Consider the following 72,089-nt stretch of genomic DNA (forward strand, 5'->3'; position numbering starts at 1 on the left):
AGTTTTTTATCCATCTAGCTAGCACACCCTGGACCCCATGTGACTTCACGTTCTCCATCAGCCTGCCATGGGGAACCTTATCAAACGCCTTACTGAAGTCCATGTATATGACATCTACAGCCTTTCCCTCAGCAATCAACTTTGTCACGTCCTCAAAGAATACTATTAAGTTGGTAAGACATGATGTTCCCTGCACAAAACCATGTTGCCTGTCACTGATATGCCCATTTTCTTCCAAATGGGAATAGATCCTATCCCTCAGTATCTTCTCCAGCAGCTTCCCTTCCACTGATGTCAGGCTCACCAGTCAATAATTTCCTGGATTATCCTTGCTGCCCTTCTTAAACAAGTGGACAACATTACCACGTCTCCAGCCCTCGGGACCTCACCTGTGTCTAAAGATGCTGCAAAGATATTTGTTAAGGCCCGGGCTATTTCCTCTCTCGCTTTCCTCAGCAACCTGGGATAGATACCATCCAGACCAGGGGACTTCTCCAGCTTAATGAATTTTAGGATACCCAACACTTCCTCCTTCCTGATGTCAACTTGACCTAGAGTAAGCAAACATCTATCCCTAACCTCAACATCTGTCATGTCCCTCTCCTTGGTGAATACCGAGGCAAAATACTCGTTAAGAATGTCACCCATTTTCTCTGAATCAGCACATAACTTTCCTTCTTTGTCCTTAAGCTGGCTAATCCTCTCTCTAGTTACCCTCTTGCTCTTTTCATATGAATAAAAGGCTTTGGGATTTTCCTTAACCATGTTTGCCAGCAATATCTCATGACCTTTCTTAGCCCTCTTAATCCTTCGTTTCAGATTCGCTCTGCATTCCCGATATTCTTGCAAAGCGTCGCCAGTCTTCAGTTGCCTAGACCTCATGTATGCTTCCTTTTTTACTCTTGGCTAGTAAAACAATTTCAATTGTCATCCATGGTTCCTTCATCTTGCCATTTCTATTCCTCATTTTCACAGGAACATGTCCCTCCTGCATGCTAATCAATCTCTCCTTAAAAGCCTCCCACACACCAAATGTGGATTTACCTTCAAACAGTTTCTCCCAATCTGCATTCCTCAGATCCTCCGGAAACTTGGTATAGTCAGCCTTCTCCCAGTTTAGTACTCTTCATTTAGGACCACTACCATCCTTGTCCATGCGTATTGTAAAACTTACGGAATTGTGGTCGCTATTTCCAAAGTAGTCCCCTACTGTAATATCAACCACCTGGCCGGGTTCATTCCCCAGCACCAGGTCCAGTATGGCACCTTCCCGAGTTGGACTACATACATACTGCTCTAGAAAACCCCCCTGGACACTCCTTACAAATTCTGCTCCATCTTGACCCCTAACACTGAGTGAATCCCAGTCAATGTTGGGAAAATTAAAATCTCCCATCACCACCAGCCTGTTTCTCCTCCAACTTTCCATTATCTGTTTACATATTTGTACCTCTATCTCACGCTCACTGTTGGGAGGCCTGTAGTACAGCCCCAACATTGTTACTGCATCCTTCCTATTTCTGAGTTCTACCCATATTGCTTCATTGCTTGAGTCCTCCATGGGGCCCTCCTTCAGTACGGCTGTGTTATCGTCTTTGACATGACAAGTACTGCAACTCGTCCACCCCTTTTACCTCCCTCTCTAACCCCACTGAAGCATCGATATCCTGGGACAACTAGTTGCCAATCATACTCTTCCCTCAACCAAGCCTCAGTAATAGCAATAACATCATACTCCCAGGTACTGATCCAAGCCCAAAGCTCATCTGCCTTATCAACTACACCTTTCGCATTAAAACAAATGCACCTCAGACCACCTGTCACTTTGTGTTCATCATCTGCTCCCCAACTACTGTTCCCTTTAGTCACACTGACTCCATTAACTAGTTCCTTACAGGCTTTCGTTCCTACCTCTTTTCTGTCCAATATTTGGTTCCCATCCCCCTGCCACATTAGTTTAAACCCTCCCCCACAGCATTAGCAAAAGTATCCCCAAAGACATTGGTTCCAGTCTGGCTCAGCTGTAGACCATCCAATTTGTAATAGTTCAACGTTTTCCAGAACCGGTTCCAAAGTCCCAAAAATCTGAACCCCTCCCTCCTACACCATCTCTCAAGCCACGCATCTATCCTAGCTGTTCTTTCGTTTCTGCACTGACTAGCACGTGGCACGGGTAGCAATCCTGAGATTACTACCTTTGAGGTCCTACTTTTTAACTTGGCTCCTAACTCCCTAAATTCTGCTTGGATGACCTCATCCCATTTTCTGCCTATATCGTTGGTGCCTATATGCAACACGACAACTGGCTGTTCACCCTCCCCCTTCAGAATGTTCTGCAGCCGACCGGAGACATCCCTGACCCGTGCACCTGGGAGGCAACATACCATTCGGGAGTCCCGTTTTCCACCGGAGAACCGCCTATCTATTTCCATTACAATTGAATCCCCAATGACTATCGCCCTTCCACTCTTTTTCCTGCCCAAGGACATGAAGACGGCCCCCGCTCGAGGTAAGCTTTTTAAAGTGGGAATAAAAAACGTTACATTCCCGACAGCCTCCTGGCGCTCTCTCTGTCTGGCCCTCGCTCTCCTCCCGCCTAACAGAAACAACTTAGTCTCCACTAGTCTCCTGCCTAACAGAAACAACTTCCTAGCGTGCACCCCTTCTAAGCCATCCATTATTTTGTAAGTTTCTATTGGGTCTCCCCTCAACCTTCTAAACTCTGATGAGTACAATCCCAGGATCCTTAGCTGTTCATCATACGTTAAACGTACCATTCCAGGGATCATCCGTGTGAATCTCCGCTGGAGATGCTCCAGAGCTAGTAGGTCATTCCTGAGTTGTGGGGCCCAAAGTCCTGCCCTGCTTTACTCTACCAAACGCAAAACCTCTCATTTATCTAAATTAAACTCCATCAGCCACACCTTGGCCCATTGGCCCATCTGATCAATGTTCCATTGCACACTGAGATAAACTTCACCACTGTCCACGGCACCACTTTTTAATGTCACCTGTAAACTTACTAACCATGTCTCTGATATTCACATCCAAATCCTTTATATTAATGATGGAAAGCAGTGAACTCAGCACTGATACTTGCGGTACACCGCAGGTCGATGGTCTCCAGTCTGTAAAACAATCCTCCACCTTCAAGCCAATTTTGAATTCAATTGACTAGCTCCCCCTGGATCCCATGTGATTACCCATTGCTAATCTGTCTACCGTTTGGAACGTTATGGAACACCTTCCTGATGCCGATTTGGAAAATGTCTGCCACACTGCCTTCATCAACCTTCTTTATCACCTCTTCAAAATAATCAAGTTAGGGAGATGTGATTTACACTGCACAAAGCAATGTTTACTATCCCTATTCACTTCTACCCTTTCCAAATGCATGTAATTCCTATCCCTCAGAATCGCCTCCAACAACTTACCCAGCTCTCATGTCAAGCTCAATGGTCTCTGGCGTACTGGCTTGTCGGGACAGTGTTTCCTTTTCCAGTCCCACCTCTCCCCTGATCACTACAAATTTTAAACGTAGCCAGGTTGGAGATGTGGCTGATAATATAGGTCTCAGACTGGGTCAGGGTCAGTGTAAGGAAAGAGTCAGACAGTTTTCTTTAATCTGCTAAAATGACATATTTATGACCAAACCAATTTTACTCAAACTATGATGCAAAGAAGAAAGACACACATACACACACACACACACACACACACACACATGCACACACACACACACACGCACACACGCACACACACACACACACACACACGTATATTTGATGACAAACTGAAATATTAATTTAAAAGAACTTTGTCCACGTAACAGTTGAACTCATGATAAAAGGAAAAATGTGAGAGATTGTCCCAAATTATTCTGCTTCCAAATTTATTCTGCTCGCACAAGTTGTTGGCAATGGGATTATTTCCTCGAACTGTTAGATTTGGCTGAATTCCCTTTGCTACAGGCAGTGGGAGATTTCACTTAATCCTCATCATGAATCCTCCATGAGTGGTAATGATGATTGGTGCATTTTCAGCTCTCATACATTGATGCGATGAGGAACAAGGAAATAGAGAGGAAGCGATAGGCTGTTGCTTTTCAGGTAGGTTGCGTTTCTTTTCTCCTCTCTGAGTTGAATCGCGCAATAATGCTATGCAACCCCCAACATGAACATGTGAGGTCCTCTTGAACATTGTCGGAGCTATTAGTTTCCATCACATTCCCTGCTCCATGTTGGTGCATCATTGCTGCTGTCATACACAGCGTCATTTCCTGAGCAACAAAAGGGCCGACTTGATTTAAAGACATGTTTATATGTGCCCGTATAATTTAAAAATAACAAGTCTAGATGTCTTCACAACATCTATATTAAAATGAATGTGTCTTATTCCGAACGAAATACAGAAATTAGTGGAAAAGGTCAGCAGCCTGGCAGCATCTATGAAGAGAAATTAGAATTAATGCTTCAGGTCAAGTGAACCTTCTTTAGAATCTGTTTTATTTTTTAAATTATTTCCCCAGCTGTATTCTCCCAATCAAGACAAATTATCCGTCAGGTATTCACCATTTACACTCTCCTCAAGTTCCTATATAGTCAAGAATATTTCTGGTTCTCAGAATTAAACTGTTAATCCTCCATAATATAATGCCTTCATCACAGGACAGTGTATAGAGAACCATCTTTGAAAAGTTTCAAAGGCCATTGTGATTTTTTTTTAGTTTCAGGCATCATGACTGCAGACAGAGCATGAGATGGATTCTCAGCAATGCTCTGTACAGAAGCAGAGAAACATGCCTAACATCATACCCAGCACCCTTTTCAAGAAACAGCACTATTCCATTTACTTTGCAAATCGCTTGCGACATCTTCAAACTAACTTTATATGATTTCTGTCCCAGGACACACAAATCACTCAGTAGCACCAATCTCTGTTGTTACTTCTCCAGTCGTATAATTTACTGCTGTTTTATCCTTTCCCAAAACACAAATGTCCCACAACCCACACTCTACTGTTTTATTTGCATTGCTGGAAGTTTGCTCCCAAACACCCCCTGTCTACACACCAGTGTAGATCACCTCCCTCCACTTGTCATCTTATTGGGTGACTATAATGCTGTACTAGCACATTGAGCTCCAATCCTATCAGCCCTTCATCAACATCATTAATCTGGATTGTAAACTGTTGATGAACTCACAACATTTCTTGAGGAATTCCATTAATCGCTGCTTTCCAACCTGAAACTAAATAATTATCTATATTCTGCATTTCTTGTTAGTGAACCAGGACTCGCTGTGTAGCAGCTGGGAAAGGTTGCAGGGCCTCTCCTGTGGTGTGTAGCTGGTTGTCGAGAAGTATCTGAGCTCAGCATTACACCATTAGGGCCATTTGTTGTCAGATCATCAGGCCGAGGTTGTACTGTCAATGATTTTGATCCTTGAGTGTTAAACAAACAAGCACAGGATATAGACTGACATTTGAGTAGAATGCTGTAAGGTCAGAAATGCTGTCTTTTAGATGCAGCAATAAATCTAGTCTGCCCTCTCAATCAGGTGTTCAATTTTCTCCAGAAATATATCGAGGAGAAGGGGAGGTTTCCTATCAGTCTGGTTAACATCTGTCCCTTTAAGAACATCACAAATATAGTTCAGCTTCTGGTTAATTTCATTTTTGGCTGTGGGTGCTGTGTGGAAACGTTGCCACAATTGGTACACAATAAAATAAAAAGTCTTTGATGAGTGACCTTACAGACGTTTGCAAAGTCATAAGGGACACAGGAGTGTAAACAGCCAAGGTCATTTCCCTGGGGTGGGGGAGTCCAAAACGAGAGGGCACCGCTTTAAGGGGAGAGGGGAAAGGTTTAAAAGGGACTTAAGGGGCAACATTTTCATGCAGAGGGTGGTGTGTTTATGGAATGAGCTGCCAGAGGAAGTGGTGGAGGCTGGTACAATTACAACATTTAAATGGCATCAGGATGGGTATATGTTTCTGAATGGTTTAGAGAGGAATGGACCAAATGCTGGCAAATGGGCCCAGATTTATTTAGGATATCTGGATGGCGTGGATGAGTTGGAGCGAAAGCTCTGTTTTCATGCTGTATATCTCTGTGTCTCTATGATAACAACCATGACTGTTTGAATGGGGACATCCTTTTCCTCTGCAACAGCTTTGAAGGGAGGAGTGAGACAACAACAAAAAGGATATGAGCTGCAGTTGGCCAATTGGACCCTCGAGCCTGCTGCTTAATTTAGAAAGATCATGGCTGATCTGTTTGTGGCTGAACACACTTTTCCTGTTTATTCCCAAAAATGGACTCTCTTGTCCGTTAAAGGTCAGTTGAGCTCCGCCTTGAATATCTTCACTAACCCAGTGTTCACTATTCCCTGGGGATGAGAACAGCACAGACATCAAAATGTTAAAGAGAAAGATATATTCGTACCTCAGTCTTAATTGGGAGGCTCCTTAAAGTGTGTCAGCCACACAGCAAATTACCTCCTCTAAATATTCCCAATACCTTCAGACCAGACAGTTTAAGAAATTGGAGCAGAATTTGCCATCTGGCCCATTGAGTCTGCTCTGCTGTTCAATTATGCTTGACATATTTCTCAAAACAATTCCCTTGCCTTCTCACCATAACCCTTGAACTGCTTATTCATCAGAATGTATCGATCTCCATGGCTGTGTGCATGTGCATGCGCGTGTGAGTGTGTGTGTGTGTGTGTGTGTGTGTGTGTGTGTGTGTGTGTGTGTGTGTGTGTGTGTGTGTGTGTGTGTGTGTGTTCCTGCTTTATGGAAGGAGACAGGGTGGTCATGGAGGATTGTCCTTCAGACGGGAAGCCTGTGGTTTGTGGTGATCCACAGGGGTCAGTGCTAGATTTACTTTTGGTTGTCATTTAAATGAATGATTCAGATGAAAATTATAGAAGGCAAGGTTAGCAAGTTTACGGATGACACTGAGATTATATGAACCATGGACAGACAAGGTTATCCAAGATTACAAAGCGATCCCGAGCAAATGAATGAATCATAAAGATGTACAGTATGGGAACAAATCCCTTGGTCCACATATCCATGCTGCCCAGGTAGCCGAAATTAATCTCATCCCATTTGCCAGCGTTTGGCCGACATTCCTCTGGACCCTTCCAATACATATACCCATCCTTTGAAATGGTGTTTTCACAAGCCTCCAGCACTTTATCTGGAAGTTCATTCGTATGGTTTTTTAAATCTTTCCCGTTGTTCCATAAACCTGTGCCTTCTAATGTTTGACTCCCCATACTCTAGAAAAAGGCCCTGACTATTCACCCTATCCATGCCCTTCATGTTTTTATAAACATATATCAGATGCACATTTTACTCCAATCAACACGAATGGCTGTGCTTTCTGTTATCCCGGGCCTGAATTCTGAAATTCAACACTGGTCCTTCTCAATCAAGCCACAATTCTGGAAAAAATTTCACCAACTTGTTTAGACATTTTATGAAACACTGCTGGGGGATTTGAATTGAGGCCTCTGGTCCAAAGGTGAAGGCCACCACACTGCAATGGCCCCTGAATCTACAATATGACTGTCCCGTATATTTGCTCATCAACCTGTTCTGAGAGGCTGTGACACACCTCTGTGGCTGGCAGGAGTTGTATCCAGAACTTCTGGTCCAGAGCCAGTGACATTATCGTAGATTCAGAGATTGGAATTGAATCAGACCTCTGGCACAGGCATTGGTGCTACCCATTACACAAGACCAAAGTCATGCCCAGATTTTGAGTCACATTTTACGTGCCAAATTTCAGCTGAATTTGAATTTATCAAATTCTGGTTAAATTTACTGAATTACACAGGGAAGATTTTTCAGTGTTGAACAAATGCAAGGTACTTGCCTCAACGAGAGGATGTTGAGGGAATGTGCTGCGTCATTTAGATAAACTATTAGCATCTTTAATTGCTTGGCTATGATTTCCAGCTTAAATGGTTATTATCTGAAATCCTCCCTCTACTGACCCCTTCTCCCACCGCCAGCACACCCCCTCCTTCTGGACACCATTCCCAGGCCTCCTACCCTCCCTCGAATTCTTCATCTCCAACTGCCATTGAGACATCAATTGCCTCAACCTCTCCACCCCTCTCACCCATTCCAACCTCAGCCCTGCAGAACATACAGCCTTCCGCTCCCTTGTCTCCAACCCTCACCTCACTATAAAACCCACGGACAAGGGAAGCACATTTGTAGAATGGCACACAGACCTCGACATTGCTGAGACCAGATGCCAGCTCTCTGACACCTCCATCTACTGACTCCTTGATCATGACCCCACCCCTGACCACCAATACATCATCTCCCAGACCATTCTCAACCTCATCACCTCAGGTGACCTCCCACTCACAGCCTCCAACCTCATTGTTCCCTAATCCTGCACCGCCCGCTTCTATCTCCTTCCCAAAATCCACAAACCTGTCGGCCCTGGTCAACCCATTGTCTCTGCCTGCTCCTGCCCCACCGAAATTATCTCCAACTATCAGGACTCCATTTTCCCCGCCTTGGTCCAGCTAATCCCCACCAATGTCCATGATACCACCCACGCCCTCCAACTCCTCCAGAACTTCCAATTTCCTGGTCCCCAACACCTCATCGTCACCATGGACCTCCAATCCCTGTATACTTGTAATCCCCAAACAGATGACCTAACGGACCTCTGCTTCTTCCTGTCCCCCAGGCCCGACCAGTCCCCCTTCACTGACACCCTTGTCCGCTTAGCTGAACTCGTCTTCACCATTAATAACTTCTCCTTCAAGTCCTTCCACTTCCTACAGACAAAAGGGTTGGCCGTAGGACCGGCATGGGCCCAAGTTATGCCTGCCTCTTTGTATGTTACATAGAACAATCCCTTTTCCAAAGCTACGCTGGCCTTAAACCCCACCTCTTCCTCCGTTATATTGATAACTGTATCGGTCCCACCTCATGCTCCCACCAGGAGCTCAAACAGTTCATCCACTTCACCAACATCTTCCATCCCAACTTTGAGTTTCCCTGGACCATGTGTGATACATCTCTCTCCTTCCTGGGCCTCTGTGTTTCCATCTCTGGAAACCACCTGGAAACCAATATCCATTTCAAGCCTACCAACTCCCACAGCTACCTTGAATACACGTCTTCCCACCCACCTTCCTGCAAAAATATTATTCTCTATTCCCAATTCCTTCGCCTCCTCTGCATCTGTTCCTCAGATGAGGATTTCCACTTGCAGTCATCCCAGATGTCTTCATTTTTCAAGGGTTGCAACTCCCCCTCCACAGTGGTTGAAAATATCCTCGAACGCATCTCTCATGTTTTCTGCAACTCATCCCTCACACCCCCTCCCCTCGATAAAACCAAAAGAGAATCCTCTCATCCTGAGGCACCCCATGCGCCCCGACCACCCCCACCAACCTCCGGATCCAACACATCATCTTACAGCACCTGTGCCGTCTGCAATCTGATCCCACCACCAAAGACATTTCCCCCTCGCCACTCTTCCCTGCTTTCTGGAGGGACCACTTTCTCCATGAATCTCTTGTCCGCTCTACACTCCCCTCCAGCTCCACGTCACCCGGATCTTTTCCCTGCAACTGCGAGAAGTGCAGAACCTGCCCCTACCCCACCACCCCATACCCTCCAACCCAGGGCGCAGGAAAACCTTCCACATCAAACAGATGTTCACCTGCACATCTGCTGATGTATATTGTATCCCCTGTTCCTGATGTGGCCTCCTCTTCATTGGGGAAAACAAGCAGAGCCTTTGAGACCGCTTTGTGGAACATCTACGCTCCACACCCTGGATATCATGTCCATCCTGGGCCTCATCCAATGTCATAATGATACCACCCAAAGGCTGCAGGAACAGGACCTCATATTTTGCTTTTGAACCCTGCAGCCTCATGGTATCAATGTGGACTTCACAAGCTTCAAAATCTCCCGACCCCCAAATGCATCCCAAAACCAGCCCAGCTCATCCCTGACTCAGTGACCTGTCCATCCTTTCTCCCACTGATCCACTCCTCCCACCTCAACCCCCGCCCCTACCAACCAGTCTCATCCCTGTCTCCTTGACCTGTCCGGCTTCCCTTGACTGACCAACCTCCACCCTAACTCCCCGCCTACGCTCACCTTTACTGGCTCCATCCCAGCTTCCTTGACCTGTCTGTCTCCTCTCCACCTATCTGTTCGTTTATCCATCTTCCATCCGCCTCTCCCTCTCCCTCTCTATTTATTCCAGAATCCCCTTCTCCTCCCCCATTTCTGAAGAAGTGTCCAGACCCGAAATGTCAGCTTTCCTGCTCCTCTGATGCTGCTTGGCCTGCTGTGTTCCTCCAGCTCGATACTTTGTTATCTCAGATTCTCCAGCAGCAGCAGTTCCTACTATATCTGGAGACTGCAATGTTCGGGAAAGAAATTCTGCAGACATGTTCTGCACTATGAAGAATCTCGATTAGACATTACTGAACACCAGACATGACAAAAGAGTGTAATTTCCAACCCCAAAAGATCATATTGCAGATCACTATTTCCCACCTCTAAGGTGTGAATGCTCTCATCTTAAAAGCATTAAACATTACACAGCAACAAATTATATTCTAGGATCAAAAACAAAGTTGCTGGAAAAGCTCAGCAGATCTGGCGGCATCTTTGAAGGAAAAAAAGACAGTCAATGTTTGGGGTTCAGTGACCCTTCCTCAGAATTGTTGGTGGCTGAGAAAATGTCAGTTTATATGCTGAAAATAGGGAGGTGGGTGGGGTAGAGAGTAACCGAGATGCTAGGGCCCAAAGAGAGAGAAAGAAGTTGGACAGACAAAGGAGTTAATAACGATCAGGCTGGGAGGGTGAGTAGTTGCTCACAGGGACTGTTAGTGACTAACAACAGGGAGTGTGTAATGGCAGGCTGTGTGGTAACAAGGCCTGGTGTGTGCAGTGGGGTGTGGGACATGGGAGAGTTTAGCCCCTAAAATTATTGAACTCAATACTGAGTGCTGCAGGGTCCCCAAGTGGAAAATGAGGTGTAGTTCCTCCAGCTTGCTTTGGGCACCACTGTAACACTGCAGCGAGACAGAGATGTTGGCCAGGGAGCAGGGTGGTGCATTAAAGTGGCAGGCAACAGGCAGTTCAGAGACTTTTTTTTACAAGTCGCGCATAGATGTTCTACCTCGCATTCACCAAGTCTTCACTTCATTTCCCAATGTAGAGGAGACCACATTGTGAGCAGCGAATGCAGTCGACTAGATTCTGGGAAGTGCGGGTGAAGTGTTGCTTCACCTGGAAGGTATGTTTGGGCCCTTGGATACTGGGGAGGGAGGGGGTAAATGGGCAGGTGTAGCACCTTCACCGGTTACAGGGGAAGGGCCGTAGGGCTGTGGGGAATTGTTGGGGGTGAAGGAAGTGTGTAACAGGGTGTCCCGGAGAGAACAGTCCCTGCGGAAGGCAGGCCTGTAATGCTGCTTGGCCTGCTGTGTTCATCCAGCTTCACACTTTGTTATCAAGGGAGAGGTGGTCTGGTGGTGGCATCTCACTGAAAGTGGCAGAAGTGGCGTCTGATGATCTTCTGGATGTGGATGCTGTTGGGATGGTTGGTGAGGCTAAGGGGAACCCTATCACTGTTGCGGGAGGAAGGAGAAGGAGTGAGGGGAGAAGTGTGCGAGATGGATCAGACCTGGTTGAGGGCCCTGTCAACAAAGGAGCTGGGGAATGAGAGATAATGGGAACTGCAGATGCTGGAGATTCCAAGATAATAAAATGTGAGGCTGGATGAACACAGCAGGCCAAGCAGCATCTCAGGAGCACAAAAGCTGACGTTTCGGGCCTAGACCCTTCATCAGAGAGGGGGATGGGGGGAGGGAACTGGAATAAATAGGGAGAGAGGGGGAGGCGGACCGAAGATGGAGAGTAAAGAAGATAGGTGGAGAGGGTGTAGGTGGGGAGGTAGGGAGGGGATAGGTCAGTCCAGGGAAGACGGACAGGTCAAGGAGGTGGGATGAGGTTCTGGGAACCCTGCAGCCATATGGTATCAATGTGGACTTCACCAGTTTCAAAATCTCCCCTTCCCCCACTGCATCCCTCAACCAGCCCAGTTCATCCCCTCCCCCCACTGCACCACACAACCAGCCCAGCTCTTCCCCCCCACCCACTGCATCCCAAAACCAGTCCAACCTGTCTCTGCCTCCCGAACCGGTTCTTCCTCTCACCCATCCCTTCCTCCCACCCCAAGCCGCACCCCCAGCTACCTACTAACCTCATCCCACCTCCTTGACCTGTCCGTCTTCCCTGGACTGACCTATCCCCTCCCTACCTCCCCACCTACACCCTCTCCACCTATCTTCTTTACTCTCCATCTTCGGTCCGCCTCCCCCTCTCTCCCTATTTATTCCAGTTCCCTCCCCCCATCCCCCTCTCTGATGAAGGGTCTAGGCCCGAAACGTCAGCTTTTGTGCTCCTGAGATGCTGCTTGGCCTGCTGTGTTCATCCAGCCTCACATTTTATTATCAAGGAGCTGGGGAATCCTCAGTTGAGGAGGAAGGTGGACTTGTCGGAGGCTCTCTTGTTGAAGTTAGCCTCATCTGAACATATGTGCTGGAAACGGAGGAACTGAGAGAATGAGATGGAGGGAGTCTTTGCGAAAATAAAGACCGGAGTTTGTAGGCCTTCTGGAGCTGGGAGGGTCTTTCAAAACATGTCAGAGTTGTGTGGGGGTGCAGTGGGAATATCACTCACTGGGCTGTGGTGTGGCAGATTGTGTTTAATTTGCATAAATGCAAGACATTTACAGGATTTTACAGGAAGGAGGGTGTGAGGACAGAAAGCCCAGGTAGCTGTGGGAGACAGTGGATTTGTAATGAATATCAGTGGCCAGTCTATCCCAGAAATGGAAACAGAAATATTGAAGAAGGGAAGGTCAGAGATAGACCAGGTGAAAGTTTGGGCAGGGTGGAAGTTGGAAGCAAAATATGTGAAGCTTTCCAATTCCAGACGAGAGAGAGAAGCAGTACTGATGATATCTCAGATTCTCCAGTATCTGCAGTTCCTACTATCTCCGGTGATATCATTGATACAGTGGAGAAAGAGCTGTGGGTGGGGGAGGGTAGCAGAATAGGACTGGGAAAAGGAATGTTCCACGTACCCAATGAAGAGACAGGCATAACTAGGGCCCATCTGGGTGCCCATTGGCAAACTCTCTACCCTGAAGAAAATGAATCTCCCCATCACAGGCTGGTCTGCAATCCACACTCCCACCACCACCACCCCACGCCTCCTGCTGCCCGCACAAGGCAAACCAAGCTCAGGGTCTTTGCGAAAATAAAGGCAGGAGTTTGAAGGCCTTCTGGAGATGGGAGGGTCTTTCAAAACATGTCAGGGTTGTGTGGGGGGTGGGAATATCTCTCACTGGGCTGTGGTGTGGCAGATTGTGTTTAATTTGCATAAATGCAAGACATTGCTTTTGGTAAAACAAACAAGGGCAGGACTTATACAATTTAAATTAGGGCCTTTGGTAGTGTTGCAGAACAGAGACTCGGCCATCAGGTATAACTCTTCGAAGTCTGTGTCACATATAGACAGGCTGGTTAAGAAGGCATTTAGTTCGTTACCTTCTTTGCTCAGACCTTTGAGTTTGGGAGTTGGGATGTCATTTTCACATTGTACAGGATGTAGGTGAGGCATCTTCTGATGTACTGTGTCCAGTTCTGGTCGCACTGTTATAGGAAGGATAATATTAATCTGGAGAGGGAACAGCAGAGATTTACCAGGATGTCGGTGGGAATGGATGGTTTGAGATATAAGGATTAGATTAGATTCCCTACGGTGTGGAAACAGGCCCTTTGGCACAACCAGTCCACACCACCCCTTGAAGCATCACACCCAGACCCATCCCCCTATAACCCACACACTCCTGAACACTACGGGCAATTTAGCATGTCCAATCCAACTAGCCTGCACATCTTTGGACTGTGGGAGGAAACCGAAGCACCCGGAGGAAACTCACGCAGACACGGGGAGAACGTGCAAACTCCGCACAGACAGTTGCCCGAGGCTGGAATTGAACCCAGGTCCCTGGTGCTGTGAGGCTGCAGTGCTAACCACTGAGCCACTGTGCTGCCTGTGCCAGGACAAGGGGTGCCATGGGTGTCACTGCCAGAGAGAGATGGTCTGGAATCGGTTTAAATATGAACAAATGGGATGGTTTGGATATATAGATAGAGAGGGGCAGATAGAGACACAGTGCCATGGAAGGATGTGTTTGCAAGTTTCAGAATGCTGTCATGTAACATACTCCCTTACACCGAAACACTGCATGGGTCCAACACTGTCGCCTGATTCAATCCGGATACATCACCACATCAGAGTGTTTTCAGAGGCTGGATAGGCTGGGACTTTACTGGCTTATGCACAGGGAGGATGAGGGGTGCCCTGATTGAGGCTTATAAATCATGAGGTGCACAAATAAGTTGAATGTCGGTTACCTTTTCTTGGGGATGGAGGATTTCAAGGCTGTGGGGATGTTTCAAATTTTGAGGATCAAACATTTTAAAAGAGACATGAGGGGCAATTATTTTACAGAGAGTCATTCACATACGGGATAAAATTCCACAGGAAATGGTGGAAGTGAGTGCAGTTACAGCGTTTAAAAGACATTTAGATAAGTACATGAGGAAGAAATCAGTTTGGATGGTGTCGTGCGCTGCTGCCCTCCCAGTCCCTCTCTGAACAAATCCCTGATGGTGCCCATCCCCTGCTGCTGCCTGTGCAGTGGCGTGTGGAGGCCAGCAGAGGGAGGCATTGCATCACATCAAACAGCACAGAGACTGTCAGAGATAATAAAATGTGAGGCTGGATGAACACAGCAGGACAAGCAGCATCTCAGGAGCACAAAAGCTGGCGTTTCGGGCCTAGACCCTTCATCAGAGAGGGGGATGGGGTGAGGGTTCTGAAATAAATAGGGAGAGAGGGGGATGCGGGCCGAAGATGGAGAGAAAAGAAGATAGGTGGAGAGGAGAGTTTTGGTGGGGAGGCATGGAGGGATTAGGTCAGCCCAGGGAAGATGGACAGGTCAAGGGGGTGGGATGAGGTTAGTAGGTAGGAGATGGAGGTGCGGCTTGGGGTGGGAGGAAGGGATGGGTGAGAGGAAGAACAGGTTAGGGAGGCAGAGACAAGCTGGGCTGGTTGTGTGATACACTGGGGGAAGGGGAAGAGCTCGGCTGGTTGTGTGGTGCAGTGGCGGGAGGGGACGAACTGGGCTGGTTTTGGGATGCGGTGGGGGAAGGGGAGATTTTGAAGCTGGTGAAGTCCACATTGATACCATTGAGCTGCAGGGTTCCCAAGCGGAATATGAGTTGCTGTTCCTGCAACCTTCGGGTGGCATCATTGTGGCACTGCAGGAGGCCCATGATGGATAGGTCATCTAAAGATTGGGAGGCAGAGTGGAAACGGTTCATGACTGGGAGGTGCAGTTGTTTATTGTGAACTGAGCGGAGGTGTTCTGCAAAGCGGTCCCCATGCCCCCGCTTCGTTTCCCCAATGTAGAGGAAGCCGCACCGGGTACAGTGGATGCAGTATACCCCATTGGCAGATGCGCAGGTGAAGCTCTGCTTAATATGGAAAGTCATCTTGGGGACTGGGATATGGGTGAGGGAGGAGTTGTGGGGGCAAGTGTAGCATTTCCTGCAGTTGCAGGGGAAGGTGCTGGGTGTGTTGGGGTTGGAGGGGAGTGCGGAGCGAACAAGGGAGTCACAGAGAGAGTGGTCTCTCCAGAAAGCAGACAAGGGTCGGGATGGAAAAATGTCTTGGGTGGTGGGGTCGGATTGCAGATGGCGGAAGTGTCGGAGGATGATGCGTTGTATCCGGAGGTTGGCGGGGTGGTGTGTGAGAACGAGGGGGATCCTTGTTGGGCGGTTGTGGCGGGGGCGGGGTGTGAGGGATGTGTCCCGGGAAATGCAGGAGATGCGGTCAAGGGCGTTCTCAACCACTGTGGAGGGAAAGTTGCAGTCCTCGAAGAACTTGGACATCTGGGATGTGCGGGAGTGGAAAGCCTCATCGTGGGAGCAGATGCGGCGGTGGCGAAGGAATTGGGAATAGGGGATGGAATTTTTGCAGGAGGGTGAGTCGGAAGAGATGTATTCTAGGTAGCTGTGGGAGTCGGTGGGCTTGAAATGGACATCAGTTACAAGCTGAGATGGAGACTGAGAGGCCCAGGAAGGTGAGGGATGTGATGGAGATGGCCCAGGTGAACTAAAGGTTGGGGTGGAAGGTGTAGGTGAAATGGATGAATTGTTCGAGCTCCTCTGGGGAGCAAGAGGTGGCGCCGATACAGTCATCAATGTAACGCCGGAGGAAGAGGTGGGGTTTGGGGCCTGTGTAGGTGCGGAAGAGGGGCTGTTCCACGTAACCTACAAAGAGGCAGGCATAGCTGGGGCCCATGCGGGTGCCCATGGCCACCCACTTTGTCTGTCGGAAGTGGGAGGAATGGAAAGAGAAGTTGTTGAGGGTGAGGACGAGTTCAGCGAGGCCGATGAGGGTGTCGGTGGAGGGGGACTGGTCGGGCCTGCAGGATAGGAAGAAGCGGAGGGCCTTGAGTCCATCTGCATGCAGAATACAGGTGTATACGGAGTGGACATCCATGGAGAAAACGAAGTGTTTGGTGCCAGGGAATTGGAAGTTCTGAAGGAGGTAGAGGGCATGGGTAGTGTCACGGACGCAGGTAGGGAGTTCCTGGACCAAAGGGGAGAAAATGGATTCCAGATAGGTGGCGATGAGTTTGGTGGGGCAGGAACAGGCTGAGACAATGTGTCGACCAGGGCAGGCAAGTTTGTGGATTGTTTGGACATAGAGCAGTTTTTCCACCGCCTTCGCCTCCACGCTTACTTCTTCAACCGGGAACCTAACCCTCCCTCCACTGATCCCTTCACCCGCTTCCAACACAAGTCCTCCTCCTGAACACCACCCCTAGGCCTCCTACACTCCCTTGACCTCTTCGTCTCCAACTGCCATCGAGACATTAACCGCCTCAACCTCTCCACCCCTCTCACACACTCCAACCTCTCCCCTACAGAACGGGCAGCCCTCCGCTCCCTCTGCTCCAACCCCAACCTCGCCTTCAAACCCGCAGACAAGGGTGGCGCAGTGGTAGTATGGCGCACTGACCTCTACGTCGCCAAGGCCGAACGCCAACTCTCCAACACCTCCTCCCACCGCCCCCTTCATCATGACCCCACCAACGAGCAACAAACCATCATCTCCAACACCATTCATGACCTCATCACCTCAGGGGACCTCCCACCCACAGCCTCCAACCTTATTATTCCCCAACCCCGCATGGGCCATTTCTATCTCCTTCCCAAAGTCCACAAACCTGCTTGTAACTGATGTCCATTTCAAGCCCATCGACTCCCACAGCTACCTAGAATACACCTCCTCCCACCCACCCTCCTGCAAAAATTCCATCCCCTTTTCCCAATTCCTCCACCTCCGCTGCATCTGCTCCCACGATGAGGCATTCCACTCCCGCACATCCCAAATGTCCCAGTTCTTCAAGGACCACAACTTTCCCCCCACAGTGTTCGAGAACGCCCTTGACCGCGTCTCCTGCACTTCCCACAACACATCCCTCACAACCTGTCCCCGCCACAACCGCCCAACGAGGATCCCCCTCGTTCTCACACACCACCCCACCAACCTCCGGATACAACGCATCATCCTCCGACACTTCCGCCATCTACAATCCGACCCCACCAGCCAAGGCATTTTTCCATCCCCACCCTTGTCTGCTTTCCGGAGAGACCACTCTCTCCGTGACTCCCTTGTTCGCTCCACACTGCCCTCCAACCCGACCACACCCAGCACCTTCCCCTGCAACAGCAGGAAATGCTACACTTCGCCCCCAGACCTCCTCCCTCACCTCTATCCCAGGCCCCAAGATGACGTTCGATATAACCTCCCCACCGATAGTCTCCTCTCCACCTATCTTCTTTTCTCTACATCTTCGGTCCGCCTCCCCCTCTCTCCCTATTTATTCCAGAACCCTCTCCCCATCCCCGTCTCTGATGAAGGGTCTAGGCCCGAAACGTCAGCTTTTGTGCTCCTGAGATGCTGCTTGGCCTGCTGTGTTCATGCAGCTTCATACTTTATTATCTTGGATTCTCCAGCATCTGCAGTTCCCATTATCTCAGAGACTGTCAGACCTGCCCCACACAGAGACACACAGATACATACACAAATACACCGATACTTACACAAATAAGGGGAACCTATCAGAATTTCCCTGGTTCTGTGTTTTGCTAATAACTGCATTCATTCCATTTGGTGTGTGTTGGGATTACTGTTATTCCGTGGACAGCATTTCATTATTTGAGTCACTCCATGAGAGTACATCAGTTATTGCTCTCTCCAGTGAGTGTGACAGTGTTTCAGTTGTTCCATGGGGACTGTGACTCTGTGAGATTTTCAGTGCTTGATTATTGAAGATGTAAGGACAATTTGGGAGACTAGTAAATATTATAGGTTCGTTTCAGTATCTGAGCTGTCTGAAGGAGGAGGTGTAGGAGGGAGACTCCGTGCTCCCTTCCTGGGAGCTGGTGGAGACGATGTGCAGTGAGCTCACCCTCCTGCCCACCGAGACCATGGGAATTCCATTTGTACCGGCTCGATACAAAAGAGAGATGGCATCAGGGGCACGGTTTCTAAGCTGTGCCAGGTGGAAATGGAACTGACAGTGGGGTTAAAGTGAGAATTACCCTTCACTGAACATTGCTCCTTACTCGGTTGGTGGGACGTGTATATTTTGGAATCTCCACACGAGTCGTCCTGGTTCTCTCTGGCTCATTCCAGGGCCCTCCCCATGCGGCGGGGGAAGGTGGGTGAGGGAACTGATGTGGGGAACACCACTGCCCTGCTTGGCCTTTTCTGTCCTATTCCAGGCTGTTCCTCCTGGAATGAGGGAAAGGGAGGGAGGGAATGAAGGTGAATGTGCATGGCCCTGCTGTTAGTGATGGTGTAGGTGAGGGGGAAGTGGTGAGGTGTCCGGATTGAATCAGTCGACAATGTTGGATCGATGCAGTGTTTTCAGTGTTGGGGAGTATGTCTACATGTCAGCATTCTAAAGTTGTGAACACATCCTTCCATGACACAGTCTCTCAATCTCCCCGTCTCTGTCTAGAAATCCAACCCATCCCATTTGTTCGTATTTAAAGTGATTCCCCACCATCTCTCTCTGGCAGTGATTTTCACACCCATGGCACCCCTTGTCATGGCACATTGGAGATATGGAGCTGTAAATGGATGGGAGCCCCACATCCTGTCACTTCCAGCATGGGCTGCAAGTTTCCCCAGGCTGGGAGGTGATTTAACACAGCGTTACCAGGGACTGCACTGGGGTGGTCTGTACAGATCTACACACTGGGAGGGTAACTGCTCCAGGTTTGCAGATCAGTTCAGTGGTGTTCACCTCACTGTCCCCCGTGCTGGACAGATACCTGGTCCGGATTTATATATTAATGCACTGGTGAAGTCTGCACAGCTCCCCGTGCTGGACTGATATCTATTTGACTGGTGAGGCCTGCACAGTGTCCCACTCTGGACAGATTGCCGGGTTGTATTGAGCAGGACACTAGCCTGGTCTGCACAGTGCTCCATGCTGAACAGATATTCCATCTGGGTTTGTGGTGTCTGGGCTGGTTCTGTGAGGTGGATTGAGAATGTGAGATAACTGACCACTTCAGCTGATCTGGCAATGCCTTTAATTTGTGTTTGCCAGTTGTGTTGAGTTTGGGGAGAGATTTCCACCGCGAGGGTGTGTGGGTCTCACCAAAACTGATGGACAGAAGGGCCTTTGTGATGTGGATCTTTTATGACTCCATCACATTCTGTATCCGACATTCCCTGGAACATTCTGTCACCGACATTCCCCGGAACATTTTGTATCCGACATTATTTGTGAACATTTGGATGCCAGTTAATTGAACAAAAGATAAGACCCCGAGGGAAAAGATCCCATTCCAGAGAGAAGGAGACACTGTTGCAAATTCCCCTCAGGTAGTTAATGGGGTGAATACATTTTCCCTGTGTTCATGTTTCTTCACAAACAAAAATTGTCCACAATGTGGACGAAAAGACTGAAATTTCCATCCTCCGTTTGTCTGCAGGGAACTGGGAGAGAATCCTTCAGGACAGCAACGTCTTCACCCTCTATATCAGGAACTGTAAGGAAATGACCTGTGCCTGCTCTCGAGTGAATGAGTCAGTGGGAATGTTCTAGAAGCCGTCTGTCGTTATGGATGTGTGTTTGTGTATTTCAGGAGGGAGAGTTTCTTGTATTTTATGTTAGTTTTTTTTGTAAAATAAAACAAATTGAGACATTACTACGGGTTATTTCAGCTTCTTTTTTTTCAATAAATCAGCGATACATTTGAAAATGTCACTGGGTCCTCAATCAAACTGGTAACTGTGCCTCCAGACTGATGTGTAATTTATTTGTTTTCTTTCCTCACAGTTAATGTAGTGACGATCTACGTCCTGCTTTATAAAGATTGTGGATTGTCTCCATGTGTCAGACGTTACCTGGGGGCAATGGCAGTGGCGGATCTACTGGTCATTATCCTCGACCTGATATTGAGACACATTCCCATTGTTTATCCGGAACAGTTTTATTTCCTGAAGTCCATCCCCGTGTGTAATATCCACGCCGTCCTGCTTTATGCAGCCACTGACTGTTCTGTCTGGTTCACCGTCACTTTCACCTTTGATCGATTTGTGGCCATTTGTTGCCAGAAGCTGAAAAGTAAATATTGCAGTGAGAAAACGGCGGCTGTGGTTCTGGGAACAGTGACTGTGCTGAGCTGTTTAAAGGACATTTTCTGGTATTTCATGCTTTCATCTCGCTATTCGCTGGGGAACTCCCCCTGGTTTTGTGGGCAAAGTATCGTTGTTCGATCATCTCGTGCCTGGACCACAATCGAGTTCCTCCACCACATTCTAACCCCGACTCTCCCATTTCTCCTGATTCTGCTGCTCAATGTTTTCACCGTCAGACACATTTTAGTGACCAGCAGAGCCCGCAGGAGACTCCGGGCTCACACCAATGGGGACGGTCAGTGTGACACAGAAATGAGAAATCGAAAAAAATCCATCATTTCACTGTTTGTCATCTCGGCCAATTTCATCCTGTTATGGTCAATGTTAATGGTGTTTTCTATATGGAACCGGATGTGGATGATTGGGTATCGGTCTGTGTACCTCGATTACTTAGTGATGGAATTGGGCTTCATGCTGCAGCTCCTCAGTTGCTGCACAAACACCGCGATTTATGCCGTGACCCAGACTCAGTTCAGGCAGCAGCTGAAGAATGTGCTGAAATATCCCTTTCCCCAAATTCATCCATCAATCAAATTCACTCATTAATCAATCCATCCAGGATTTTCTCATTTCAGTTCAATGTTTCAGCAATGAAGCAGCCTGTCGCTATGGTAACAGACTGAGGGTAGTGCTGGTTTATCCAACCTTATCCCACAGGGGGTTACAGGGAAACATGTCAATGTTTCTCTCAACTCACAGGCCAAAGAGAAAAGGCACCATCCCACTGACTGCATCCATGACTTCAATATGCAATTAACGTTCATTAAAAAGTGCCAAACAGCTCAGCAAACTATATTGTTGTTTGTCTCTGTGTTGAAGAAGCTCACCTGGAGAGAGACAGACTCGGCCCCAAGGGAATGGGACAATTCTGGGACTGAGCTCAGGAGTTGGTATAAGTCACTCTGTCCTTGCGTTCACCTCTGGGATATCTCTGCCTCTTTCTCTCCAGTCCCTCCCCGCTCACTCCCTCTCCGGCCCACATTTCTCCCTACCCCGCTGTTCCCCATCCCTCTCTCCATTCCCCTCCTTCTCTTTTTCCACCTACCCTCCCCAAAACACCCTGTCTCCTTGAGTCCTGTCTCTCTCTCTCCCTCCTCTTCAAATGCCCACACCTCCTTCTCTCACCCTCTGCAATGTGTAAGCCCCATCTCCCACTCAGTATTTTTCCCTCTGGCCCCACCTCTCCTCATCCCCGATCACACTCTTTCCCTCTCTCCGTCCCCATCCCCCTCTGTACCCTTTATCTGTCTCCTCCTCCCTCGCTCTCACCTCTCACTCTCTATCTTTGACCCACTTTCTCTCTCTCTCTGCCCCCTTCCTTGTCCTCCTCTTTCCCTTCAAGTCCCTCACTTATCTCTGTAACCCCCTGGCTCCACGCCCTGTATCTGGCTGTCTGGGCCCCGTCTCCCTGTACCCTAGCCCCTTCCCCTGTTGCTCTCTCCCTCCGTCCCTGTCACTCCCTCCCTTCTTGTCGCTCACTCCATCGTTCCCACCCCATTGCTCCTTCATCGTCCTTTGCTCCAACCCCGTCCCTTGCTCTCTCGCCATTCCTCACACCCTCGCTACCTCCCCATTGCTCCCTCGCCGTCCCTCACCCCCTCCCCGTCCCTCACTCCCACCATGTCCGTCGCTCCCTGTCCCTCCCAGTCCATATCCCTCGCTCCCTCATCCCTTTCACCATCCCTGTCCCACACGCTCTCTCCCAATCACATGCTCCCTCCTTATCCCTCACTCCGTCCACCTTTCCCTCACTCACTCGCCATCCTTCTGTCCCACCCCACTCCCCTCCCTCACTTCTTCACTCCGCGTCCCTTGTTCCCTCTCTCCCGGTCCCTCCCTCCCTGTCCTTCTCTCCTTTGCTCCCTCCTCGCCGGTCCCTCCCCATCCCTCACTCCCTCCCTGTCCCTCGCTACCTTGCTTCCTACACATCCATGGCTGCCTCGTTCCCTCCCAGTTCCTCCCTGTCATTTGTTCCTTTCCTGTCCCCACCCATCTCGTTCCCTTGCTCCCTCCCTGTCCCTTGCTCCCTCCCTGTGCCGCCCTGTCCCTGTCCCTCACTTCCTCTCTGTGCCACCCTGTCCCTGTCCCTTGCTTCCTCCCTGTGCCACCCTGTCCCTCGCTCCCTCCCTGTGCCACCCTGTCCCTGTCCCTCGCTCCCTCCCTGTGCCACCCTGTCCCTCGCTCCCTCCCTGTACCACCCTGTCCCTGTCCCTCGCTCCCTCCCTGTGCCACCCTGTCCCTGTCCCTCGCTCCCTCCCTGTGCCACACTGTCCCTGTCCCTCGCTCCCTCCCTGTGCCCACCACCCTGTGCCTGTCCCTCGCTCCCTCCCTGTGCCACACTGTCCCTGTCCCTCGCTCCCTCCCTGTGCCACCCTGTCCCTGTGCTTTGCTCCCTCCCTGTGCCACCCTGTCCCTGTCCCTCGCTCCCTCCCTGTGCCACCCTGTCCCTGTGCTTTGCTCCCTCCCTGTGCCACCCTGTCCCTGTCCCTTGCTCCCTTCCTGTGCCACCCTGCCCCTGTGCTTTGCTCCCTCCCTGTGCCACCCTGTCCCTCGCTCCCTCCCTGTGCCCACCACCCTGTGCCTGTCCCTCGCTCCCTCCCTGTGCCACCATGTCCCTGTCCCTCGCTCCCTCCCTGTGCCACCCTGTCCCTGTGCTTTGCTCCCTCCCTGTGCCACCCTGTCCCTGTCCCTTGCTCCCTCCCTGTGCCACCCTGTCCCTGTGCTTTGCTCCCTCCCTGTGCCACCCTGTCCCTCGCTCCCTCCCTGTGCCACCCTGTCCCTGTCCCTCGCTCCCTCCCTGTGCCACCCTGTCCCTGTGCTTTGCTCCCTCCCTGCCGCTCGCTCCCTCTCTGTCTGTCCAACGTTGGCTACCTCCCTGTACCTCGCTCTCTCCCTGACTTTTCCGGTCCCCCTCCGTGTCACTCACTCCCTATCCCTCACACCCTCCCAGTCCATCCCTCCCTGTTCTTTGCTCCCTTCCTGTCCCACCCCTGCCTCGACCATCCCTGTCCCTGTCCTTCGCTCCCTCCCTGTATCCCTCCCTATCCCCGCTCAGCCTCTCTCCTTCCCTGTCCCCTTCCCCCTCCCTCGATGTCCCTCAATCCCTCCCTGTCCCTCACTCCCACCTCATTCATTGCTCCCTTCCCTAGATTCCTCTCCCATCCCTCCTCCTGCCCCTCTCTCCCTCCCTCCCTGCCCTTGCTATGGTCCTTCCCTCGCTCACCCCCCTCTCTCGCTCCCTCTATGTCCATCACTCCCTACCTCACTCATTCCCTGCACCTCATTCCCTCCCTCCCTCCCTGCCCCTTGCTCACTCCCCATCCCTTAGTCCCTCCCTCCCTGCCCCTTGCTCTCTCGGTCCATCCCTCACTCCCTCACTTCCTCCACCCTCCCCGTCCCTCGCTTCCTTGTTGCTTCCCCATCCCTCACTCCCTCCCTGCCACTCGATCCCTCTGTCTCTCTTTCTCTCTGTCTCGTTCCCTCCCTCTCCAACCCTCGTTCCACCCCCACCCACTAACCATCCCTCACTCCCTCCCTTCCTCATCATCCCTTGCTCCCTGGCTCTGTCCATCACTCAATCGCTCCCTCCCCATCTCTCATTCTGTCCCCATCCATCACTCCCTCACTGCTCCTTGCTCCATCCCTGTCCCTTGATCCTTCCCTCCCCATCCTTAACAGCCCCTTGCTCACTCGCTTCCTCCAAGTCCCTCACTCCCTTGCTCAATCAGTCCCTCACTCTCTCACCATCCCTTGTTCCCTCGCACCCCATCGCTTGCTCTCCCACTGCCTGTCCTTCAAACTCTCTCTCCCTCACCGTCCCTCACTCCCTTACTCTGTCCCTGACTCCATCCCTCTCTCTGTCCCTCATTGCCTCTCTCAGTCTCTCGCTCACTCAATCCATCCTATGCTCACACACTCCCTCACTCCCTCCCCGTCCCTTCCTGTCGGAACCTCACTCACTCACTCCCTGTCCCTCGCTCCGACCCATTGCTCCCTCCCTTGTTCCCTGTCCCTCGCTCCCTCTCTGTCCCTCGCTCCCTTGCTGTCCCTAACTCCCTCACTCTCTCAACGTCCCTTGCTCCCCTCACAGTCCCTTGCTCCCTCCCTTGCTTGGTCTCTGTCCCGCATTCCCTTCCTCAGTCCCCGTCCCTCACTCCATTGCTCCCTCCCGGTCCTTCACTCCCCGCCCCTCGCTCCCTCCCTCCCATCCCTTGCTCCTTTGCCATCCCTCTTTCACTCACTCTCTCCATCCCTCCGTATCCCTCCCTCTTCTCCCTGTATCCCTCCCTATCCCTAGCTCCGTCCCTCTCCTTCCCTGTTCCCCTCCCTCTCCCTCTATGTCCCTCACTCCCTCCCCATCCCTTGCTCCCTTCCCTGGCTTCCTCCCTTGTCCCTCGTTCCTGTCCCTCTCTCCCTTGCTCCCAACCCTCGCTATGGCCCTTCCCGCCCTCACTCACTCTCTCGCTCCCTCGACATCCATTGCTCCCTACCTCACTCCTTCCCTGTCCCTTGCTGCCTCCCTCCCCATCCCTTACTCCCTTGCTCCCTCCATCCATGTCCTTGCTCACTCCTCATCCCTCACTCTCTCCCTCTCTGTCCCTCGCTCTCTCACACCATCCATCCCTCACTCGCTCCCTCACTCCCTCCCTTTACCTCACTCCTTCACCGTCCCTCAGTCCCTCCCTCACGCTCTCTCTCTGTCCCTATCTCCCTCCCTTTCTGTCCCTTGCTCTCTCCCTTCCTGTCCGTCCCTCCCTCCCTCCTGCCCCATCCCTCACTCCCTCCTTGCTCCCTCCCTCCCTGTCTCCCTTGCTTTTGCTCCCTCTCTGTCCCTATCTCCCTCCCTCTCTCCATCTCTGTCCCTCGCTCCCTGCCTCCACTTTCCTCATTCCCTTCCTTGCTCCCTCCCCATCCCTCGCTCATTTTCTCCTCTGTCCCTCGCTTCCCATCCCCCACTCCCTGTCTCTCCCTCCCCATTCCTTGATCCCCTGAATCCATCCCTGACTGGCCCACTCCCTGCCCTTGCTCATTCACTCCCTGTCTGTTCCTCCCCATCCCTCGCTCCCTCACTCTGTCCCTCACTCACTCACTCCCTCCCCATCCCTCACTCCGTTGCTGTCCCTCAATCCATCCCCACCAATTGCTCCCACCCTGTAGCTCAGTCCATCTCAATCCCTTGCTCCCATGCTCACTCCCTCCCCATCCCTTGCACCCCATCCCTCGCACCCCAATCCCTTGCCCCCTTGCTTCACGAAGAAGTAAAAAATAAACTTTTTTTGTAGTAAATGGTTGACATAAGTAAGATGCTGTTCTGTAATTTCGACTTCCTCAGAGCTTATCTGTGACACAGCACATGCTCTCAGCACATGCCTTTCCTTTTAGGAGTAACACTTATGTGACTATCTTAAATTATACAGATGATTTCTGAAGCCGAAGTGCCTGCTGACTGTTCCCTGTTATGGATATAATATAAAATACCTGAGCTACAATAGTAATGTCCTTATTATAGATATATTTCACTCAGCCCTACCCTGTGTGATTTGTCCATGTGTATTTACTCCTGTATGGTATATACTACAGTGTCTCTCTCCATTACACTTATATTCCCCTTTTACACACTGCTGACTCCTTACCCTTCATCACCCTGACTGCATAATGCAGAAGTGGGAATGCTGGCTGATGATTTCATATCCCATTGACTTTATTTTCATTTATCTTCACTGAATTTTCCACTCTAACATCCTGGGGACGAGTGTTGGAGAGAAACAGAACTGGACCTGCCATGTAAATTTTGTTGCTACAAGTGAATCGAAATTTTGTGATTAAATCAAATTTTGACTCCCGGAAGCCTGTGTATCGCCTGCAAGGCACAAGGCAGGAGTATAATGGGATACTGTCCATTTGCTTGGATGGGTGCAGCTCCAACAACACTCAAGAAACTTGACACAGTGCAGGAAAGGCAGTCCCCTTAACTGGCACCGCATTCAGCACTTTCAATATCAACTCCCTTCAACACCGAGGCACAGTGGCAACGGAATGCACCATCTACAAGATGCACTAGAGTAAGTCACGCAGCCCATGGACTGTACCGCCTGAATGGGCAAGAGCAGACAGTGCATTAGAACAACCCCATCTGTAAGTTCCCCTGTAAGGAACATTCCAGCCTGAGTTGGAGCAGTTTAAGGGATGATCTCACTGAGTGGTGGAGTCGGCTTGATGGACCAAATGGCCTATTTCTGCCCTCCATCTTCTGCCTTATGATACTTTTTCCAGTTGTTTAGTGCAGTGACCAAACTTGTGTTCAGCCTCTAGATGGTCTCAAAAGAGCCAGTCCTCAAGCCCTCTCTCAAGCACCTGATCTTCCCATCCAACCACCTTCATGGATCTGTGAATGCCCACTCCAAGCTCTGTTCTTTACTTTAATCCACTCAGTGCCCTTACTGTTTTTGAGCACTCCCATAACTTACCCTTCCCAGTTTCATTACCAGCCACTTCCCTGGATTGAATTCCTTATTTTCTTCCTAATTATTTAATGTCCCCGTGCAGCCCACAGCTTGCTTCCTCATGGTTAACCATCTGACCAATTGTTGCATCATCTGCAAATATCGAAATCACAGCCACTACAGCTACATCTAAATCATTGATCTACACCAGAAACAACAGATAGAAGGCATGGATAGTAAGTTCACAAACGACACCAAAATTGGTGGCATAGTAGGCAGGAAAGAAGGTTCTCTATTTGTTCATTTCCAGCCCCGTTTCTGGTTCCACCTCCCCTGCTGCGCCACTGTTTTGGTCTGATTCTGGGCCTGGGAACTGGGATTATATGGCCATCTGCAGCAGTGGTCACTTCCTTGTGCGAGGGAACTGGTGAAGTATCCGATGTTAAACTACATTGTTACTGAAATTACATTTCAATAATATCGTCTCAGTTAATGGATTCTGGAGGCATCGAAGTTAAAGATTCAGCTCGCTCTGAGTTCTCACATGTTAGTCCACTGTTCGCCAAGTATTCCCGTTGTATTTATGGAGCTGTTCCTGACACATCCTCTGCCATTGTACTTGTCACACTTTTCCAGAGTGTCTCCCTGTGTGGCCCTGCTTGTACAGTGATGAGTACTCTGAGTGGTGGCCGGAGCAACCTCAGTTCTGATCTGAGCCGTAGCAATGGGTGTTCTTCCCATGTTGCTCCTTGTGAATCATCCTTCGATAAGGAATTAATTGATTCGCATGAAAATATTCTCCCAGTTGATGAACTTATTCCCTCAAACACCCGCTCTCTCCCATGTCTGTGTTTGATGTATCAGAATACAAACCCATCTCTTCCCGCAGATTTTTCTCCCTCCCACAATCACTAACTCTCCTTTACGTCCCTTCTCCCACTTCGCTGAGGCACTGCACAATCTATCACACACTGCCATATTCACACCATTTAGCCTCTGCTCTTGCGGTCATTGTTGCTGGGTGAGCGTGCCCCAGTCTCACCATGTGGACCTTCAAATCAGTCGATCCATTTAGTTGCCGCAGTTGGGAGTAGAATATCTTTTACAGACATGGACCAGTGATTGTTGGGACATCAGGTTCAGGAAAAAGACACAGGATACGTTTGAGCAAAATAATCTTTATTGGAAAGGAACAGTTTCTGTAGCTGTTTGAATCATTTATTTCATTTGTTCATTCCTTTACAGCGACAGCATTGTGTGCAGTTCTGCAATTCTCCTCTTGGAGAGATGTGCTCCTATAGGGAACGGTGCAAAAGGGGTTTACAAGGATATTGCCCGGGCTGAAGAGTTTCAGTTACGAAGAGAGATTGGACAGACTGGGGTTGTTTTCTTAGAGCAGGGGTGATTGCGAGGGAAGGTGATCGAGATATGCAAACTAATGAGGCATACGAACAGGGGAGACTGAAGGTGCTGTTTCTCTTTGATCGATCACCATGGAGCCGTAGATTTAAGGTAAGAGGCAGGCCGGTTTGAATAGATACTCAGAAAGACTTGTTTCAGCCAGCAGATGCTGAGCCAAGTGATGGTAAATAGGATTGGGATAGTTCAGTGCTTGTTTTGTCCAGTGCAGCCGCAATAGACTGAAGGGGCTTATGCTGTGTGGAAGACAGCAGTAGTGGACTGGTTCGTATCCCTGCGTCTCACGTGGGAGAGCAGCGTTAAACTCCCCACAGGAGACCATCCTCATATTCCAGGGTGGTTCAGCATTGCCTCGTGGTGGCGGGAACACAGTTTCGACTGTAGTTTTGTGAGACTCTCTGTATGGAGTTTGCGCATTCTCCCCAAAGTTGTGCCGTTTCGGTAAATTGTCCCGTCATGGTTCGTCGTAGTAAATGTGGGTTTGTGGGGTTAGGGTGGAGAAGTGGAAAGCTCGAGTGGTGTTAGGTGCAGAAGCAGTGGGCTGAAAGATCTCCATCTGCATTGTCGGGATTCTGTGATCTCTGACTCTGAGTTGTGTCTCTCTTAGGAATTTGAAATTGCCCGCTCCGTTTACAGGTGTGGGTTATTACTATCTGTCCTTCCATTCTCGATGGGACATGTCAGAGGAAGGACGGTGCTGTCTGACTCAGTGCTGGGCAGGACTACATCCGGGGGAGACAGAGTGTCAGTGAAAGTGCCAACACATGCCTTCTGCAAGCTGCGCCTTTTGTCTGCGTTGAAATCAAAATGATTTGATAGATTTGTTCCAGAGTGAAGTGTTTACTGGAAGCAGAAATCCGAGGGAGGCACTGGATAAACCGATCCCGATTTGAGTGCAGTAACAGCAAATACCTTTCCTGCAGCGCTAATGAGATTGTACAGCACAGAGGAGAGTTTTGCTGCACTGCATTTGGGTTCGTGGGTCCCGCGTGCTTTCACTAAACTGGGTTACCGGGAATAAAGATATCAGAAAGGGCACAGATGGTGCTTACTGGGGTTCACGGTTGTAAAGATATCAGATATGACACAAACAGGGTTTACTAGGATCGTACAGTGTCTCAGTGGTTACACTGCTGTTGGATGGGCAGGTTCGGTGTATTGGCCTTGCTAAATTGCTCTGTGCTGTCAGGGATGTGTAGGTTAAACCATAGTTAATGCAGAGATAGGGCGGCCGCTAGGTCTGGGTGGGATGTTCTTTCAAGGGTCGGGGCAGACTCGATCGGCACTTTCCACACTCTAGTGATTCTATTGTTTGAAAAGGAAGGGCATGATGGAGCTTACTTGGGTGTTAAAACATTCCAGAGAACACCAATGGGGTTTACCGCGACAGGATTTTATTCACGAGGGATGTTAGAAAAGTTGGAAATGCTCACACTAACGAAAGGAATACCTCATGGACATTTTGCAGATGATTTGAGTTGTGGAGAGAGGAAAAAGGGGGAAGTTCCCTCTTTCAAGTGAACCAATAACTGGAAGTCAGACATTCAAAACCATTGACGAAAAATAAAAGATAGGAGCTGAATTCCTGTCACACCGAAAAACCGTTTCCAAAATATTTTGAAAGACTCGTTTGCAGTCGCACAAGGAGTGCATTCTCAGGGAGAGAGAGAGTCTGTGGGTGGTTGAGGGATTAGGGGTAGGGTGTGGTCAGGGAAAACGTTGAGAAACAATCTCTGACTTGAAATGTAACGAAATTTCGTGAACGTGTGCCGCTGTATAAGATTGAGTAAAACAGAAGCTCATGGCTTTGGAAGATCTGGCATAAATTTCCATGTGATCAATTCTGACTGCAACTGACCAAACTTGATTTAAAATTGTACAGGAAAGATATTCCCGAATGAACAGTTGCTCGGAGATCCATTTCCAGCTTTAATCAAGTGCCTTAAAAATGCAACAGTAATCAATACCAAGATGTAGAATCCATTTAGTACTCAGTAATCTCCACCCAAGAAACACAGGAACAAGTCACATTGGTTTTGCAGTTTAACTCTCTTCTTATCAGCAGCGCTTTCTTTAAGCTGAAATAAATGCGGGACAATGTTAAAAATTAGATAACTCTCATTCATTTTCGACTATTGCAATGAACTGTATGTGTGGGTGCAAAGTATAATGAGCAAAACAGCTTTGCCCTGAATTTAACCACGTTCAGGGCCAGCCATACGAGAAAGGTCGTGGCGCTCAAATGCCATCTTCATTCTTACCTCCATAGATGCTTCTTCGCGAGTTGAATATTTGCAGGGTTTTCCTTGACCACTGGGACAGTTCCCCAGGACCAGACATTTCTCAAACCCAGAAACCAATCTTTATCAAAAGAGGCTATTATGCTGAAAAATGCTCTTTATCCTTGTCCTGCTGGTCCGTGTCACTAAAAGCTGGCCCGGGTGAGGTTGGAGCTCACAGCCTGGGCATTTCACGCGCCTCTGTACCGTCAGAGAAGGACCGCGCGCTCACCGATTGCATCACTGGAGGCACAGAGTAGCTCCGTGCCCTCATTCAGTGTTCCTTCATCACAGTTTACTGTTTGATGAGTATTCCTGTCGAGGGTCTGATGGTGCTCCTTACAAACCCTCTATCACTGTACTTATTTCCTGCTCCCGCTCGTTTCATTGTGTGGCGCTGTGACAGTGTCGTGACCCGTTCTTTGTGGTGTGGCAGCATGAGCTTCGGCTCGAGAATGAGTCAAACCACTGACTGTTGTCCCCAATATTTCCTCTTAACATATCCTGAAGTGATACTGTAAGGGATCAGTTAATATTGCAATCAGACATGCAGAGACCGTGGTAGGAATTGCCGAGGTTGTGAGATGAAGTCTCATCCACACCATGTTTTGTTGACACAGATTATAAGTGTGAAGCTAGATGAACACAGCAGGCCAAGCAGCATCTCAGGAGCACAAAAGCTGACGTTTCGGGCCTAGACCCTTCATCAGAGAGGGGGATGGGTTGAGGGTTCTGGAATAAATAGGGAGAGAGGGGGAGGCGGACCGAAGCTGGAGAGAAAAGATAGGTGGAGAGGAGAGTACAGGTGGGGTGGTAGTGAGGGGACAGGTCAAGGAGGTGGGATGAGGTTAGTAGGTAGTAAATAGAGGTGTGGCTTGGGGTGGGAGGAAGGGATGGGTGAGAGGAAGAACAGGTTAGGGAGGCAGAGACAGGCTGGGCTGGTTTTGGGATGCAGAGGGTGGAGGGGAAGAGCTGGGCTGGTTGCATGGTGCAGTGGCGGGAGGGGTTGAACTGGGCTGGTTTTGGGATGCGGTGGGGGAAGGGGAGATTTTGAAACTGGTGATGTCCACATTGATACCATTGGGCTGCAGGGTTCCCAAGCGCAATATGAGTTGCTGTTCCTGCAACCTTCGTGTGGCATCATTGTGGCACTGCAGGAGGCCCATGATGGACATGTCATCTAAAGAATGGGAGGGGGAGTTGAAATGGTTCGCGACTGGGAGGTGCAGTTGTTTATTGCGAATCGAGCGGAGGTGTTCTGCAAAGTGGTCCTCAAGCCTCCGCTTGGTTTCCCCAATGTACGGGAAGCCACACCGGGTACAATGGATACAGTATACCACATTGGCAGATGTGCAGGTGAACATCTGCTTAATATGGAAAGTCATCTTGAGGCCTGGGATAGGGGTGAGGGAGGAGGTGTGGGGGCAAGTGTAGCATTTCCTGCAGTTGCAGGGGAAGGTGCCGGGTGTGGTGGGGTTGGAGGGCAGTGTGGAGCAAGCAAGGGAGTCACGGAGAGAGTGGTCTCTCCGGAAAGCAGACAAGGGTGGGGATGGAAAAATGTCTTGGGTGGTGGGGTCGGATTGTAGGTGGCAGACGTGTCGGAGGATGATGCGTTGTATCCAGACGTTGGTGGGGTGGTGTGTGAGAACGAGGGGGATCCTCTTGGGGCGGTTGTGGCGGGGGCGGGGTGTGAGGGATGTGTTGTGGGAAATGCGGGAGACGCGGTCAAGGGCGTTCTCGACCACTTTGGGGGGAAAGTTGCGGTCCTTGAAGAACTTGGACATCTGGGATGTGCGGGAGTGGAATGTCTTATCGTGGGAGCAGATGCGGCGGGGGCGGAGGAATTGGGAATAGGGGATGGAATTTTTGCAGGAAGGTGGGTGGGAGGAGGTGTATTCTAGGTAGCTGTGGGAGTCAGTAGGCTTGAAATGGACATCTGTTACTAGCTGGTTGCCTGAGATGGAGACTGAGAGGTCCAGGAAGGTGAGGGATGTGATTGAGATGGCCCAGGTGAACTGAAGGTTGGGGTGGAAGGTGTTGGTGAAGTGGATGAACTGTTCGAGCTCCTCTGGGGAGCAAGAGGCGGCGCCGATACAGTCATCAATGTACCGGATGAAGAGGTGAGGTTTGGGGCCTGTGTAGGTTCGGAAGAGGGACTGTTCCACGTAACCTACAAAGAAGCAGGCATAGCTGGGGCCCATGCGGGTGCCCATGGCCACCCACTTTGTCTGTAGGAAGTGGGAGGAATCGAAAGAGAAGTTGTTGAGGTTGAGGGCGAGTTTGGCTAGGCTGATGAAGGTGTCAGTCGAGGAGGACTGGTTGGGCCTGTGGGGCAGAAGAAGCGGAGGGCCTTGAGGCCATCTGCATGCGGAATGCAGGTGTATAGGGACTGGACGGCCATGCTGAAAATGAGGTGTTGGGGGCCAGGGAATTGGAAGTTCTGGAGGAGGTGGAGGGCGTGGGTGGTGTCACAGATGTAGGTAGGGAGTTCCTCGACCAAAGGGGAAAAAATGGAGTCCAGATAGGTGGAGATGAGTTCGGTGGGGCAGGAACACGTTGAGTCAATGGGTCGACCACGGCATACAACGCATCATCCTCCGACACGTCCGCCATCTGCAATCCAACCCCACCACCCAAGACATTTTTCCATCCCCACCCTTGTCTGCATTCTGGAGAGACCACTCTCTCCGTGACTCCCTTGTCCGCTCCACACGCCCCTCCAACCCCACCACACCCGGCACCTTCCGCTGCAACCACAGGAAATGCTACACTTGCCCCCACACCTCCTCCCTCACCCCTATCCCAGGCCCCAAGTTGACTTTCCATATTAAGCAGAGGTTCACCTGCACATCTGCCAATGTGGTATACTGCATCCACTGTACCCGGTGTGGCTTCCTCTACATTGGGGAAACCAAGTGGAGGCTTGGAGACCGCTTTGCAGATCACCTCTGCTCAGTTCGCAACAAACTACTGCACCTCCCAGTCGCAAACCATTTCCACTCCCCCTCCCATTCTTTAGATGACATGTCCATCATCGGCCTCCTGCAGTGCCACAATGATGCCACCCGAAGGTTGCAGGAACAGCAACTCATATTCTGCCTGGGAACCCTGCAGCCTAATGGTTTCAATGTGGACTTCACCAGTTTCAAAATCTCCCCTTCCCCAACTGCATCCCCAAACCAGCCCAGTTCGTCCCCTCCCCCCACTGCACCACACAACCAGCCCAGCTCTTTCCCTCCACCCACTGCATCCCAAAACCAGTTCAGCCTGTCTGCCTCCCTAACCTGTTCTTCCTCTCACCCATCCCTTCCTCCCACCCCAAGCCGCACCCCCATCTACCTACTAACCTCATCCCACCTCCTTGACTGTCCGTCTTCCCTGGACTGACTTATCCCCTCCCTACCTCCCCACCTATACTCTCTCCACCTATCTTCTTTTCTCTCCATCTTCGGCCCGCCTCCCCCTCTCTCCCTATTTATTCCAGAACCCTCTCCCCATCCCCCTCTCTGATGAAGGGTCTAGGCCCGAAACGTCAGCTTTTGTGCTCCTGAGATGCTGCTTGGCCTGCTGTGTTCATCCAGCCTCACATTTTATTATCTTGGATTCTCCATCACCTGCAGTTCCCATTATCTCCGGGTCAAAGGCCTGTAGATTCATTTTTAGTTTTCATTGCCTTCCAGAGGTGTTTAGAAACCCCTCTCAGGCCACAGTGGTTTCCATCGCTCCCTTCGCACTTTCAATCTTTACTGACTGCGAATGTGACAAACGAGCAGAGCATCTTCCCCCGTCGCCGTCACTCTCAGCGCAGACATTCCAAAGAACTCAACGGCACGACGCCTGCGCAGTGCTCGCCTATAATGTTAATCAGGGACCTTTACCAGCGCGGGGACTGCTGGGTAACGGCCGTGACATTGAAAACCCTCAATCAATACAAATTTTACTGTGATGCGGCAGTTGGAGAAGGGTGCAGTACAAAACAACAATACAGCACAGACGCAGGCACTTCAGCCCTCCAAGCTTGCGCTGACAGATTTTGCCCTTCCATATTAAAACTGTCTTCTCTACAAGATCTACATCCCTCTATTCCCTTCCTATTCATAGACAATGTATATATATTTACTTTTTCCATCTTTCAAGTCTGAATCTATAAATAAGACAATTTTGTTAACTTATTTTAAATAAGTCTCGAGCGGTACCCATCTAAAATTAAAATTGTAACTACATGGCAATGGGTAAATGGAAAGGAGGTGATGGGATAGTGCTAATGTGTAAGTGGTCAGTACTCCAGAACCCTCCCTCTGACACTTTCAGGCTGTGACTTACAGATAGTCACTCACCTCCTTTTGGAAGAATTTGTTTTCCCTCAAATCCACTTAAAACCTCCAACTACTTATTTTAAAAGTGTTTCCCCCGCCCCGGTTATTGATTTCTGTACTAGGGGGAGATGATTATCCCTATCTAAGCAATCTATGCCCTCCAGAGCTTTGTTCACTTCAATCAGGTCCCCATCCAGCCTCCTCTTCCACCAGGAAAACAACACAGCCTCTCTACTTTTTCTTCATAACCCCATCACTCCAGCCCAAGCAACATCCTGCTGGATCTCTGCACTTGTGCAGTCACATCATCCTTTGATGTCATTTATGTAAATGATTTGGATGTGAACATAGGAGGCATGGTTATTAAGTTTGTGGATGACACCAAAATTTCTGGTGCAGTGCGCAGTGAGAATGTTATCTCAGAGTACAGCAGGGCCTTTATCAGATTGGCCAACAGGCTGAGGAGTAACAGGTGGAGTTAAGTTTGGATAAATGTGAGGTGTTGCATTTTGGGAAGGCACACCAGGACAGGAGTCATGCACTTAATGGTAAGGTCCTGGAAAACATTGCTGAACAAAGACTTTGGGGTGCAGGTTCAAGAGTTCCTTTAAGGTGGAACCAGAGTTAGATAGGACAGTGAAGGAAGACTTTGGTATTCTTGCATTTGTTGGTCAATGCATTATAGGTGTTGAAGTGTCATATTGTGACTATACAGGATATTGGTTAGGCCAATTTTGGAATGTTGCTGTCAGTAAAGACACTTGAAGTGGTTCAGAAAAGATTTAAAAGGATTTCACTGGAGTTGGAGGGTTTGGGCTACAGGGAGAGGCTGAATAAGCTGGGGCTATTTTCCCTGAAATATTGGAGGCTGAGGGGTGGCCTTGTAAATGTTTATAAAATCGTGAGAGACGTGGCAAAGGTGAGTAGTCAACGTCATTTTCCCAGGCTAGAAGTCCAAAACTGGAGCACATAGCTTTAAGTTGATAGCAGAAAGATGTAAAAGGAACCTAAGGGGCATTTTCTTTTCATGTCGAGGGTGGTACATGTATGGAATGAGCTACCACAGGAAGTGGTAGAGGCTGGTACAATTACAACATTTAAAAGGTATCTAGATGGGTGCGTGAACAGGAAGAGTTTGCAGGGGTATGGGCCAAATGGTATTAAATGGGACCACATTAATTAGGATACCTGGTTAGCTTGGACGCATTGGACCAAAGATTCTGTTTCCATGCTGTACAACTCTGTGGCTCTAAGTTGGAGAGTGGCAGAGTTGCTTCTGAGACTAAGATCCTGAATTTAAAAAGAGGAAGCCGTGAATGGCATGGCACACAAGCTGGCCATAATAAATTGGGGAGCATAACTTAAGGGGATAGAATTGGATAGGCAAGTGAAAACACTTAAAGAAAATATTGGAGAACTGCAACAGTTGTTCATTCCTATCTGGCACAAAAATAAAATGAGAAATGGGGCCTATCCATGACTAGGAGGGAAATTAAGAATAGTGATCTAGAGTCTTAGAAAATAAGAACATGACGTGCTGGTGTTGGGCTAGGGTGGACAAGGTCAGAAATCACACAACACCAGCTTATTAGTCCAACAGGTTTATTTGAAAACACAAGCTTTCGGAGCCTCAGACCTTCTTCATGAACAGATTGCTCTTTCGCCCTTGAGACTGTTCTGCCATTCATGCTGATATTGCTGATCACCAACTCAGTACTTTCTCACTTTCAACACCCTTTGATCCCTTTATCCCTCTGAACAATAATCTAAACCTTCTTCACAACGTTCAATGTTTTGCTCAACCACTTTCTTTGGTAGTTGAAGTCCACAGATTTACTCCTCTCTGAATGAAGAAACCCCCTTCCCGGAATCAGTCTGGTATATCTCCATAGCACTGTGACTACAAAGACAGACTATCATTCCTTAGATAAGGAGAACAATACTGAACGGAATACTCCGGGTGCAGTTGCCCTGGTGTCATGCAGTGTTGTTCAGTTCACTGGGTGTATGATATGTCGTGTCCGCCCCGGAACTATGACGCTTGGTATGAGTTTCAGCCAATGAGCGAGAGCTACATTTTTTCTTGCCCGTCATTCACTCCGATTGGTTAGACAATCGCCCGTGTTTTGTTGGTCACACATATCTGCACCCCCCCCCCCGCCCCAACATTCACATTGACGGCAGCTCCAGGCCAATCACACAGGCCCAGTGCGCAGTGCAGGCATTGCAGCAGGCTGCAGGTGGTGCCAAGTTGGAGGAGGGGACTCAATTTGAGAAGCTCTCCAGGCTCAAGCAACAAAATCCCTGTCCTGCTCTCGAGGCAGGAGTTTGTGAGACGGGGTAGGAATGGAAACCGCGGGAGGTGATGGCCTGGGCAGTTTATAATCTCGTAGGGGAGGCCTGGGGCCCCCATGTATCAGGCCAAGGATTACTAACCGCCATCTTGGTTAGGTCGGGGACGGGAATTCTCCCCAGATACTTGGCCGCCATTTTCGGAAAGGGAAGCCGTGTCTCACTTGGGCAGAAATCGATGAGGCTGTAACTAAGAAGGAAATCCTAGAGGTGTATGGGGAGGATTCACCAAACAGCCAGTGGAGACTCAAACCCCGAATCAGACTCACTGATTTGATTTTCAGTCAGCCGACTGGAGTTGGGAACTTGATCCAGAGAGAAGAGGACGGAGAAAGGGAGAAAACTGGAAGAGGAGGACAGAGATAGGGGGATAGATCTGGATTTTAGTTGAAAGAGGAAGGAGGGTAGCGCCAGGAGTTTACAGAATTGAGAAATAAGAGAGAAGAATAATGTTCCTTAGGATCTGGACATGTCTGTTCTGAATTTTTTCCTGCAATGACAGTAAATGACTTTTGTAAACTCCTTTTGCAGGATATTAGAAGAGAAGTATTTGCAGATATTAAACACAAATCAAATTTCCTGCTGTGAATGGTTGACTCATGCAATTTATGAGGAGCTGAGTCCCTTCAGCCTCTGAATGTGGAAGGAGAAATGTTTGACCTGTATGTAGGTGATACAGACAATATTCAGCTGACAATATTGCAGTGAGGAGACTGCATAAAAGATTTACCCTGTTACACATCCAATGTGGGAGCATTCCAGCATATTTCTTGTGGAGAGAAATTGAACCAATCAATCAAGAAGGTTGGGAAAACATTTACACCATTCGCAGTGGGGAGATACTCTGCTCGAGCAATGTGCTGTCAAGGCTTCAGTTGATCAACCATTCTGAAGTGATACAAAGGTGACAGTACTGTGCAGAAACCATGGAAATGTGAGAACTATAGTAAAAAGATTCAATTACCCATCCCAGCTGGAAATCCATCAATGAATTCACATCAGGAAGAAGCCACTTACCTGTTCTGTGTGTGGGAAGGAATTTAATCAAACAACCAAACTCATGTCACATCAGAGAATTCACACTGGGGAGAGACCGTTCACCTGTTCAGAGCGCGGGAAGAGATTTACAGACATCCTGGCTCATGTGACATCAGTGGATTTGCACCGAGGAGGGGAGAAGCCATTCAATTGTTCGGTGCATGGGAAGAAATTCCCTCATTCATCCAGCCTTCAATCACACCAGCAAATTCATACTGAGCAGAAACTATTTGGCTGTACCTCCTATGGAATGAAGTTCAGACACGCATCTGCCCTCATTGGACACCAGCGAGTTCACGCCAAGGCGGGGGGGGGGGAGAAAACCATTCGCCTGCTCTGTATGTGGGAAGGGCTGCAGTCAATCATCCAGTTTGCTGAGACACCAGCGAGTTTATCCCAGAGAAAAGCTGTTCAGCTGCACTTCCTGTGGGAGTAGTTTCAGGTGTTCATCTTCGCTCTGCTCATCAGCAAGTTCACACGAGAGAAGGCCATTCACCTGCTCCATTTGTGGGAAGCGATTCACTCAGTCCTTCAACTAGAGATAAATAAGTGAACCTGAATACGTTTATACTGCAGTAGTTCAAGGAGGAAACTCACCAGCATCTTCTCCAGGGTGACTAATGATGGCCCAGCAAGAGATTTCCGTATTTTAAGAAAGAATTGAATTCTGCTACCAAAATTAAGTCTGACAATATTAGATCTGTTTCAACTGATGTAAACACAACTATAATTGGCTGCAGTTTGGTAATCTGGATATATTGCTGATGGTTTGGACAAGTGTCCCTTTTTAAAACCACCAACGGTCATTCTGAATTCAAGATTTGTGTTTGGAGAAAGAAGCAGATGCCTTGTGAAAGGGAAAACATAAAAATCAATTTATAGAAAGAAAGCTGACAAAGGAGATGACCAAACAAGTTTTGTTCATCAATGCTTGCAGGGCCAACTGCTCCTTTCACTGCCCTGTATTGTACAGATTAACAGCGTCACATCTGATAGGGCCAGGGTAAAGAATGAAGTGAAACTGGGCTATTGTCATAACCTTAACTTTGTTTCACATTTTCTTCTTCTTTCTCTTGGCCTTGACATTCCCCTCTGAAATGAAGAAGTTTACCTGTATACCTGGTCAGGCAGCAAGCCTGACTCTCAATCCAGACCGAAAACAAAGACAAAAATAAAGCTTGTCTTTAAGCCTCTACCCTACACTGATGACAGTGCACTGGTGCACTCAACTTTCTTCTTTACCACCTTATCCAACTGTGTTCAGGGAGCTATCTGGAATTAGGCCCCAAGATCCCCCTTTATACCAATGATCCTAATGGCCCTGCCATTTACTGTATACTTTCCTCTTGCATTTAGCCTCCCAAACTGCATTACCTCGATTTTCTCTGAATTAAAGTCCGTCTGCCATTTCTCCATCCAACTTTCCGATTGATCTACATCCTGCTGTGTCCTTAGACACCCTAACTCACTATCCTCAGCTGCACCAATTTTCACAGCATTAGCAAACCAACTTAGATTTTCATCCAAATCTTTTATAAAAATAACAAACCTTGTGGAACACCCCTGGTTACAGATCTCCAGTCAAAAAACACCATCGCCACCCACCCTCTGTCCTCTAACCCAATCCAATTTACCAACGCACCATGGATCAATCTCATGTGACTTAATCTACTGGAACCACCTACAATGAGGGAGCTTGTCAAATATTTCCGTAGAGTACATGCAGACAACATCCACTGCGCTGCCTTCAATCAGCCTCTTGACTTCAAAAAAAACAAAAAAAAACACAAGCCAGTTTGTGAGACATGACCTCTTCTGCAGGAAGCCACGTTGCATGTTATCCACATGAACTTTAGCAAGGCCTTTGACAAGGTTCCTCGTGGCAGGCTGATACAGAAGTCGAAGTGACCTTGGTTACACCATGAGTTGGGTACAGAACTGGCTTTGTCATAGAAGATGAAGAGTAGCTATAGATCTGAAACCAGTGCTTTTCTGTAGGAATCAGACCGCTGTCGTTAACATATTTATTATAAAAAATATTTGGAGGAGAACATAGGTGATCAAATTAGTAAATATGTGAATAACAGATCTGTGGAGCTGTGAGTAGTGAGGAGGAATGCTAGACGATACAGCAGGATATAGATTGACTGGAGGCTTGTATGGAAAAATGGCAGGTGGCATTTAATCCAGACAAATGTGAGGTGATACATTTTGGAAGGTCTAATGAAGGAGGGAAGTGCACAGTAAATGGTAGAATTCTGAGAAGCACAATCATAGAGCAGTATCTAGGTCTACAGGTTCACAGTTCCCTGAAAATGACAAGTCTAGTGGAGAAGATGGTCAGGGCAAAGTGTATAAAAACTGGTCATGTTGCAGCTCGCGAGAACTTCAGTGAGGCTACATCTGCAATGTTGTGTACAATTCTGCTCACCAAACCACCACAAGGATGATCAGCTTTGCAAAGGGTACAGAAACAGGTTACCAGGATGTCACCTTGTTTGGAGGATATTAGTTATGAGGAGATGTTGGATAAAATTGGTTTATTTTCTTTTGAACATCAGAGGCTGAGGGGCAACCCGGTAGAAATTTACAAAACTGGGAGAGACATGGATAGTTGGAGTCTAGAGTAGAAATGACAGTTTGTGTAGGGGACATAAGTTTAAAGTAATAGGGAAAAATGTAAAGGAAGTGTGAAAAGTAAGTTTTTACACACAGGACAGTATGTGCCTAGAATGCATTGCCAGAGGAAGTGGGATAAGCAGGTACAATCACAATGCTTAAAAGACATCTTGATGGATTTGTGAATTGGCAGGGAATAGAGAGATACAAACTGTGCAGGGGAAAGAAAGAGATTTCATGATTAGAAAATCATGCGTTAATGGAGGCTTGTGGGCTAAAGGGACTATTCCTGTTCTGTAGTGTTATTTGAGACCTCAGTTTTTCAAATACAGACTGGAATATTGGTAGAGTAAGAGGCAGCAAGGGTAAGTTTTCCTGGATTGTATGCACGATAAATTTCCGAAAACAGTGCATTCAGTTCAAAAAGAAAGAGCGCTCGTTTGGTCCTACTTCTTGGGAATGATGGGAGCCAAGTAGATCAAGTGTCAGTGTCAGACCATTCAGGAGACCATGATCACGTGTAGGAAGGTACAGAATAATGTCAGATAATAACCAGCATTAATTCAGAATGAGAAAACTCAATTGATGGAAAGTTGTCTTCAAGGGCAAGGTCAAAGCTGGACAGCAATGACTGGAGTGACAGGTTGATGGGACAAAGTATAAATAATAATAAGGGCTACTTTCAAAGAGAAGATGGCTCAAGTACACTCAAAAAGGAAAGGAAGTGCAAACATTCAGGGCTGCTTGTATGACAATTAGAATTTAAGATAAGATTTAAAAAAAACACTTATGATAGGTGTCAAGGAGAAAAGTCCAAATTGACAGTCACAAGGAATACAGAAGGTCCAGAAGTTGGGGCAAGCAGATGAAAAAGCACACAAGGAAGGGAGACAGTTAGGAGAAAAGGTTGGCAGCCAGTTGAGAGGCGCTGGTAACACACTGGCTGTAACAATGTAGGAGAGAAACATGCAGATTCTGGGCTCAGACACAGGGCAAAATTTAGGAGCCCCTTGGCCTTATCAGAAGCAGCAGAGGCAGTGGATCGATTGCCACCATGAGTGAGACAATGAAGCTCTTTGAGCTCCTCAGTTGTTGTTGTAGGTGAGGATGGAGGATACATGGGGGAGGGGGAAGAAATGTTCAATGAGAACAAACTTGTATTAGAGATATCATTAAAAAATAAACATACTGCAGGTCACACAGAAAGCTGATTTGGCTCTTATGCTAAATATAAAGACTGAGAACTGGAGTTATAAACCAGTGGAAACAGATTCCATTGAAATGGTTCAGTACTGACTGTGATTGAAAGCAAAATCCAAACATCCAATAGCTACCTACAAACTCACTTCTGTGTCAGCAAATGAGATAAATGAGTGAATCCCTTCCCACCCTCAGAGCAGACGAATGGCCTCTCTCCAGCGTGAACTCGCTGGCGTATATTGAGGCTAGTTGATCACCTGAACATATGTCTGCAAAAAACACACAAATAGTCTCTCAGCAGTGTGAACATATTGATGATTCATCAGTTGCCCAGAACATTTAAAGCACTTCCCACAGTTTGGACATTTAAAAGGTCTCTCGTCAGTGTGAGCAGCTTGTATGCCAGGACTGTGGTTCACCAAGTGAATCCCTCCCCACAATCAAGGCTTGCATTGTGCCAGTCCTGGTAATTAACTAAAACCGTGTCCACACACACAATACGTGTATGCTTTCTCCTTACATGTTCAAAATCTGATAATGTTCTGTTTACAATAAACTGAGGTGTCCATAAGACCCTGGGATTATGCCTGATGTCAGTTTCCCTTTGAGTACACTGTGAAATCAATTTAAAACAGAACAATGCAATGAAGAGAGAGTCCACACAAACACCAGGCTGCCTATGCAATCAGCTCGTAATGAATCTGGTAGTTTGATTAGATTAGACTCCCTACAGTGTGGAAACAGGCCCTTTGGCCCAACAAGCCCACACTGCCCCTTGAAGCATCGGACCCAGACCCATCCCCCTATCACCCACACACCCCTGAACACTCCGGGCAAATTAGCATGGCTAATCCACCAATCCACCTAGCCTGCACATCTTTGGACTGTGGGAGGAAACCGGAACACCTGGAGTAAACCCACACAGCCATGGGGAGAATGTGCAAACTCCGCTCAGACAGTTGCCCGAAGCTGGAATCGAACCCGGGTCCCTGGCACTGTGAGGCTGCAGTGCTAACTACTGAGCCACCGTGCCACCCCGTAGGATTAATGACACACTATTTAAAAAAAAGTGACCACAAAAGCCAGTGATTCACTAATGTCGATCAGGGAACAGAAGCTGCCACCTGGTCTGGACTTATACAAGACTCTGGCGTCTTTGTGAGTGGACAGACAAAGAATGTTGAGAAAGAGGTGAAATACAGGTATTGACTAAATCCACATCTCAATCAGGACTTTGACATCATGTCACAAACCCTTAATCTTCACTGTTGTGAATGTCCAGTGTGGAAGATCTATGGAACACCATCACGGTGAGGACCCCCTCCAAGTCACACATCATCCTGACTTGTTTGAATCCAGTGCAGGATGAACAGCAATTTCCTCCAATTAAACACTGAGACAGCTTCTACACTGACTGCAACCTTCTGTCTAGTAACTGTGTGAAGCTGAACCAGACTGTTCACAACTCTGATGAAATACTTCACACTAAGATGAGCTTTCTCCTGCATCATCACCAAACTAACTGTTTCTATCTCAGTAACATCACCTGACTCCATCCACATCTCAGCTCATCTGCTGCTGAAACCCTATCCATTCTTTGTTACTTCTAGATTTAACTACTCTAACACAGACCGGTCCCCCACATTCAACCTTCCTGTAATGTTGGAGTGATTCAAATCTCTGCTGTCTCATTTCGAGTGTTATTGGCCCAAAGTGCATCACAGGTGCTAAAAAGATACATCAACAGATCTGTTAAAAGACTATCCAATTTAGCATCGTGATAGTACCATACAGCATGATAAGTTTTTCTCAAAGTTAGAATGGGACCTACTTTCCACAGGACTATGCAGTGGTTACTCTCACGGATTGCTGTTCTGGATGAATGCTGAGGATGAGACAACATAGGTTTTCCCCTCCCTCTCTCGCACTGTTCTTCCTCATCCCTGTTGTACCATTTTGTTTCTATGTCTCCTGTACACTCAAACATGTCTGTGTAGCTCCTTGAAAAGATAACTTTAATAAAACTTCAAGTATATTCTTTTTTGCTTCATGCAGCAAGTCATATGTGTATTGTCTCCTCTTTTCTTGCACTCGCAAAATCCTGCTGAGAAGAAAATGCCAGTTGCTGAAGGAACATTCGCAACAGTGGGATTCAAACCCACATCAATGAAAAGACTGGAGTCTTAATTCAGCACCTTAGACTGTTCAGCCACAGTAACTGACAAGTCGTGGTCATCCTTATTGTCTTCAATGATGATGTCGCTGCACCAAATTTTAGTCATGGAGCAGGAGAGGCCTCGAGACTGCATTACCATTTCTTAAATCTCTAACAACCTCAACCTCAACACCATTTTTGCCTCAAATCCCTGCAGAGTCTCCAATTTCTCTCAGGTTACCTCTCAAGCTTTTCTCTTCTCAAGAAAAGAACTTCTTGCTGTTTAACAGAAAGTGTGAAAGAAACATAGGAGGTCTGGCAATGAGACAAGTGAAATCATGTTAGTTTCAAGATATTTGCACTATTTCTTTCTCTCCGCAGGAATGGCTTCACTAACATCCTACATAATTGTTAAAAATTGTAACAACTATGTAGCAATTAAAGCTAAAATTCGATCTTCTCTCTTAATCATTTGCAGCACCCGCAGAGGACTTTAGACCCATTTCTGTCCTTTTCCATACCCATCCTGAATCGAAAAGAGCGAAAATAACAGACCTGCTGAATTTATCCAGCACATTTTCTGGACATTTTGGGTTTCTAAATTAATTCCCTCAATGTGTCAAATGTCTTAAATGCTTGCTCACAAGGTCTTGGTATCTGCTATTTAAATAGTGCACTGTGAACACTTCAATCATCCATTTTATATGAAACAAGCACACAGTAACTGAACCGTCTTCACGCAAAAATACAAAAATGTATTTCCTTTCTCATCTTTTAAGCCCGTTTGGTTTTTTGTACCATTTAATATGAAGTCTTACAACTGCACCAGAAACCTCTGGTTAAAAAGATTCTGAAAATGTAGTCCGTAACATGAGAATTGGCAAAAGTTGTTGACACACAGAAGAAAGAAAATGTTGTGTGAGATTCAGCAAATAAAGGAACATTTCTTAGACTGTAGCTGAAAAAAATTGGTTTATTGAAACAGACTTTTTCACCATTCGACCGAGTGACTGGAGTTATACAGGGCACTTAAAGATGAGGGCAACAACATCACGAAATTAATTTTGAATGTTAAATCCTGGAGCAAGTACTGAAAATGGATTGCAATGTGAATGAGAAGAATACATTGGAACCTTGGGATTTTCTAAAGCAGTTACCTTTTACTTCCTTGGACTGCAGCGGCGTCAGTGAAAAACCCATTTGTCACCTTATAAAGCAGGATTTGAACATGGACTGTGGAAGGCCAAGTTAACTCAGTTGTTGGAACATACGCTGTTTAAGTGCAGAGTTGTGAGTATGAGCCCAACACTGGGCACCACCTGTTTATTTAGTATTTTCCCTTTGCAAATTCCCTTCCTCCAGCTATTCTTGATGACCCTTACATCCCATGAATCAGCTTAGCGAATCTCTTTTGCACCGCATTCAACGCCAGCATATCCTTTCTTAAATACGAGTAGCTAAACCAATATGGCTTCACCAACATCCAAGACAGTTGTTACAAGATGTCCTGATCCTCAAAACACTAACACCTCGCAGTTAAGGCCAAAATTCCATTTACTTTCTTCATAACTTCAGCATCAGTTTAGGACTTTAGACCCATCCTTGTCCTTTTTCACACAAATCCTGAATCGAATAGTTATAATAACTACCTGCAAAATGCTATCCCACTGAAACTTCAACCACTTGCTCAACTTTGTAACCTAAAGTCAAGTCCAGGACCTTCCCCTTCCTTGTTGGGACTTCTACTTAGTGGCTGAAAAAATGCTCTCCTGGATGTATTTTAAAAATTCTGATAAATCCTTCACATTATGACGACTCCATTAATGTTGAGGAAGTTGAAAGTCTCTGCTACCATAATCCTGCTACTTCTACACTTTCTCAAAATCTGTCTCCTTATTTATTTAAAGGGGTTTTCAAAAATGTCACCTGTCCTTATTGCTATATAGATTCCTGAAGCAAAATAACAATATTTCCTCCTCCTTTACCACCTCCACTGCCTTGCATGAAGGCCCTGTATCCTGGAATACTGAGCTGCTAACCATGTCCAAGTGACAGCAATGGCTTTATGACCCCACTAATTTGTATCCTCAAATCATCTGCCTTATTCATCTGACTCCAAGCATTAAATACCATTCACCCGTGGCAAACTCGCTTATATCTTAATTGCCCAATGACAATGCCTTCCAGACTCTCTTGTTTCTTCTCTTTTTGGCCATTATTATTTTTGAACATTCTCTGGATTTCAGCCCACTGCTAAACTTTTTACATGACCCCCAACAGTACTGGAAACCCATCCCCAGCTCCCACAAGGATGCAGTTCCCATTCCAGTTTAGGTGTAACCGCTGTGTGTAATTCTACTCTTCCTGCTGAAGGACGGATGTTGTAAAACTTCAAAAGGTTCAGAAAAGAATTGTAATGGTTATTATTGTAATAGTGTACCATTAGTACACTAAGTTTCAAGCATTTTGGGATGACTCGGTTCCCAGTTGCTCATATGAAATGTACTGACTGTCATTGAGTGAAAAATAAAAACCACAGGTTCCTCGCACTTGTTGGAGGTGAGGATAGAGGAGATAGGCTCTCCATCTCCCCTTTCAAAATAAATTAGTCTGCTTTTGAGATAAAGATCCAATGCACAGTAGTTTTAATAAAATTTATATCATTTTTTCTCCCAACAAGGTAACCAGACATGTGGTGTTTTCAAACATCATGAGAAACAAGCCCAGATAACATGACTTGAATACAGATAATACGAGCAACAAAAATTCCTACAGATTCTTGGGAACTCATTGGTGTTTAACCACAGTGGCTCAGCGGTTAGCACTGCTGCCTCACAGTGCCAGGGACCTGGATTTGATTCCACCCTTGGGCAACCGAGTGTGTGGTTGTTGGCATATTCTCCCTGTGGCTGCGTGGGTTTCCTCTAGGTGCTCTGGTTTCCTCCCACGTGCTGGTTAGTGGATTCGCCAAGCTAAATTGCCCAGAGTGTTCAGTGATGCGTACATTAGGTGGGCTACGGGGAGATGTGTCTGGGTGGGATGCTCTGAGGTTTTGTGTGGAATTCTTGGGCCGAAGGGCCTGTTTCCATACTGTAGGAATACTCCGAATTCTATGAAAACCCGTCCTAATGAACTAGGGAATCCCTTTTCACACACTGCGGGTGGATTGTCTTTACCCAGTGTGAATGTGTTGATCTACAGCAATAAAACGTTATCATTTTCAAAACCTACTCTACAGTTACGTATTTGTTATTGAGATTAATGCGAAAGGACTAATAAATTAAACGCCATTTATTTCAATGCCAGAGGCCTAACAGCTAAGGCAGAGGAACTCAGGGCAAGATTGGAAACATGAAACTGGGTTATCATTGCAATTACAGAGGCAAGGCTCAGAGGTGGACAGGGCTGCCAGCTTAATGTTCTAAGATATAGTTCCGATAGAAAGGATAGAAAGTCGAAGGGGGAGGGGGAAGCAAAGCAAGAGAGGAGGGAAAAGTGGCATTTTTGAGCAAGGATAACATTACGGCGTTACTTAGGCAGGATATATCTGAGAATACATCCAGGGAAGTTATTTGGGTGGAACTGAGAAATAAGAAAGGGATGATCACCTTATTGGGATTATACTATAGCCACCCCCATTAGTCAGCAGGAATCTGACAAATAATTTTGAAAGAAGTTATCTGGAAGAATAACAGGGTGGTGATGGAAGGGATTTTAACTTTCCAAACAGACTGGGAATTCCATGGTCTAAAAGGCTTGGATGGAGCGGAGTTTGCTGAGAGTGTAGAGGAAAATGTTCTGATTCAGTATGTGATGTACCGACTACAGAAGGTGCAAAACTTGACCTGCTGTTGGCAAATAAAGCAGGACAGGTGACTAGGGTATCAGCAGGGGAGGACTTTGGGGCCAGTGACCATAATTCTATTAGTTTTAAAATAGTGATGGAAAAGAGTAGACCGGATCTGAAAGTTAAAGCTCTATATTGGAGGAAGGCCAATTTTAATGGTATTACACAAGAGCTTTCAAAAGTTGATTGGGGCAGATGTTCGCAGGTAAAACAGAAAGTTAGAAAGTGGGAAGCCTTCAAAAAAAAAAGAGATAACGAGAGTTCAGGGACAGTATACTCCTGTTCGGGTGAAGGACAATGCTGGTAGGTATAGGGAATTCTGGATGACGAGAGAAATCAAGGTTTTGGTCAAGAAAAACGAGGAAGGACATGTCAGGTATAGACAGCAGAGATCGAGTGAATGCTTACAAGAGTATAATGACAATAGTATACTTAAGAGGGAAATTAGTAGGGCAAAAAGGGAACATGAGGTAACTTAGGCAAATAGTATTAAGGAAAATCCAGTGGGATTCTACAAATAGATTAAGAACAAAAAGGATAACGATGGAGAGACAGGGCCCCTTAAAAAGCAGCAATGCCTCCTATGTGTGGAATTGCAAGAAATGGGGAATATAATAAAACAAGTATTATGCATCAGTATTTACTACAGAAAAGGATATGGAAGATATGGACTGTGGGGAAATAAATAGCAACATCTTGAAAATTATCCATATTACAGAGGTAGTGATGCTTAAAACGTATAAAAGTGGATAAGTTCCTGGGACCTGATCAGGTGTATCCGAGAACTCGGAGGGAAGCTAGGCAAGTGATTGCTGGGCCCCTTGCTGAGATATTTGTATCATCGATAGTCACAGGTGAGGGACCAGAAGTTGGCTAATGTGGTGCCACTATTTAAGAAAGGTGGTAAGGAAAAGCCAGGGAACTATAGGCCAGTGAGCCTGATATTAGTGGTGGGAAAGTCGTTCTAGGAATCCTGAGGGATAGTACTTGAAATATTTGGAAAGGGAAGGACTGATTAGGGATAATCAACATGGCTGTGTGTGTGGGAAATCATGTCTCACTGACTTGATTTTTTTTGATGCAGGAACAAAGAGGATTGAGTAGCGCAAAGAGGTGGATGTGTTCTATATGGATGTCACTAAGGCGTTTGACAAGGTTCCTCATAGTAGACTGATTAGCAAGGTCAGATCACATGGAATACAGAGAGAACCAGTCATTTGGAAACAGATCTGACTTGAAGGTAGAAGACGGAGTGCTGGTGGAGGGTTGCTTTGTCGACTGGAGGCCTGTGACCAGTGGTGTGTCATTTATAAAGATGATTTGGATGTGAATGTAGGAGTTATAGTTACTAAGTACCAATCCTTGCAGCATACTGCAGGTCAAAGGCCTTTCCAAATGGCCAGCTCTCCCTGGATTCCATGTGATCTAACCTTGTTAATCAGTCGACCATGAGGAATATCGAAAACATCCACCGGTCTGCCATCAATCTTGTTTCTAACTTCTTCAAAAAAACTCAATCAAGTTAGTAAGGCATAATTTCCTATGGACAAAGCCATGTCAACTATTCCCCATTCAGTCCACGCTTTCCAAATATATGTAAATCCTATCCCTCAGAATTCCCTCCAACAACTTACCCACAACTGACGTCAGGCTCACTAAAAGTTTATTGTTCCCTGGTTTTATGTTACCACCTTTCTTAAACAATGGCACCAGATTAGCCAACCTCCAGTGTAACAGCTCACCTATGACTGTCAATGGTGCAAATATCTGAGCAAGGGGCCCAATCGCAAGCTTAGCTTCCCGCAAAGTTCGAGAATACACCTGAAGAGGTCCTGGGGATTTATCCACCTTTATGCTCTGTATGGCATCCAGCACCACCTCCTCTACAACATGGAGCTTTTCAAGATACACATTCATTTCTCGAAGTTCTTTAGCTTTTGTATCCTTTATCACAGTAAATACTGATGTAAAATACTTTTTTGTATCTCACCCATCTCGTGCATTCCCACACATAGGCGGTCTTACTGTGCTTTTAAGAAGCATAGTAGTGTCAAAATTGGCCTCATTTAAAACTTTGACTCTTCGACCAAAGTCTATCCTTTTCCATAATTATTTTAAAACTAATAGAGATATAATCATAGGCCCCAAAATATTGTCCCCCCTGCTGACCCCTCAGTCACCTGCCCTACCTTATTTCCCAAGAGAAGATCAAGTTTTGAGCAGGGACTAATGACACCAGTACAAACAGCCCAAAGATCAAAGTTCATTCCTTGATTTAAGGGCAAAATCCTTCAAATGTGGTTGTGGTGAACTTGCTGGTGTGTTAACAGTTGGGATGATTGAGTGAATCCCTTTCCACACATAGAACAAGTGAATGGTCTGTCCCCAGAGTGAACTCGCTGGTGTCTCAGCAGGTTGGTTGAGTGAGCAAATCCCTTCCCATACTCGGAACATGTGAACAGTCTCTCCCCACTGTGAACTCGTTGGTGTTTCAGCAGGTTGCTTGACTGAGTGAATCCCAGCCCACAATCAGAGCAAATGAACAGTTTCTCCCCAGTGTGACTGCGTTGGTGCATTTCCAGCTGGGATGGGTAAATAAATCCCTTCCCACAATCCCCACATTTCCACAGTCTCTCCCCAGTGTGACCGTGCTGGTGTTTGGGCATTTCAGATGAATCTTCACAGAATCTTCGACACACAGACAATACGCATTTCTCCCTGGTGTGAACAGTGCTTCTTCCTTTAATGTTCAAAATCCTGAGATAATTAGGTTACGACAAACAGATTGAGTGTCAGATCTGGATGTGGTTTTGTTTGATTTCTCTGAATGCAATCACAATTTCAAACTGAAGAAAAAAAAAGTAGAGAGAGAGAGAGAAACCAGAAGAACACACACAAAGATTGTCAAACTCAGAAATTAATCTGATCAATTGTGGATGCAACACTGAGGGGCACTGCTGGATTATCAGTAAAACTGAACTGGTTCATTAAATGTCCTTCAGGGAAGGGAAACAGTCAGCGTTTGCCCAAAACTACAAAAAGAGATAGAGTTTGGACAGACATGAAGGGCAGGCATTTTATTCATCTGAAAATGAATCCAATTCCTGTTTTCTCTCCATACCCTCTGATCCTTCTGAAGGACTAAGATGCAGAAAAATACCTGAAATCTGAAATAAAAACAGAAAATGATAGAGATACTCAGCAGATCTGGCAGCATCTGAAATGGTGATAGATGCAGGAACCATTGCAATCTTGAAGAAGTGTTGAGATGATCATCCACTGCACCAAAATACACGTTACACACCGAGTGCCAGAAAACGGGCCTAGCTTCAATAGGTGCTTGGTGGCCAGCACCGATACAATGGGGACATTGTTGAACACAATGTTACCCGAGTGTCTGACCCCATTTAGTTCCGTGTTTCTCTCCTATTCTCTTTTCGGAAACAGGCAGCAGCAAGTAGTGAAGAATGCAAATGATATTTCGGCCTTCATTGTGAGAGGATTCGAGTACAGGAAGAGGGATATCTTTCTATAAGGGCCTTGGTGAGACCACACCTGGAGTCGTGTGCACCTTTGTTCTCCTTTCCAGAGGAAGGATGGCCTGGCTACTGAATGATCGGAAAGAAGGTTCACCAGGCCAATTCCTGGGATCACAGGACTGATGTATGAAAAGAGATTTGATCTTGATTAATCCTTCTTTCTTTTAATCTTTCAGCCACCGACAACATCATGAACTAATTTCAAATCCCATTTGCTGATTTGAGTCTTTTACTGCTAAAGCTATACTTGGGTTCCCATTCCCCTGTCATACGAGTTTAAATCCTCACCAGTGGAACTAGCAAAAGCATCAACAAGAATATCTGTCCCAGCTCTGCCCAGGACAATTGTTCAAGCTTGTGCATGTCCCACCTTCCCCAGAAACAAACAAACAGTCTCAATGCCTCAGGAATCCAAACCTTTTAAGTTATAGCTCCAGCCATGCACTCATCTCATCTGTCCTCTTATGCTTTTACTAGCACGTGCATTGTAGCAGCTCACACTGTTACGGGATTAGATCACAAAAGGTCCTGTGGGGGGTATAAAAGAGTCCTGTTGAGAAGGAACATTAGGGAATTTACTTGGGTTTCTGTAAACAGACAGTTCAAAACACATAAGCATTTTAACAAGAGGCAGTTTTTAAAGGCCTGGTTCAGCCACAATCACAAGTTTGTTACTTAATAAAAAGTAGAAGCAAAAGTCTGATCCTACAGCATTCTGAACTGTTTAGGTAATTGTAACCAGAAATGCAAACAACCAATTAACGTGAAAGGGTTAGCTGAATTCCTAGAGCAAATGTTTGTCAGCAATAAAAGCAGCTCACTGTATCATTATGGAAGGAAAAGCAATAAATGGTGTAAACACAACCTCGAAAAGACCAACAACATAGGAAGGGGCAAAGGAAGATTATAAAGAGAGAAGTCAGGGCTGCAGAGAGATAAAACAATTGAAATGTAGATACGGATAATTTGAATAAATTCTTACATCCAAAGATCAAGGGAAGAGTGACAAAGATAGATTACAAAATCCGAAATGAAGATATGGTTAGTGCCTTAGTTATTTGTGAAATCTGAACAAATTTTGTTTCATGGCTTGGTAAAGCTCTAAAGTGACTGAATTTCACACTCAGTGGAACTGGAATAGATGCTTTTTATTAAAACAAGAAAGTAATAATGGAAAGCGCTTAGAGTAGAAAATGAAACTTCAGTTTAAAAATCATTTACAGAATGCAAATCGTTGGGATTGTAAACTGCAGCAGCAAGTCAGAAACACTGTTTGATCTTTTAAGCTGAAGTAAGAGAGGGATTTTTCCACAATTTGTCAACTGTATTACAAATTGTAGTCACTTTATATCAGAGTTGAGTTTAAAAGACTTAATCACAATTCCTAACAATCCACACTACAGTTAGTAGAGAATTTGGAAAAGTTCTTAGTGATAAGATACCATTTTGGTTTTTGGCAAAAAAATGTGGTGCAGCTGGCAAATGTCTGAGGAGGAATATAACTGTCAAAAGCATTGTAAGGTCCCAAAGACAGACGAAGTAGTTTTCGAGCTAACCTCAGGAGATTATAGAAGGGTTTAGGACTGAACATAGTGTTGTCCACGATTGTTTGAACATACGACATAGAACATTACAGCACAGTACAGGCCCTTCGGCCCTTGATGTTGTGCCGACCTGTCATACCGATCTCAAGCCCGTCTAACCTACACTATTCCATGTACGTCCATATGCTTGTCCAATGACACCCTAAATGTACCTAAAGTTGGCAAATCTACTACCGTTGCAGGCAAAGCGTTCCATTCCCTTACTACTCTCTGAGTAAAGAAACTACCTCTGGCATCTGTCCTATATCTTTCACCCCTCAATTTAAAGCTATGCCCCCTCGTACTCGCCGTCACCATCCTAGGAAAATGGTTTGCTTACTGGATTGGGTATATTGATTTGGGGTGTGTGGCTAACAATGACAACAATATTGCATGTAAATAACACCTAGCGAATGGAATAAAAATATCACAATCAGCCAGGGAAAGTTTGAGTGTCACTGTCCACTCTTCCAATCTGAGCTGTATTTAAGAGGGGAATTAGGCCTCATGTGAAAGCCAGGTTTGGAGTGGACTCTGGCCTCTCCCACACATGCGGTAACAGAGCTCTGAATAAAGGTCACTTGTACAACTGAACACAACACAAACTTCTCCCGACAACAATGTGGCACTGGGTGTAAGCTTGACAATACTACATTTGAGATCTCGTATTTTAGTGTATCTCTTAACTTCCTATCTTCAGCTTTCAGGTCCTCCTCCCTTGGTTTTCCTATGTCACTGGTACAATCGGATGTTCACCCTCCCACTCCAGAATGTCCTGAAGCTGCTCCGTGTCATCGCTAATCCTGGCACCAGGGAGGCAACATACCATCCTGGATTCATGTCTCTCTCTATCCCTTACTATTGAATCCCCTGTCTCTACAGTCATATTTATCGTTTCCCTCCCCTTCTATGCAGCGGAGTTACTCCGAGTGCCATGAACCCGACTGATGCTGCTTCCCGAGTGGCCACCCCAACATCCCCCACCTCTCTCCCCCACCCCCGACCCCCCAACTGAACAGTACCCAAAACAGTATATCTATTTGAGGGAGATGACTCCAGCACTTCCTTTCTGAGCCTTTTACTTGTCTGATAGTCACCCATTCCCTTGCTGTCTGTGTAATCTTCACCTGCTGCGTGACCAGTCTGTTGAGAATGCGACCACAACCTTCTCAGTTACCATGGATGCTCCATACTGACTGCACCCACAGCTCAAGCTCTGAAAAGCAGTTAACCAGTAGCTGCAGATGGACACACTTCCTGCACAAATAGCCAATAGGGACACTGGTAATGTCCCAGAGTTTAATGCGGAAAACTGTGAGGTGATTCACATTGGAAGGAGTAACAGGAATACAGAGTACTGGGCTAATGGTAAGATTCTTGATAGTGTGGATGAGCAAAGAGATCTCGGTGTCCATGTACATAGATCCCTGAAAGTTTCCACAAGTTGATAGGGTTGTTAAGAAGGTGTACAATGTGTTCGTTTTTACTGATAGAGGGATTGCGTTTCAGAACCATGAGGTCATATTGCAGCGGTACGAAACTCTGGTGCGGCCGCACTCGGAGTTCTGGTCACCGCATTGCACGAAGGATGTGCAAGCATTGGAATGGGTGCACAGGAGATTTACCAGAATGTTGCCTGGTATCGAGGGAAGGTCTTATGAGGAAAGGTTGAGGGACTTTAGGCTGTTTTCGTCAGAGAGAAGAAGGTTCAGAGGTGACCTAATAGAGACATACAAGATGATATGAGGATTAGATAGGGTGGACACTGAGGTCCTTTTTCCTCAGATGGAGCTGGCTAGCACGAGGGGATATAGCTTTAGATTGACGGGTCATAGATATCGGACAGATGTCAGAGGTAGGTTCTTTACTCAGGGTAATAAGGGCGTGCAATGCCCTGCCTGCAACAGTAGTAGACTCGCCAAGTTTAAGGGCATTTAAGTGGTCTTTGGATAAACATATGGATGATAATGGAATAGTGTGGGTTAAATGGGCTTCAGTGTGGTTTCACAGGTCGACACAACATCAAGAGCCTATGTTCTATTGTGCAAGAGGAGCACATCACAGGTGTGATGTCTTCTGTTTTGACTTCTCTCCAGATTAAGCCAGTTTCTGCCTTAAAAAGAATTTAATTAAGCTAGGTCCTCCCCCTTCATTTCAAACATTACTATTATAAACCTAAAGCCCCTAACTTTATTTAAGCTAATATATACTTTAAAAACTGTAAGAAAATTCTTTACAGTATCAAATATCAATTGGCTGTTTCCATTAGGACTGAGAGACTTTCTGAACTGCCCAAACTGAGACTGAGCATCACACTCAATCTTTCAGTTTCACTTTCTGTTTCACCCAACTCCAAAGCACTCTCATTTAGCCAAGCAGCACTCACAGTGCAGCCTTTTCATTTTCATTGTATGCTCACACCCACTCTGATCTCAGCCTCCCATACTGTTTCAATGCAGCTCAATGGAAGCTCAGGGAACAGCATCTTCACGTTAAATGCAGTAATTTATAAACCTCAGGAATCAACACAGACTTCAGCAGTTTCAGGATCAATGGAGTTGTCAGGAAATGGAAGATTCCACCTGGAGGGGTGCTGGAATTTGTGCCCATCAGGAATTTTAAAAGGAAGTTTGCAGGTATTCAAGAATGAAAAATGTATAGACTAAAATCATGAAGTGGGCGATTGGGACTAAATATGACAGTTCTTTCAAAGAGACGAGGTGTTGTTTGGACAAATCTACCCCTCTCAGGCCAATATCTCCTTTCTCAGCTGCAGGGTATAGAACTGAACACTTATCCCAGAGGTGATCAAACCAAAAATTTGAATATCCTGCTTTCAAGTTACAAACTTACCAGGAGTATTCTCCCATGCATAGAATGGTTAAACCTCTTTCCTTTCACTGTTAAGTGTCAATGATACTCAGATCCTGATCACTCCGCTTAATGGAGAACTTGCATTGGGATCCTGGTTTGCAAATTATTCTCAATAAATATCCTGTAAAGCAAATCCACAAGAGACAAATAACGGTCAGGCCTGGACAGAAATCCAGAAAACACAAGATTGTCTGGAAAAGGCAAACATTTCTCTTGGTTTCTGTTAGTTATGTATAAATCCTCCTCTTAAAAGCACCCTGCTCCCCCACACAGAAAGATGCAGAGGTAAAATACACCCATTATTACAGACTGAGGAAGTCAGACATTAATAAATTTGACGAGGGAGCACAAGGGGACTCAGAGCACTTTCAGTGATTTGATCCCAATCATATGAATACTGGGCAAACGGATATGCTTTAATAGATCATAATATTTAAAGCAGGACTTCCTACAGTGAGAGTGCAACAGGTAACATGAAGTTCTAAGCAAGGATTAGCGGATCCGAAACGTTATTTTTTTTCCTTTCACAGATGCTACCAAACCTACTGAGCTTTTCCAGCAACTTTGTTTTTGAACATGCAGTTCTGAACACGTTTTCGGCATTTCTCCTCCATTAAATATCTAACGGATAACTTGCAGCAATTTATACTGCCGGAAGCCAGTACTCCGCCAGCGTCAAAGGTCCTTCCCAGGAAATACACGCCGTGTCTCACAGTCTGGGAAAGAAGTCCAGAAAAACAAAAACAAAAACAAAAACAAACATTTCTCTTGTCTTAATCTCCCCTCCCAAGCAAGAAAGGCTGCGCTTGCGTTCCACTGCAGGTTGCCACCTATAAATATGGCGATCCGGCATGAGTCCCGAAGATCACTGCCCCTAATAAAGATGGTGGCAATTACCTCTGCCTATCGCAGCCTCAGGTCCGTGGCAGTTTTTCCGTTTGCTGCAAAACACGGGACCGGCATGTTAAAATTTGTTTTCTGACATGCATCAACGGCTAATAAAGCCTCTCAGTCAATACCGAAAGTATTTCCCTCCCGTTTTTTTGCAGCTTTCCTTTTTATCCCGTGTACTGTACCTTCCGAAAGCAGCTAACCCTCATTCGCAGAGATATTGCGCCCGCGGACAGAGGCGATCACATGATTTTCACACAGACAAACATCTCACTCGCTCTGATTGGCTGGAGGGTAGGCCGCTTCCATTGGCCCCGCCCCGTGCTCCGATTGAACCAAAGCTGACATCGCTCACAGAGAGACAGCAATAGCTGCAGGTGTTGGAGTCACAGATGACACAGTGTGGAGCTGGAGGAACACAGCGAGCCAGGCACCATCAGAGGAGCAGGAAAGTTGATGGTTCAGGACCCTTCTTCAGAAATGGGGGAGGGGACGGGAACTGAAACATAAACAGAGTGGGGGCTGGGGAAGGTAGGTGATAGGTGAGTGCAGGTCGTCAGTGGTGAAGATTTTTCCTGCTGTTCATTAGCTCTGTGAGTGATGGTGAGGGTTCATCCCGAGATGGGGAAAAAAAGGGCCACTCCTGATTCTCCTAATGTACGGCAAAACAGCTTGTATTTTATGGAAACTTTTACTCTGTCATTTTCCTCGATGTTTTGGCTGTTTCAGAGACTTGGATAGAGCAGGGTCAGGAATGGATGTTGCAAGTTCCAGGGTTTAGATCTTTCATTAAGGTCAGGGAAGATGGTAAAAGAGGGTGAGGTGTGGCTTTGTTAGCCAAGGACAGTACAACGGTGGCTGAAAGAACTTTTGATGAGGTGGTATGGGCTGAGAGCAGAAACAGGAGAGGAGAGGTCGCACTGCTGGGAGTTTTTTATAGGCCCCTGCAAAGTTCCAGGGATGTGGAAGAGTGGATTGGCAAAATGATTCTGGGCAGGAGTGAAAAGAACAGGGTGGTCATTATGGCAGCTATTAACTTCCCTAACATTGAATGGAAATGCTATAACTCTAGTATGTCGGATGCATCAGTTTTTGTCCAATGTGTGCAGGAGGGTTTCCTGACTCGGTATGTCGAAGGGCCGACGAGAGGGGAGGCCACACTGGATCTGGTACTTGGTAATGAACCAGGCCAGGTGTTTGATTTAGTGGTAGGTGAGCACTTTGGACAGAGTGACCATAATTTGGTTATGTTTACTGTAGCAATGGAAAGGGTTAGGAATATGCCACAGGGCAAGAGTTATAGATGGGGGAAGGGCAATTATAATGTGATTAGGCAAGATTTAGGAGGCATAGAATGGGTTAGCAAAATGCAAGGGATGGGGACAATCAAAATGTGGAGCTGGTTTATGGAACAGATATTGCTGTCCTTAATAAGTATGTCCCTGTCAGGCAGGGAGGGAGCGATAAGGTAAGGGAACTGTGGTTTACAAAAGAAATTGTATCTCTTGTTAAGCAGAAGAGGGAGGCATATGTGACGATGAGACAAGATGATTCAGATGAGGCGATGGAGAGTTACAGATGAGCTAGTAAGGATTTAAAGAGAGAGTTAAGAAGAGCAAGGAAGGGACATGAGCAGACATTGGCAGGTAGAATAAAGGAGAACCCTAAAGCGTTCTATAGGTATGTGAAGAATAATACGATGTCTCGGGTAGGAATAGGGCCAGTCAAAGACAGAAGTGGGAAGTTGTGTGTGGACCCTGTGGAGATTGGAGAGGTGCTAAATGCTTATTTCTCATCTGTTTTCACTGAGGAACAGGAGAATATTGTAGAGGAGGTGACTGAGTTACGGGCTACTAGAATTGAAAGGATTAAGGTTAGTAAGGAGGAGGTGTGATCAATTCTAGAAGGTGTGAAGTTCGTAAATCCCCTGGGCCAGATGGGATTTTTCCGAGGATTGTCTGGGAAGCCAGATAGGAGGTGGCAGAGTCTTTGGCCTTGATCTTTGAGTCCTCATTATCTACAGGTTCAGTACCAGAGGTCTGGAGGATTGCAAATGTTGTGCCCTTGTTCAAGAAGGGCAGTGGGGCTGACCCAGGTAATTATAGACGTGTGAGCCTTACATCTGTTGTAGGAAACATTTTGGGAAGGATTATAAGAGATAGGATTTATTATCATCTAGCAAGCAACAATTTGATTGGAGATAGTCAGCATGGATTCGTCAAGGGCAGGTTGTGACTCCCAAAACTCATTGAGTTTTTTGAGAAGGTGACCAAGCATGTGGCTGAGGGAAGGGCAGTTGACGTGGTGTACATGGACTTCAGTAAAGCCTTTGATAAGGTTCCACATGGTAGGCTATTGAAGAGAATACAGAGACACGGGATTGAGGGAGAATTAGCAGTTTGGATTAGAAACTGGCGTTCCGTAAGAAGGCAACGAGTGGTGGTTGATGGAAAATATTCAGCCTGGAGTCCAGTTACTAGTGGTGTGCCTCAAGGATTTGTTTTGGGACCACTGCTGTTTGTCATTTTTATAGATGACTTGGACGCAGGCATAGGTGGATGGGTTAGTAAATTTGCAGATGACACTAAAGTCAGTGGAGTGGTGGACAGTGTGGAAGAATGTTGCAGGTTGCAGGGAGACTTGGATAAACTGCAGAATTGGGCTGGAAGGTGGCAAATGGAGTTTAATATGGATTAAATGTGAGGTGATTCACTTTGGCAAGAATAATAGGAAGGCAGAATACCGGGTCAATGGAAAGATTCTTGGTAGTGTGGCTGTGCAGAAGGATCTTGGTGCCCATGTACTAAGATCCCTGAAAGTTGCCACCCAGGTTGATAGTGCTGTTAAGAAGGCTTACGGTGTGTTAGGTTTTATTGGTAGAGGGACTGAGGTCCGGAGCCATGATGTCATGCTGCAACTGTAGAAAATGCTAGTGTGGCCTCATTTTGAATATTGCGTGCAATTCTGGTCGCCCCATTACAGGAAGAATGTGGAAGCATTGGAAAAGGTGCAGAGGAGATTTACCAGGATGTTGCCTGGTCTGGAGCGTAGGCCCTATGAAGAAAGGCTGAGGGACTTGGGTCTGTTCTCTCATTGGAGAGAAGGAGGCTAAGAGGGGATTTAATAGAGACATACAAGATGTTCAGAGGATTAAATAGGGTGGACAGTGAGAGCCTTTTTCCAAGGATGATGACTTCAGCTTGTACAAGGGGACATAGCTACAAATTGAGGGGTGTTAGATTTAAGACAGATGTCAGAGGCAGGTTCTTTACTCAGAGAGTGGTAAGGGCATGGAACACCCTGCCTGCCAGTGTAGTTAACTCAGCCACATTAGGGACATTCAAACAGTCCTTGGATAAGCATATGGATAATGATGGGGTAGTATAGGGCAAGGGGCTTAGATTAGTTCACAAGTCGGCGCAACATCGAGGGCCGAAAGGTCTGTTCTGTGCTGCATTGTTCTACGTTCTATGTTCGAGGTGCTTCACAGATGAGCAAAACATCGATTAAAGATATCAATTTTACGATGTATCATAAAGAATAAGAGAGAGGTTCAGGGAGGAAATTCCATAGTTTGGGTTGTCAGCAGCTCTAACCCTGGAGTGTTGTAAGTGGGGTGGGTCAGAAAAATATCTGGAAAGGGGAATTGCAGGAGTGCAAAAAACACATATGGCCTTCATGACGGCAAAGGTTTCAGAGACTGTCATTAGAGAGTACGGATGTCGCATGGAGCTTAAGGCATTACTCTGCACTCAATCCATTACAAGTCATGACCACAAAGGTACAGAAGATTTCTGATGCCTTAATCAGGCTGATCAATATTTGTATCGATGGGCTTGCAAAATGTCAGTAATCGCCTCTACCTCAGAGTCATGGTATTGTTGGGATGCTGCTACAGAAGAGGAGACAGGGAGCAAGGAATGTCACATAAAACGCTCTCCTCTTCTCACTATTTTCACTGCAAAACCAAGGGAGCACCTAACATACCACCTCTATCTCCCATCACAACACTTTGCCCCACAATAACTCTGTCTGCCCCTGCACAAGGAGAAGTGGGATTCTTTTCCAGGACCATGTGGTGCCCTGAAACTCTGAGTGAAGACCAAAAGCATCTGAGCAATGAGAGCAAAGATTTGAGAAGACTGTCTGCACCTTTGCTGAAACTTACAGGAGCACCAGGTCAAAGCAATAGGCAGCATGTGGAGTACAAACTGGAATTGAGTAAGTGTGCGTCTGTACAAATTTGGACAGGCCGGGGGTTTGGGACACTTGACAAAATTTTCAGTTTCCTTTTTGAATAGTCACCTGAAATGCCTTTTTAGAACCACTTCTAACCCTTATCCATGCTCAGATCTGGAGGGCCAGGTCACTCTTGCACTGGTTTCATCCTGCAATTTTATGAAGTCAGCAACAAGATGAGTTTCAACATTGACTTTGAAGATTATTGAAAGCTATCATCGATTGCCATTAGAATGTTTTGATTTTGATTTATGTTGTCTCGTGTACTGAAGTACAGTGAAGTGTTTTTGAGAGTGGTGCAGGCAGATCATAGCAAACAATGATTTACAGATCAAAGTGTGTGCTTAGACAGAGCAAGGCATGCAAGGTTATGCCTGCATAGGAGGTGTGCAAAGCAAGATCAACACTATTTGGAGTTACAGAGTCCATTCATCAGTCGAATAATGGCAGAGAAGAAGCTGTTCTTGAACCCCTTGATGGGTGTGTTCAATCTTCTGCCGAATGGAAGAAGTTGGATGAGAGCATTACCGAGATGGGACGGGTCATTGATGATGTTGGCAGCCTTTCTGCGGCAAAGAGAAGTGTAAATGAAGTCCATGGATAGGAGGCTGTTGCCGTTGTGGCCTCCTCTACATTGGGGAAACCAAGCGGAGGCTTAGGGACTGTTTTGCAGAACACTTACGCTTGGTTCGCACTTTACAACTGCACCTTCCAGTTGCAAACCATTTTAACTCCCCCTCCCATTCCTCAGACGACATGTCCATCCTGGGCCTCCCGCAGTGCCACAACGATGCCACCCGAAGGTTGCAGGAACAGCAACTCATATTCCGCTTGGGAACCCTGCAGCCCAAAACGTATCAATGTGGACTTCACCAGCTTCAAAATCTCCCCACCCTCCACTGCAGCCCAAAACCAGCCCAGCTCGTCCCTGCCTCCCTAACCTGTCCTTCCTCCCACCTATCCCCTCCTCCCACCTCAAGCCCCACCCCCATCTCCTCCATACTAACCTCATCCTGCCCCCTTGCCCTGTCCATCCTCCCTGGACTGACTTATCTCCTCCCTATCTCCCCACCTATACTCACCTTTACAGGCTCCATCCCCACCTCTTTGACCTGTCTCCTCTCCACCTATCATCTCCTCTATCCATCTTCAATCCGCCTCCCCCTCTCTCCCTATTTATTTCAGAACGCCCTTTCCCTCCCCCATTTCTGAAGAAGGGTCTAGACCCGAAATGTCAGCTTTCCTGCTCGTATGATGCTGCTTGGCCTGCTGTGTTCATCCAGCTCTACACCTTGTATTCTCTGGATAAGAGTTTGGCTTCTGTGATGATTCGTGCTGTGCACACAACTTTCTGCAGTTTCTTATGGCCTTGGGCTGAGCAGTCGTTGCACCAGGCCATTATGCACCCAGATAGGATGCTTTCTATGGTGCATCTGTAAAGGTTGGTGAGGTCTTCATGGACATGCAGTACAGTAGATAAACAAAACATAAAAAGTAAAAGTTCAAAAAGATGCCAAGTTAGACATGCTGAGACTTTGTCAGATTTGAAACTGTTTTGTGTAGGTAACAGTTAAAGAAAGCTCTTGCAGTTCTTTTGTCAGTGAGTACAGAAGTGCTGGTGAAATAAAGGATTATAGATGTAGCAGCCCTGAGTTAAGAGGAAAACAGCACAGGCATAAATATGCAGAAGATCACGAGGTTGACTAAGGTCAGTGTTGCTTATATGAACTGTGACTGGGCACAGTGGGGAGTTAATCAGATAAGAACAAGGATAAAATAGATCTGTGTCTGTGCAGTGGAGACCAACCAGAGTCAGAAGATGAAGGCCCAAGACAGACACTTTGAAGATCAAGGCTGCAAAAACTATCAGAAGTCCTTTTAACACTGTTGTTTAGCCACTGACAGGAACAGTACAACTGTTTGAGTGTAAGTTGTTGTCTGCATTTATCACTGCAGTTTGCCTGACAGCAGATCACCTTCTACTGACTCTGTCTCAATAAAGTTGATTGTTGCTTCACAGCCCAGCTCTGCTGCCAAGCCTGCTCCTGCCTGACAAGTGTAATCACAAAAGAAGATAATGCTTATTGCCAGTCCAGGCAGGCTGTGATTGTGGATGAGTGGGGAGGATGTTCGACAGAATGGGAAATGTTCATTCTGAAGAGATTGACCTGAAACAGTGACCATTAGTCTACTACTTTGCTGCTATGCCATTTCCCATTTTAATATGCCAATTCAAACTGTGCTGGTTTTGCTGAGTGTTCAGATCACAAGACCATAATGCATCCGAACAGAATTGTGCCATTCTGTCATGACTGAATGGTGTGCAGTTCTGGTCTCACTGCTATAGGAAGGATGTAGTGAAAGGGCTGAGGATTGACAAGGATGTTGCCAGAGTTGGAGGGTTAGTGACTCGCTTGTCAAATTGACTTTATTTCTGTGTATTACAATTGTTGTTCTGCTCCAGTTCTTATTTTAATCAGATGTTGATAATAATGCCCAGACATACAAGGCAGAAAATGATCTATCTCCATCAGCAGGGTATCAACCCCCTAATATTTTGAATAATTTTTTTATCTCATCTGCTGTCTGGTTGCATATCTCTTTCTGTTTTCTTTTTGTTTTCTTTTTCGCCACTTTGTCACTTTACAGCCTGGAGGAACATTGAAATCTATAACTAAACTGACCACATGATATCTGTTCTCCTTCTGTCTTCCACCTTCCACGCACCTTCCTTCCATTGATAATAAAATGTGAGGCTGGATGAACACAGCAGGCCAAGCAGCATCTCAGGAGCACAAAAGCTGATGTTTCGGGCCTAGACCCTTCATCAGAGAGGGGGATGGGGTGAGGGTTCTGGAATAAATAGGGAGAGAGGGGGAGGCGGACCAAAGATGGAAAGAAAAGAAGATAGGTGGAGAGGAGAGTATAGGTGGGGAGGTGGGGAGGGGATAGGTCAGTCCAGGGAAGACGGACAGGTCAAGGAGGTGGGATGAGGTTAGTAGGTAGAAAGGGGTGCGGCTTGGGGTGGGAGGAAGGGATGGGTGAGAGGAAGAACAGGTTAGGGAGGCAGAGACAGGTTGGACTGGTTTTGGGATGCAGTGGGTGGAGGGGAAGAGCTGGGCTGGTTGTGTGGTGCAGTGGGGGGAGGGGACGAACTGGGCTGGTTTAGGGATGCGGTGGGGGAAGGGGAGATTTTGAAACTGGTGAAGTCCACATTGATACCATTAGGGTTCCCAGGCGGAATATGAGTTGCTGTTCCTGCAATCTTCAGGTGGCATCATTGTGGCACTGCAGGAGGCCCATGATGGACATGTCATCTGAAGAATGGGAGGGGGAGTGGAAATGGTTTGCGACTGGGAGGTGCAGTTGTTTGTTGCGAACTGAGCGGAGGTATTCTGCAAAGCGGTCCCCAAGCCTCCGCTTGGTTTCCCCAATGTAGAGGTAGCCACACCGGGTACAGTGGATGCAGTATACCACATTGGCAGATGTACAGTGGATGCAGTCCTTCCATTGATGTTTTGTGAGGATTTCATCAGTGCCAGCAGCCGTGATCGAATCGGAGGAACAGGTTACATTGCAATTACATTTAAATCCTCCCCCAACTGAAAAATCCCTCGAAAATTGAACACAATTTCAAGGAAGCTATAAAACACATATGGAGCAATGAATTGAATTGTTAATAATGTTTAATCCGTGTGATAGGATTATAGAACGAAAAAACACTGCTGATGGTTCGAAGCTGAAAGACTAACAGTGAAATGCAAGAGACACTCAGCAAGGCGGGACACAGTCTGACACACACACTACAAGATAACCAGGGGAATGGGGAGGGAATTTGTTGGTTATCCCGGGATACAGGGTCAACAGCGAAAAGTGGGAGACACTGGATTGGGAATCGCGGGATAAAGACACGTAACTGGGTCAGAGAATGGGGACAGCACAGCGAGGCTCCCTGTGGTACTCGCCTTGGACCGCCCCGCTTTTGGGCAGGTCTGAGTTCAGTTTCCGGAAACTGCAAGTTCTGTGAAGTGGGCGGGACTAAATTTGTGATTGACAGGTAGGGGGTGTTTTTCAGTCCAGAAACAGCCTCTGCTCCGCCTTTTCTTGGTGAATGTTTCCCTGCAGTCGAGTTGGTGAGTGTTTAGAACTCTGTCGGTTTCCCGGTAATGTAGGTGAACTGGAGCTCACTGTGTGTTAGATCATATCGCCAACCCTCTCTCATCCCCTTTCTCCCAATCCCCAGTTACACGCTGCTGGCTCAGTGAGTTCTGGCGGATGCGGGGCTGTGGTCAATCTCGGCGCTGGTTTCGGTTCACAGAAGACGGTTTAGTATTTGAGGTAATGACAGATCATTCTGCCCAGCAGGACAGATTCTAATGTTGTCAGCAGGGACCATACAGCCCTCACAGACTGGGGTTAGTTTCTTTCCAGCAGAACAGACCGAGGAAGGGTCATCGGACCCGAAACGCTATCTCTTCTTCCCAGATGCTGCCAGACCTGCTGAACTTTTCCAGCAACTTCCGTTTTGTTGTAGACGAAGGGGGGACATGATTGAAATGTATAAATTTATGAGGGAAATAGAGAAAACAAGAACAAATCTTTCTGCTTAGTGGTGGAATCAGTATCGGGCGACATGGATTGATGGTAAGCGGCGGGAAGTTTTGATGAGTTGAGCGGATTTTTTTCACTCAGATAATGGGGGGAAACTGAAACTCACTGCCTGGCAGCCTAGTCGAGCTACAAATGTTCATAACACTTCCGGAACTATTGAGATGTATAAAATAAACACGGAAAGAACTGGGATGCTGTAAATCAGAAACAAAAAAGAAATTGTTGACAACATTCTGCAGATCTGGCAGCATCTTGGAGAGAAATCAGAGCTCAAGTTTCGGATCGAGTTTTTGAAGCCAGGATGTAGAACCCCCCAATGAGGAAAGAGGGGACCTAACTTCAGACAACCAACGCGGACAAGTGCTTGAAGTATTAGCGGGGAGAATTTTGCAGGCAGTTATCAGAACTCTTTTGAAAAGATTTGGGATTGTTATGGAAAAGGACAAGGATGGACCTGTAATCAAAGTTCTAACTTGGTTGATTTTAATAAGATATGATTTGGCCATAGTGCACAGGAAGCAGATACTTTCAGGTACATGTGCAAGAGGGAACATAAATGGAGAGATAAGGAGAGCGCTAAGGGAAATATGAATTGATACTGCCAAGTGAAATGAAGCAAAATGCTCTGTTGATTTACAGGTAGACATATGGTTAAAGGATAAGGGGGAATGTGTAAGGCCCATTAAGGACCACAGAGGTATCTGTGCGTAGAACTAGAGAGTGTTGGCCTGGGTCGAAATGAATACTTTGTGTCAGTGCTCACTAGTGAAATAGATGAATCAGGGAGAAGGTCTGTGATAGAATGTAAAGAAACTATCACAGAGAGAGAAAGGAAGTACTAAGTAGTCTGGAAGGTTTAAATGCAGATCAGTCTCCAAGGTCAAGTGAAATGTCTCCTGTGATGTTAGGATGAAATAGCAGGGTGCTTGCAAGGTTCTTAATTCCCCACTAACCACAAAGGGACCCTTCTGAAGGGCCACCGGACTCAAAACGTTAACTCTGTTTTCTCCTTCGCGGTTGCTGCCAGAAGTGCTGAGCTTTTCCAGCAACTTTGTTTTTGTTCCCAATACTTTTATTTAATCTCTTTGACATCAGCAAGACTTTTGGGAGACTGAAAGCAAAGCTAAGTGCGCATAGAATCCATTGAAATTTGGCAAATTGGATCCACAATTGGCTGAGGTTCAGGAAGCAGAGAGGTGGGTTTTGTTTTGTTTCTAACCGCAAATCTGTGCACATTGGTGTGGCAGAGTGGCCAATGTTGGGCCCTTATTTTTGTTTTAGGTAAATGCCTTAGATTTGAATGTATGAAGGTTGATCAGTTCGTTCAGATGATGCAAAAGTAATAGATGGTAAATAATGAGATGGATAGCCTTAGTTTACAGACCGGCTGATCAGTGGTAAATGGAATTTGATCTAGATTAGTGAATAGCAATACATGGACGAGTTATCCAGTCCTTGAATTCATTTGTTAATCAAACAGTTTGTGATTAGTTGACTAGCCAGGGGAGGAAGGCTATTTCCTTTTCCCATCAACATACACCATGACATAGTCCTGGATTGTAAATGGGGATTTTGGCTGTAAGACAATTTTGCTACATGTTGCTCACTCCATAGTCAGACCTCAAATGAGAGTCTCTAATGTATGGTGCTGCAAATTGTGAGGAACGAAAATCACATTTTGGCTTTTATTGCTAATCAATTTGCTGTCCCCTAAATCTTGATCATCTCTAACAGAAATCATGCAAACATGAACATGAGGAAAGAGGCCACCATTTTAGCAGGAAAACAAATGTGTAAAGCTAAGAGAGCAAATGATGACAGTAAATTTAAGAGACGTACCAGAACCAACATTTGCAGAGTAGGCACCCTCCCTGGATTCAATCCCTCTCCCTTCCTTTGCTGCAAGTGAACAGTTTCCCGACCCTACCACCCAGAAAGACTAAAGAAATGGAAAGGGAGGAGACATTGCTTTGCTCCCAGATGTTGCACAGAGGAGGAGGTTTCACTGGAAAGACAACATCTGCATTGTGAGCCCAGGACTGAAGCAGCCAATAGGAATTGCTGTGCTCCGTGGTGATGCCTCAGGTTTCAGGCACGTGGACACGGGAGCGCCGCCCCCACCTATTGTTCCCCTCCTGCTGCCAGGGTTGCCGGGGCAACCAGCGGGCGGCTCGAATCAGAGCGAGAAGCTGCTCGGGATCTGCCCCTCCCCCTCCCTCCGGCGGCAATTGCTGAATCAGAAGGTGACCATGATCAGCCTCTGACTGTTCTGTCTGTTTATGGTTTGCCTGTTCTGTCTGTGGGGAAAGGTATGGACCATGTGGAAACAAAAAGGAAAGACCATGGAGGAATTTGAAAATAAGGATGGGTCTGAACAGCGGGCCTTAGATTGTTTGTTATGAAATGTTTGTTGGTGAGATGTGGCCAGTGCTGCCTGGAGCAGCATTTATTGCCCATCTCAGGTGCTGTGGAGAACGAGCTGCCATGGGCCATGTCTATAATCTTTGACTGCCTATTATGCTGGGGACCAGGCAAGTCAGCGTTTCGACTGGACCTGAAGCCTGTCAATTTCGGATGGGTAAATCATGTTAGACAAATCTACAAAAGTTTTTTTTTGAAAATGTAACTGATAGAACCCGGTGGATGGGGTCATTTGGATTTTCTCAAAGCTGCTGATCAAGTTCCGCTTAAGAGGTTAGTGTGCAAAATCAAAGTTCATAAGATTGTTGGGAATTTACTGGTGTAGATTGTGAATTGGTTGGCAGACAGGAAACAGTAGAAATAAATGATCTTTTTTCAGTGTCTAAGGCTTTGACAATTGGGACGCCACAAAGACCCTTGGACCTCATGTGTTCAAAGTGTACATCAATGATTTGTATGTGCGAATCCAATGTACTATTTCTAGGTTTGTTGACACAAAAGAAGAGGGATTGTGAGTGAACGGGACATAAAGAGACTTCAGAGTAATTTAGATGATTTGAGTGAGTAGCAAATGCATAGCAGATGCAGTATCAGTGTGAAGTTATCCACTTTGGTACCAAATTCAGAATGGCAGAGTATAATTCAAGTGGTGGTCGATTTGGAAATGTTCATGTACAAAGGGACCTGGGTGTGCTTGTACACCAGTCATTCAATACAAGCTTGTAGGTGCAGCAAGCAGTTAGGAAGGCAAATGGAACTTTCTCCTTCATTTCAAAAAGGTTTGAGTATGGCAGCAAGGTGCTCTTACAGCAGCTGTGTTGGGTTTTGTGAGGCCGCATTGAAATCTATGAGCAAGTTTGGTCTCCAAAACAAAGAAACATTATTCTTGCTGCAGGCAAACAGCAATTTCTTGTGTTGCTGAGTGAGGGACAAAAGTTATCACTGACCATGAATCAAGAAGAAGCTCCAGTTGTTGTCTTGGTTTCAAGTCAGATTTGGAGATGATGTCACTTGTTGACAACACTTTAAAGCATTTCCCAAAGCGGGAAGTGGGTGATGTTCCCTCACTTTTGCTTCATTTCCCTCTTGCAAAACAAGACAGAGTCTGAGGCACTGTTTGGTTTAGGCATACCCACTGCAGGGCCCTGCTCCCCACACCACCACCTCCCCCTGCTACACACACTAAGAAAGGAATGATGTGGATAAAGTAATCCAAAAGGTGTGGTGGGAAATACAAGACAAAATAGAGAGAGGTAGTGTTAGAGGAGCTGGAATCATTGAAAGTGGATGAGTCACCAGGCCCAGATAGATAGTTCCCTGGCGTGTTGAAGGAAATAGCAGATGTTGTGAGGATTAATTTTCAATCTTCACTTGACTCAGGTGAGGTGCCAAGGGGCTGGAGGAATGCAAATGTGCTGTTGTTGTTTAAAACAAGTACAAAGGAAATGCCATACAACTATAGGCCAGTCAATCTTACTTTGGTGGTGGGCAAACTGTAAGAATCAATCCTGAGAGATCAGAGAAAATGTCAATTAGAAATGCATGAACTTGTCCGGGATAGTCAGCATTGCTTTGATGAGGGAAGGTCATACTTAAGCAATTTGACTGAATTCTTTGAGAAATTGGTAAGGAGTCTCAGTGTGGGTAGTGAAGTGGATATTGTTTTCATAGATTTTGTTAGGATATTTGACAAAATCCCACACGGCAAACTGGTCAAAAGTAAAAACCCATGGATAACAGGGTAATGTGTTGAATTAGATCCTCTGTTTACAGTGCTCTGACATATTTCCAGTCGCAAGTTCCAGCAGGAGACTGTAATATAGGAAGCAGTGAAATTGTTTCAGAGCTGAGCATTATGGACTATTCAGCAAATTTTGAGCTGGTACTGCTGTGTTCTGTTATCTGTGAGAGATTGCACGGTCCAGGGCTGATGTGACTCCTTTAATCTGGCTCTGAATTCATGTTCACCATTGCTGTATTTCATCTCTACCCTCCTAGATCTTCTCTCTGCGATTGTATAACTTCTGTCCCTGCATTTTAGCTCTGTTTTGTGTTTTACTGTTACATCTGCTAATTGTGCCTAAATTAGACTTCCACCACTGCCTATCCCCTGACCGTGTGCTTTTGCTTTACCAACTTGATATTCTCACAGAATTGTTAACAGTCAGAAATTGTTTTTAGTGCTCTGCTATCAACTTCTACTCTGCAAATTACAAGATTCATCCAGTTCACATTTTATAACCTACCATTTTGATTTTTTGGTTTCTGTCTCACTCTCCTTGTTTCGTCCAAATCAGCTGAACACGGTTTTCAGAAGAGGAGATTTTGCAGTTAACAAACTGAAACCAACCGTCACTCAGGATCTGAGAGAGTTACCAAACGTATCACAACCTGAATACAACAGAATATTGGACATGGAAGGAGAAAGCACTGTTCCCAGTGGGGAGAAACTGGTTCTGTTTTTGGGTAAGGCTTCAATCAATCAGCTGGCTTATCAGAATGTAAACACACTCATAATGATTAGAAGCCATGGAGATGAGGGGATTGTGGTAAAGACTTCTTTCATCCATCAATACTGAAAAATCATCAGTGTAGTTACACCAGGAAGAGGCCATTCACCTGTTCTGAGTGTGGAGAGAGACTCACTCAAATCATCCACCCTGCTGACACACCAGAGTGTGGCAAGAGGCTGTTCACCCCCACAGAGTGTGGAAAGAGATTTATCAATTCTTCAAACCTGGTGACACACCGGCAAGTTCACACTGATGAGTGACCTTTTAAATGCCCAGTCTGCAGGAAGTGCTATGAAAGGTCTGGGGAACTAATGCTCCATCAATGTGCTCACACTGAAAGAGACTGTTTGGGTGTTCTGACTGTGGGACAGCATTTCAGTGATCATCTCGGCTCACTGTATACCATTATGTTCACATTAGGGAGAAGCCCTTTACCTGCTCTGACCGTGGGAGGGAAGTCAGTCAGTCACCCCATCTGCTGAGGCACCAGCACATTCACACTGTGCAGTGACCATTCACCTGCCCCAGCTGTGGAAAGGGAATCACACAGGTGTCATATCTGCTGAGTGACCAGAGAGTTCACAAGAAACTGCAGTGATTGGGCTTTACTATTAACCGCGTTCAGGAATTAACCAGGTTCATTGTGATCTGTTTCTGCTGATATTAATAACCACCTGTTCAGGTATATGTTAATGTAGATACGTATCAAATAAACCAGTTTTGTGTAAAACACAGTGTTTCATCTTCTTATTGTCTCTAACACAGGGGATTCCCTTTCAATTGCTGTCCCACTCCCCTCCATCCTCACCTTTAACAAGAAGTATGAAAGCTCCATTGTCACTGAGATGAAGACCATCTGATCAGTTGCCTCTGCCCAGA

The 72,089-nt window shown here is 46.7% G+C and overlaps 1 long non-coding RNA gene across 4 annotated transcripts; it reads right to left on the reverse strand.

Annotated features, from left to right (window-relative positions):
- Positions 1–45,649: 45,649 nt before the first annotated feature.
- LOC132209443 (uncharacterized) lies at positions 45,650–57,717 on the reverse strand. Of its 4 annotated transcripts, none has more exons than XR_009445532.1 (4): positions 57,612–57,717; positions 57,082–57,476; positions 56,515–56,656; positions 45,650–52,606 (listed from the first exon to the last, which is right to left on the reverse strand). It is a non-coding gene; the product is annotated as an uncharacterized LOC132209443 (long non-coding RNA). The 4 variants fall into 4 exon arrangements; XR_009445533.1 differs by having other exon boundaries at positions 57,433–57,476; positions 57,612–57,680; XR_009445530.1 differs by having other exon boundaries at positions 56,515–57,476.
- Positions 57,718–72,089: the final 14,372 nt, after the last annotated feature.

The sequence above is a fragment of the Stegostoma tigrinum genome, unplaced genomic scaffold, assembly GCF_030684315.1.
Source record: "Stegostoma tigrinum isolate sSteTig4 unplaced genomic scaffold, sSteTig4.hap1 scaffold_94, whole genome shotgun sequence".
Lineage (NCBI taxonomy): Eukaryota > Metazoa > Chordata > Chondrichthyes > Orectolobiformes > Stegostomatidae > Stegostoma > Stegostoma tigrinum.